Genomic DNA, 72,089 nt, shown 5'->3' on the forward strand with positions numbered 1-72,089 from the left:
TCGCTCGTTGACCGCCTGGTCCCTTTCCAGCTGAACCTTCTCCCGATCCAGCTTTGCCTGATCCCGATCGAGGTTCGCCTTATTCCTTTCCTTCTGCGTCTTCTCGAGCTCTTTCTTTAGAACACCAAGATCCGGGTATGCCTCGGTCGTCTGTTGTGCTCGCGTCATCGATAGCACCTTACTCGAGCTTTGGCCTGTAGATCTTGCTGTTGGCCTAGTTGGTAGTGGGAATTCCCCTGCGCCATATTCGGTATTGTTACTCAGGCCAGGATTCCTTGCCAAGTCAAAGCCCCTTACTCCTCCATCCACATTCCAAGACAACCACCTGGTCTGTTCTTGGTTTGATATACCCTCGGTGGTGTAGCCGATCATCAAGACAGCCTCCGTCGCAGACTCCCTGCATTCACCCTGGTCTTCCAACTGGAGGATGGCATTCAGCATTACCGCAATTCTCTCGTCTATCTGGGTATAGTCCAGGTCCCTCAGGCGTCTGTACAGCTCATCAAGAGTAGGCTTCTTCAGGGCCGCGGGCATGGATTTCCAGAATCTGTCTGCCATTCTTTGTGGCTTCGGGATGTATACAGGTATGTGTTAACCAGCTCAAGAATTACCTTACCAGCTCAAGAATTACCTTACCGACTCAAGTATTACCCAACTCAAGAGTTCTCTAGAAATGTTCCCTTGCAAACACTTGCTGTAGGTGTCGATTGTCGCGAGTTCAATCAAGATTTCTCTTTCTGTCTCTCGCTTGAGTGTAGTTGGATTTTCAACTTTGTTTTTCAAACTTGATCTGAAAACAGAAACCATATTAAAACCTAACATGTCATGCTCCTAACCTAGAAACCCCCCCTTTTACCAGTATGGTTAAAATCTTATCATTTTTATTCTATTTAAAACGATTCAATTGGAATTTCCTTAAAAGCATGCAGATTCATTTTATGTTTTAGCACCGTTAATTCTCTTTTAAAATTTAATTGTCATGCCAATCACGTCTTAAGCTCCCTTTACCTGTGCCGCACCCCAGTACCTAACTCAAGACTCCTCCCTCGCACCCAACTCGAGACCCCCGTGTCCCCAACTCAGGCGATGCTCAAGTAGTATTTTTTGTGCAGATACACCATTATCTCAGTTTCCGCAAAGACTACATGTAGGATAGCGTACAATTCCCTCGAGCTCAGTTTGCCCCTGTTTGGGTCATACACCGGCATTGAGACCTCCGTTATTCCTCTTTCAGTCGTGAAGTCTCGTAGTCTTGTTAGTGCCAACATCACGTGTTCGGGATCAATTGTGTTCCTGTCACTGACCCTCGTCACTAGGAAGCACAGATATTTGCCCGGGACTTGTGCTACTGATGGTGGAAGCGCTGCCATCCCTCCTATTCCTGGTCTCTGTCTGAACAGAAACTCCACGTTCTGGTACTCTCTTCTGAAGTCAGCTTCCAATCTTGATTTGAAACTCATGTCCGCCGTGATGCAGATCGCGCTAGTCCTGTTTGACAGGATGAAGTCACTATCCGTTATCATGATGTTCTCCGAGTACTCATTGGGTATTTCAAATTTCGTTTTGAAATTCCGACCTATGGTAGGCTCCGGCTCTTCTTCTTCCAGTTCCAATTCGCTTGTTTCTCTCACTTCCTTGAGCTTCTTTATCATCAAATTTTCGGTGTGGGTAAGTCCTACCCCCACTCCCCGGACAAAAATATTTATCGACGTCCCCGTCGATGTTGTCGGGTCTGAATTGTCCTGAGGAATGTCCAGTGGCCTGTCTGTTGCCGTCCAACCGAAAAGAGGGTCCTCTGTCTTCATGTAATTTGCCGCTGATACATCGACTTGTTGAATGCTTTGTCCTTCGTGGCTCTCGTCTTTGACATCGCGCATCCACTCTAGTATCCTCAAGTTCGTGTTCTTCCTCCTCTCTATCTCACTCTGCTCGAGATCCGTCTCTAATTCCGGCGTCGAGTGGTCTTCCTGCGGATAGTGTCCACCATCGTCAATGACCTGCCATTCCTCTCCGGCTTCCAGTTCGCCTGCGCTCAGTAGTTCATCGCCCAATTTGTCTGGCTGTATCTTATTGATCAAGAAGTCATTCCCGTACCTGTTGTACCTCATGCCGGTGCGTTTACGATTGCCAGTCCTGGTTTCCGGTGGTGTCGGTCGATCCGGCTCCATCCACTTCGGCACCTCATCTTGCTCCGGGTCGTTCCAGTCTTCTTCTACAAATGATCCAGCATCAGACTCCCCTCCTATCTTTTCGTTGTCGTCCAGACTCAAGTTCTCATTACCATCATTTTTCTCTCTGGTGTCTTTTTCATTCACTTCACACGCTGGCTCTACCACCAGGTACTCAAGACCCTCCATGTCCTTCGGTATGCACCAATCCTCTGGGGACGGGACGTGAGGCTTCAGATTTTCATAATGTGCCGCTCGCCCAGTACTCAAGCGATAGAACCGTCCTTGTTGATGAACCTCCTTTATCATGAATGGTCCCCTCCACTTCTTGAGTAGTTTCTTTGTTCCCTTGGGCGTTATGACATTTTGGAAGACCCACACGTATTGGCCCACTTCATATGGCTTTGCTCGTAATATTTTTTCGTCATATTTCCTGCGTTGCCTCATTTGCGCTTGCGCCGTGTTCCTCCTGCATAGCTCGTTCAACTCCTGTTGTCTTTTGATCGCTTCTTTCACGTATGCCTGAGGTGACGTCCTTTTCCCTTCGTATTCCGGGTAAAAAAATGTCAGAGGCATTGCTCTCTCCCTGCCCGTCAACATCATGAAAGGACTGATGCCCGTCGTTGAGTGCTGTGTACTGTTGTAGGCTCCTACTACCTGTGGCAGGTATTTGTCCCAGTCCGTCATGTATCTTGAGCAGTACACCCTTAACATGTTGACCAGTGTCCTGTTCTGTCTCTCTACCAACCCATTGGTCTGTGGATGATAGGTCGTCGAGTGTGCTTGAGCAATGTGCGATCTCTTCATCAATTCTTTTGTCAAGTCACCCACGAAAGCTTTGCCGTTGTCCGACTGGAAAGTCATTGGACAACCATACCGCGATATCCAATGCGTTATCAGATGATCACATGTCTCTTCGGCCGAGGCTTTCTGGCACGGAACCGCTTCGCCAACTTTGTGAAGTGATCTATTATAACCAGTATCTGGTTATATCCCGACTCTGTCATGCAGATTTTTTGATGGTCTATCTGCACCACTTCATTGAACTCTGAGCTCTCAACGGACTTGAGGGGAAACTTCATCTTCCTTGGGTCTTTTACCTGGAGACATGCCAGGCAGGCATTCACCCATCTCTCGCAAGCTTTTCTCATTCCTGGCCAATCAAACCTGTGAAGTATCCTTTGTTGTACTTTGTCTATCCCCTGGTGGCCCATCTGGTCGTGTGATCTGAAAAGCACCTCTGTCTGGTACAATTGTGGTAGTATGATGAGGTTGTGTTTGTGTAATATCTTTTCCTCATCTCTCCTCTTGCACGCTACCACTCCATCAGCTGTGTGATAAAGTAAGTCTTTCTTTTCTTTGTAGAACTGGCTCAAAATCTTGTAGCTGTCTTCCTCAAGTTCCCCCTTCTCCTTGACCCCCGACTGGATCCATTTGGAGAGTGTTTTTGCTGGCCAATTTGAAAAGATGTAAATATATTTTTTTATTTTTTCAATAAATTCCTATATAATAGCAACTAATCAATCTTTCTATTAGAGTATTCATTAAAATGAGTATTTATGCATCTGCTTTTCTTACAGTAGTTGAAGTGTTTTACTTCTACGATAAAACGTAATTGAGCGCAGTTTGAATGATGTCTCTGATATTACGAGAAGTAGTAAGTGGTGTGTTTTTTGGCCGAATTAGCGTTGAATACTTTCTGCAAAACTCGTATTAATTCATAATTTGAGCAAAATTTTGGATATTATATTTACAGTGTTTTAAATCGTTTTTAGTTGTAGTTTGTTATAAGATATGATCACAATTTTGCTACCAGTTTTTGGCTAAAGAATTGGATGGTATGGCTCATGGCGGAGACGAAGTGGCTTGGGAGTGGGAAGATGACATTGGCTGGGTCGAATACGGCAGGAATGTTTCTGCTTTTATCGAAAATTGTTATTCCAATCAAGCACTTGGAGATGTATGGCTCGGAGCTTCAGATAAAGATCTCACTGACTACAAGATCAGCTTTTCCTCAATGGTTCAAACTCGACTACTAACCGGTGAGTTCACAAGGTTTTTGAAATCAAACTTACCAGGAAACCGTTGATTTTTCCGTCGATTAGAATGCAACTGTTTTTTCAATTAAAAATTTAATTTACGTGATATAATTTTCTTTTCAACGAATCTTCCTCGCTTTTAAATTATTAATAGCTTAGGGTAAAATTGCCAGATTTATCAAGCATGAGATTAAATTAGGGCGCTTCAAGAAAATTACCTACTCGTGGCAATAAGTGTTATAGGAGAATTTGAAAGAAACAAGGGAAATTTTTGTTCACATTAGTCGGTTGATTGGAAATGAAAGGAGGGAAGGCGGAAAAGAGCCAAAGGTCTTAAAATATGAGTAGTCTGTCTGTTCGTGAAAATAAGTTTTCGAGGATCCAATATCATGCCTAAATGGGAAACAACTTAACATAATATAATTACGCAAGCGTTATCAGATCGAAATATAGACTTTTCGGGTTAACAACTAGTTAAACAGAATCAGTTGAATCGTTTAGTACTTTCGTTCATATGAAATCAAAAGCGGAACGTCAATTCGCCCATGTCACGTAAAGATAACACTTCTGCCGAAAACGTTCTTTGGTTCGAATCCGACCAGGACCTTTTTAGCGCATCATAAAATCTTTGTTGGACTTCTGTTTGTGTGCTTCCGAACCCAAAGACTAGAATTTGCGCATCGCGATTGTCTCGGACGATCAATGATTGGAGGTTTGTACCTTGGTCGGATGAAACTAAAATGATTCGATCAGGATCTGATGGGTTGCAGTGGGTGTAAAACAAGTCTCTTACACCCATTCGCATTCAGAATTTGTAGTGGAGGGGATACTGAATTTGGTAGAGGAAATCTGATGCTCTGGAGATGCATTACGTCCCCAGAGTTGAGTTAAGCTTGTTAAATAGTAAATTTTATTGGTAAACTTGGAGCTATCGAGCACTACAACTGGACCAGAAAAGATTTAATTTTTCAACGAGACAACCACCCAAAACATACGTCCAACTTGGCAGTACGTTGGTTCAGCTAAAATGGGGTTCGATTTCCTGACTTTCCTGCTCAGTCACCAAATTTCAATCCAATCGAGCATTTGCGGTAGCACTTCAAGAGTAGTGAACAGACAATCCTGATGCCTCAGGAGCTTTGTTGGATTGTTCATGACCATTGGATTGGCATTCATGCCTAGACCTAATTGACAGCATGCCTCGACGAGTTGGGGCAGTTATTACAGCACAAGGCAGATATACCAAATACTGAAACTTATAATTTGAGTTTTCGGTTTGCTTCAAATCAAATGATTGGAGGTCAAATGATTTTTCTTCGAAGTAGTTTTTTCTATGAACCCCGAAAGAAAGCTAACGATGTCGAAACAATCATCAAAAAAGGGGTATCAACGGCAGGAAGCTGAAGTTTTGTGCGATGCATTGGAATATGTCTGCTAGTTAAGCATGTGAAAATTAACGACCGATAATTCAACGGTTGAGACTAAGTGAAAGCTGAAAGTAAAGTTTTGAAACACTGTTACAGTTTTGCGAGCCACTGTAATTTTAAAAGCAAGTTACTGACCTGCTCTGCCTACGATAGCAAGTGTCTAAGAATATTCAACTACATTTTGGTTGAAATCTATTCATGGGGTCAATTTTTTTTTGGTTTAGTCCTGCCTGTATCTTATTCCTGATTTGAACCACAAAAAAGTGAAGTCACAGTCGAAAAAAATGGATCAACGCTAAATAGTTTTCGGAAAACAATTTTTATTATCCGAGAATAATCGATTGTAAGTTTTGCGTTTGGACCATTTTATAGCTAGTAAATATGGCTAGTAAAGCAGAAAGCTTTTTTTTCGACTGTGAAGAAGCTTAATCTCCGAATCTTATTGTTCAATCATTAAGAATGGCTTTTGTTGTTTTCGTCTGACGTCAATTAAGTTCTCGATCTTTTGGGTATAGCTGCCATAAACATTGACTCTTTCCCCCTTATAGCCCTCTCCCAGCATAGAGACAAAAAATAAAAACCCCAGCCTACGATAGTTTTTTTTTTGTTTTGAGATCTGTATTTTCTGGGTTACTATAATGGGGAAGATCCAGTACGTTTGATTTTGAAACCCGGTTAATTTTGAGTACAAATTTTAGTGCGTGGAATTTGTTTGCAGGAAAACAGAGAAAGATAAGACGAGTTGTGCGTCCGAAAACTGCCGATGTTAACTTCACATGGCAATGGTATGAGCACGGGTCCTGGATTGATTACGATCCAGTTCAAAACTCAATTCTTAATAGGGACTTCGACTCCGGAAACGATATTTGCCAATTAACAATGAGGAATCAAACTTATACAGTTGACTTCAGACGCATGGTGCAAATGAATAACTACACAAGCTTTTCTCGCCAGATTCGAAAGGTGCGGCCCTTCTTTTCCAGTTCAAGGCAGCAAAAAACAGCATTGAAAATTTGTAAATTGGTTTCGGCAGACCTGATCTTTTAGACAAAGTGTCAAATTTGTTAACTGCCTACTGACACGTTTGATTTTAGATTTTATAAAACTTAGAAGTAAAATTAAAATAAAAAATATGAATTTAACTGGGAAAGAATTGGACAGGTACAGTCCTCGAGCGTCGCTGGAACGTCGTCGGGATCCGGAGTCTCAAGTACGTCCTCGCATGCCAACAGAGCCTCACGTGCAACCCGCGGGCCTGGGCGTAATGCTATTGGTTTGTCCGGATTAGGATTCACTTCACATTCTAAAGACCCGTTGGCAAACCAAACGAATAGTATGATTGCCCCTAATGGTGCAAATCTTGTGAGTGCCAGGCCAATGTCAGCTGCGAGCTCCAGAGCGGGGATGCCAAGTCAATCTAAACCTCAATTGAAATATTTTAAGAGAATCAACCAATCATATGATGCACCCAACGCTTTCACATCGACACCCACAAATACAACATCAGCCGCAAGTAATGGTCGAATTTTAACACAAAGTTCATCTAGTTCTCAGAGTGCGACGAGCCGAGATCCGCTTCACAAAAGCACTCTAGGAGCGGCTGATCAATCAACGGCTTACGGAGGATTAAGGAGCAGCGGATATCAAAATCAGTCACTTTCAGTTAACAATGCATCTCAACTTCAGTCTACGATTATCAATTGTGGCAGGCCGCATTCAGCCTGTCGCAGAAGTTCATTGTGTGATCAGTCTTGTTTATCCAGCGGAAAAAATGCAGCAACTCAGCCGGCGACCAATGATACAGGCTACAGTACAGACTCAGAGTGAGTTTTTGCTAACTTTTAAAACTGCCGTAGTGTCGAGAAAAACTTGTCTGAATTTTCAGACTACATTACAGGTAGGACAATGATCTTCGATTCAGTTCTCCTGCTTTTTTTGTTGCAGCTTCAATCATCTGATTTTTGCTCTAGCTTATCATTATCTAATTGGATCCTTTCGCACCGCCTAAAACAGATTTTTTAACCAACAGTTTGAAAAACATTGAACTTTTTAGAATAAAAAATACATATTTTCGGCCACACAAACAAATTTCGATTTGTTTTGAGTGATATTTTATATTGCAGACAATTCAGTCCTGAAATCCAAGTGGCTGAAAAGTTTTTCCAGTGTTGTTTACGTGAAAGCAGTTGCTGGAGTTAACTTAGGGCTCACTTTTAGGCTGATATGCACAATATCTTGAAAATTCAAATAAACTACCCCTTTGTTCGTTTCAGGTAGTAATTTATTTTAACAATTGTATTGAAAAAATGTGATTTTTTCGGATTTGTGGTTTTGGCCTCATTTATGTTGGCCTATTTTTCGTTTCTTTTTCGAGTGTAGTTTATATTATCTGGTAAGTTTTTCATGCAGTTCTTTCCAAAGCGTGGGTTATGTTATTTTTTGATTCAAACAGTTCTTACTTTAATCGAAAGTTAATCTGTAGTTTGCAAATTTGCCAACTCTGATTTTGAATAATTTTGTTTTTAAGAGTAATGAACGTAGTGAATTTTCTATTATAGATCTTGCTGTTTTTTTGTGATTTTTTTTTCAGGAAAAGTCTTAAAAGTCTCTAATAACTACAGATGTGCATTTATACACCTTGATGCATTTATGAATGCACTTAGGTATAGATGCACTTTTTGAGTTCAATTGAAGTTCATCTCGATTTCTAGTTTTGAAAGTGGAATTTAATTTTAAGATTTCCAGCGGAATAAAAACTTTACCTATTGATCGAGTTTTCTCTAGTTGGATTCATGTTATCAAAAAAGCGCCAGTCATAATTTGTTCTAGAAATTCAAAGAGCTAAACGGGCATCTATTTTTTTCAAGTTGAGATTTCAAGAAAGTCAGTGTTTTTAAGAGTAATGAAAGTAGTGAGTTTTCTTATATATGTCTTGCTTATTTTTTGTTTGTTTTTTTTTCAGGAAAAAGCCTTCAAATTTGTTCACGCTCAAATTATGATTTTTCGCGGTTTGACTTGTGATTTTTTTTCTTAAAGTTCAGAGCATTTCCATTCGTAAAAGGAAGGAAAATTCCACTATCGAACAGCAAATTGTAAATTATAAAGGTCACAAAAAACGTGATCGACTACTAATTTAGAAACTGGAAATTAATTATCAGATTTCCCAGCGAAATATAATTTTTTTAAACTTTTTGATCCAGTTTTCTCAAATTGGGTTAATTTGAACATAAAATTGTCCATCATGAATTGTTCTACAATTTCAAAGAGCTTTAAGGCTAGTTTTCCGTAATTCAAAATTAGTAGATTTGTAAAAAAAAAAAACGAGTCGTTTTTTTTTTCAGTTTGCTTGCGTTCCTTACTCTTTTCCAACTTTCAGTTGGCTATGTTTTATCATGTTTACTTGCGTTCATGACTCTTTTCCAATCTTCGCTTGGCTATGTTTTGTTTGTTTGAACGGGTTGAGTTTATGTTATATCGGCTCAATTATCTAAAATGGGATAGTTGAAATGTTTTTTCATGACTCGCGTTTCAAGAGGGATGGGTCGTAAAAGGAGTTGTCTCAAGTTTTTTTAAAGCTTGAAACAATTTTTGACTACAGTTTCTTTGTCGGCTCAACGAGGGTCAAATTTGTCGCCTTAGTTGCCACTCGGTCATTGATTTTCATTGCAGATGTGATGATCTTGATAACTTTGTTGGTCAAGTTACCAGTTCATTGCCCTTACAATTAGCAATAGTATTGCAACCGGGGAATTTTTTTCCTGTAATTATTTTTGTTGTCAGGAACCTTTTGGACTCATCTGCTGGACCACTCTGTTGTCAATATGTTTATCACAACATGCATATTTTGAGCATTGCTGCATTTTAAACATCCGTTCTAAGCAATTTTTATGTTGATAGTAAATTTACAAACTCTATTTTTTGAACTTTCATTTTTTCCTCGTATTTTTTCTTTTTCTTATTTTCGCCTCAATAGGTTCAGCCTGTTATATCGAATAAGTGGCCTCATTTGGCCTAGTGTGATGAGCGTACAACTGTTTTAGAATGTGTGTGAGTTGTGAGAGGGAGGATGTGTTTTTTTATTATTTTTAAAGACTTTTTATGAAAAAATGTTTCGACTCTAATACTTTCTGCTAGTGTTGGTGGCTTTCTTAACGCCTGGTAAGTTTTCTTTCGATGCTAGCTTAACGTTCTAAATTATCAATGATAATTTTTTCTTGAAATTCAAAGAGATTTAAGGCCATATAATTTTTCTTTTTGAAAATCGAAAGTTAGTTTCTCTAAAAAAAAACAAGTCAGTGTTTCTGTTCTATTGCTTTCATTGACTCTTTGTCAACTGTCTGTTGTTATGTTGTTTGACACTTTTATATTTCTTTGCACGAAGCGGTTTTTGTCTCAGTTTCTGTTACCTGGTTTGCCATACTATTTTTTTTATTGTATCGCGGGTGTTCCAAAGCTCCGCTTGCCCCTGTGTTAACTTTAATGCTATCTTTTTTGCGAACAATTGTCTTTTTCGAAAAGTTTTTCCTCATAATGAAAATAATTTGAATCTCCTATGAAGTTTTTGGTAGACATAGTTTTGGATACATTGTTCGACTTGAGGTTTTTCGCCGGCTAGCGTACCATGCTATAATGGTGACGTATCTCAATTAAGACTCTTCGCTTCATGTTAATTCATGTGTTTGACAACGTAAAATTAGTTTTTCAAAACTGAAATTCAAATGAGTGTGGGGGTGGATGTTCGGTTGGAGTGGAACAGATCCAAAAATGGACTTTTATTATCAGAATTCTCATTTCATTCAATTTTTTCTGAAGGTTACCTTTGTGAAAAAAAAGTTTCAATCATAAAAATTTCTTGTTTTTAAATTTTTTTGTGCTCTCCGAAATTTGAAAGCTCACAATTTTGGAAAAAGAGCTTATTGGCACTTCCAACTTCTCTTGGCTATGTTTTTTCTTCCAAATTTTCTCGATGGTGGTAAAGCTAGAATTGTTCAATGATTTTTTTCAAATAAATTGTGGATCTTTGAATTAAACTTCACGTTCAAATAATTTGTTCTTATCCTTTTCCTTATGGTTATGTGAACGTACATAAAATCACAGAAATCTTGAAGTTTCCTTGCATCTTAGTAAAGCATATTTCTGGCGTCTTAACATTTTTTAAAAACCTTCATTTTTTTTAAATTTTGGTTCGTGTTTTTGCTTCGAAATTAGTGAGAAGATCTGCTCCACGTACGTTTTAATTTTTCTCCTAGTGTGCTGAATATATATAAATTTTAAGCAAATATTTAAAAAGCTGGAATATTTTTGTTGTGACCGAGCAACTTTGTATTGGGGGTGTTTTAGTTTTTTTCCACGCAAAATCAGTTAACAAAAATAATCGTCGTACTATTTTGAGTGATAAATCACATAAGAGTTTTTTAATTGTAATTCGAATGACATTTAAAAAAATTCAAAAAGCTGTCCTAGTGTTGAGAAAACTGGTTTAAAATTTCGAGTTTAACGAGTTTAAGTCAAATTTCGATTCAGTAAAGCGTTCAATTAACATTCGTTATATATAAAAGTTAGCAATTTGGGTTTAAAAAATTGATTATGTTATCAGGAAAACTACTTTTGGAAGCTTCATTTAGCGTTTTTCTGACCAAAAAAATCGAAAAATATATAATCTTTTAGTGCAAACAATTGAAAAAAAAAATTTTTTTCGTTTTTTAAATTTTCTGAAGACAAATAAAGTCATTTATGCATAGTTCATTAAATATCTAATGTAGTTCTGTCATCACACGATGGACAAGAAAATATACTAAATTGAAAAAAAAAAAGAATTTTTTTTTTGAGAATGTGGTAGGAACATTCTGTGCTGCTTGTACAGCAACAGGCGATCCTTGTTTATTTGTAGATCTATCGAAATTGGGCAGCCTGACTCTGAAAATTCCAATGAGGAAACGGAAAATGCCAAAATATCTTCGAAGAGTGCTACTACATTGGCTGAATTAGGAGGTTAGTAGTAGACGTTTGCAATGATTAAGAATATTTCCAGCTTTTTTATTAAGCGACTGATACATCGAAATAGCGAATGCAAGCGAAGAGTCGTGTATAAATCTATTAGTATAAAAATGTATCCCTTGATTCCACTAGAAATCAAAAACTTTGCATTAGAGTTAATAACATGCCCCTATGCCAGATGAATGTAGTTCAGACTCCTACAAAAGTCGTGATCTTTTTTTTTTTTTTTTAGGAAAAGTCTTAAAATTTGTTCACGCAAAAGTTTTGAGTTTTCGCGGTTTGACTTTGATTTTTTTAAGTTCAGTTAATTTCCTTTGTTGAAAGGAAGGCAAAATCCACTATCAAACAGCAAAAGTGTAAAGGTCACCTAAAACGTGATCGACTTCTAGTTTCGAAAATGGAATATAATTATCCCAGCGAAATATCAGTTTTACATATTTCTGAACTTGGGTTAATTTTTACAAAAAATTACATTGTAAGATGTTCTAGAAATTCATAAAGCTTTAAGGGCAATCATTTTTTAAATTGAATTTCGAAAGTTGAGATTTTCAAAAAAATAATTCAGTGTTTTTTTCTTTTCCCTAGCTTTCATTGAATCTTCTCCAATTTGTTTATGATTTGAATACAATTTCGGTCGCTCATTAATCGAGACTTAACGAATACGACCTTAGCTGCCCAATTTCAAACTTTTCATAATTTGTTTAAACGAATTATCTCATTAATTCCCGGCGTGAATAAGTTTTTCGAAAGGCATCAAAATGTTCGAAAGCAAACATACAAGCAATTAAAACTGTTAACATCTTTTTTTCTTTCGCTGATTTGATAATAAATTCACAATATTTAAACATTTACAGCTTTTTAGAAAAATTACAGCAGATGCGGAGGGAGAACTAACACTTTCTGAACCAGAAATAAAATGGTAACTTGGAATAAATTGTTGATACTCCATTGTGTAGATGATATCATTTGCTATCTTTTGTTTTGAAGCGCCATCTTCTCAAGAATCTATGAGCGTATTTCAGACTTCTAACATAGGTCGCGATTATTTACATATGCGAAGCCAGTGTATTAGTATGAACCTTCTTTTTCCAGCCTAAGTCGCAAATGTTGGTGCAATTTTTCAGGCCCCTAACAGCGTTTTAATAGCATGTGCTTTGACATTCGAATAGTAATAAGTTAGTTCATCAAATGAACCGAAAAAAGTTATTTGTTTCAAACAACATAACAATAATAAAACACGATTTCAGAAATTTTCTAACTCATATATCTCTCTATATCTCATATAATTTGAAATGCATAATTTTTACATAATATAGCTTTATGCGTAGCGATTTTTACATGCGAAGTTAGGGTGGATGACTTCAGTTTGTTAAATTTCAAACTTTGGTGCCACTTTTGCTGAATGGCATCGCAATTTATTAGCATATGTAGCTGCTTTATTCGTGACTAGTGTTTGTCGGTTGTTATGCTTGCGTGGCTGAGTGGATAAGATTGTACGTGAGACTCAAAATCTCTTGATTGCAGTAGGTCGCAGATTCGAATCCTTCACTTAGCCGAGTTTTTGCTAACTCAAGGCTTATTTCTACTTTTTCTCATTTCACGTGATAGAGCTGTTTTTTGGTCGTGTTCTCGCAAATGTTTGCGATGCGCAGCTTTGCCTCTGTATTATTTTCTTTTCGGGAAAAGTCTTAGAGTTTGTTCACGCCCCTTTTTTAAGTTTTCGCGGTTTGACTTTTGATTTCTTTTTCAGTTCAGTTCATTTACTTTAATAAAAGGAAGGCGAATTTCACTGTGTAACCGTCAAGGTCGCGAAGAACGTGATCGACTTCTAGTTTCGAAAGTGGAATTTAATTTTCATATTTTCCTGCGAGAAAAAAATTATTGCTTGATCCAGTTTACTGAAATTGGGTTAATTTTATCAAAAAAGAGTCAATCATTAGCTCTTCTATTAATTCGTTGAGCTTAAGGATCATCTTTTTTTTTGAATTTTGAAAGTTGAAAGTTTTAGAAAAAGTTAGTCCGTATTTTTTTTTCTGTTAACTGGCGTTCATTGAACTTTTCCAATTGTCTGTTGGCTCTACAATGTTCTACTAATGTGAAATAACTCATTTGATGTTTTTGCTTTTAAACAGTAAAATGGTGCCTCTGTTTAGTGGCCAGTGATCTTCCGCAGATAATGTTGGAGAATCTTCTTCTGTACGTGCCACCAGAATCATCCGATGACAAAGATAAGGTTGGCACAAGTTTCAGTCTGTTGGTTCTGTTTGTCCAAATCGGTGTCCGGTGTCAGTTGCTTGTCTGATTTTTGGCGTTTCGGGGGAATTTAGAGTTTACAGAGCTTTCTATGAGGGTGATGGGCAAAATTTTGCAGACCAATCGTATTTCGTAGGAGAGAGAGGGGAGCTTAAGTTTGTTATGTAATTTTTGTTTGCTTAAATTAGGGGTCTTGGTTGACCCATAATGGGTCTTGGTTGACCCATTGGGACGATACACTTCGGTTAAGACGAAAACAAAGAGCTGCGCTCCGACTAGGCAACTACAAAAACTAATTTTGGAACTAATTTACCAAAACTGTTTTTGTAGTCTACTTCTTGTAGACTAATTGTTTTTCTTGCAAGATGCGCTCGATACATGGTTTAACGGAAGTAGCTCCAGTTTGTTTATTTGAAATTAGGAAATTTATTTTTAGGACAACTGTCCGATTTGTCTTCTCGATATGGACACTGTCTACGATGATATGGATGAAAGGGACAAAGGGGCCGGAAAAGTGAGTTTCGAAGTAGAATTCTGAGAGGCACTAGCGGATTTAGGGTATAGGGCAGACGTCCTGCCCACCCAGAAAATTTCACTTCCTGACCCCTGCTGTGCAGACAGAAAGTTTGATGAAAATAGCATCTTTGTTTGATAAAACTCGGAAAGTCAGTTTTTCGACCTGAAAAAACAAGTCGACAAAACTTTTGAAAATCCGACCCCGCTTGAACCCCCGTCTCGAGAAAATCGCAGATCAGCGTCTTCCAGATCAGCCAGCGTGTGCTAATTAGACCACATGTCAATTTTCAAATTAATCGGATAATGTGAACAGTACTTTTACTTTTAAAAATTTGCAGCAAAGGGAAAAAGAGCCAGGTCTTGTAATGAAATTCATTAACCGATTTTTTAAGCTCTCTTGAAGCGATGCGCAAATTTGTTTCGGCCAATATTTCTGAGAAATTGTACGCTCTGATTTAATTTAAATAATAGACTTTATGCGCATGCGGATCATGGTATAGCATGGTTTTTATGGTTCGTTGAAGCAGTGTTGTGATTTGTGTTGTAGATCCCTAGCGATTTGGCTCTGACTTTTCCCTGCAAACACCCTCTGCATTACGACTGTGCCCAGGAGGTGTTCAAAAACAACGAGGTCAGTATTTTAACAAATCTTCATCTATACCCCCCCATTTGCATAAGGTGAGATTCATTACTAGGCCGTTATCAAGGGTACAAAATTCACATGCTGAACCGTTGAATTGTTTAATTATAGAGATGGAAATTTGTTACTAGGGGGGGGGGGGGGGGGGTAGTTAAAGAGATTCGAGTCTAGTAGAGAGTTAAACTATCAAGGGTACGTTTTAGTGCTTTTTCATTTTTTTTTTTCAATTTCATTTCAATTGAATTAATACCTTACAGAATTTAATACATATGTTGTTGGATAGATCTTTACCTGCCCGCTTGCCAGAAGCATTACCAAGATCTTAGTGCTGTTTTAGAGTAATTTTCTGTCATGTCCCATATGCAAGAGAGTGTTTGGAGGTGTGTTAACGGGAGGTCAACCTGAAAATGGAACTATGACATGTCAAATGATCCCCGATCCGTGCGCAGGATACGAAGACTGTTCAACCTATCAGATCGTGTACAATTTTCCACCGGGATTGCAGGCAAGTAAATTTTCAAATCTACGTCAGCCAAAAAACTTTTTATTGCGCATTTTGTCTGAGGGCTAATCCGATGACAGAAATATCGAACGGTGGAGAATCAACCAACCAAATTCCTTGGAATTGTTTCTAACCCGGTTAAATAATTTTTCAGCCTTTGTATTCCGGTCAAGTTGAAAACAAGAAAAGAAATTATACAATTATCATAAAAAGAATCGGTAAAAATACAAAAACGGTTTTGTTTTGCCTAGTGTTCTTGATTTGAGTTTTCTTCCTTACTTTTTGAGTAAAATGATCCATTTCACTTGTACAATTAAACTATAAAATTAGATAAAACTTGCTACAAACCAATATGCAATCAATATATAGCTAAATTCCATTATATTTGGCGTTTGTGTGATTCGCATATGTTCTAACCCTGGTAGAAGTTGATTTTACGCCAATTGAACGGAAACGCTCTGTGCACACCGCGAAGCTAGTGTATAAGTACGAACCTTCTTTTTTCCAACCTAAGTCGCGGCACCCCAATAATGGTAGGGCACCTTTACAGCTTTTTGATAGCATGTGCTTTGGCATTCTAATAGTATTAAATTAACCCAGTTGATGCATTTTTAATTGATCATAAGAACTGAAAAAAGCTATTTGTTTCAAACAACATCACAATATTAAAAACTCAATTTCAGAAATTTTCTAACTCACTATATCTCGCAATTTTTTGAAAAGCAAAGTTTATACATAATATGGCTTCATGCTTTGCGATTTGTTACATGCAAAGTTAGTGTGGATGCCTTCAGTTTGTTGTGTTCCAAATTATTAATTGTAAAATTGAGTTTATTTGTACTTGATGATGAATCCCATTGGTAATTTGTTAGCATATGCAGCTGCTTTATTCGTGACTAGTGCTTGTGGGTGGTTAAGCTTGAGAAGATAGTGCGTGAGATTCAAAAGCTCCTGATTGCAGTAGGTCGCAGATTCAAATTCTATGCGTAGCCGAGTTTTTGCTAATTCGAGGCTTATTTCCACTTTTTCTTATTTAACTTGATAGAGCTGCTTTTTGGTCGTGTTCTCGCAATTGTTTACGAAGCGCAGCTTCGCCTGTATGAAATTAACATTTGCAATTGATTTTATTATACTTATAATGCCATACTGCATTGAAATCCGAAAAAGCGAAACAGCTTGGCGAGGGCCAGGTCTCTTTTTCCGGAGACGGTCTTCTTAAGATTGGCAGTGAGGGCGATAATGTTTCTTTTGTCGTAGTGCGTGCAAGTTATGTTATGCGTGCTGGTGTGTAGTAGCCCCTCGGACTAGCCGGTTTGACTTAACACGCTTAGTCTCCCAGTTTCATAGGGGGTGTCGATGTCGACATTTGGTTTACGGGATTTCTCTAAAAGATTTTGTACGGTATTACAAAAGCTATCTCCATTTAAATTCAAAGTTCAACCTGGAAATGCATTAAAAAATCGTCGATGGGTTTGTTAATTTAGGCGTAGTTTTATATTCTTAAATCTTGCATATATAGATTTCATTCCACCTTAAGATGAAGCAAATTGTTTCATTATGTTTGCGATTAGCAAGAGTTATCAAACTGGAATTTTGATTTTTTCGAGACTTTTTAACAGAATCAAATCACTTGTATCTTGACTCATAATGAATTTAAACTGCTATTGGTTTCCGGCCAGCTTAGCCTAGAAGTAACGAATATTCATGGGACGGCAAAGGTCCTGGGTTCGAATCTGACCATAATATGTTTTTTTTTTCAAACGGGTCATGTTCTCTTTCAAATAAAATTCTCGGCCAATTATTTGTCTGCTCATCTGTTGTCGGATTATTTGTGACATCTTGAAATCGTTTTTTTTGCGCGCATTTTTTAATGTTGCTCTGAGTGTTTGATTTACTCTTCCAATTTTTACTTTTACCTACCTTGACTTCGTATGTCCTTCTTTGTTTTTTTTGTTTCTCTTAGAAAAGTTCACCGCCCAAATTATTTCGGCCTATTTTTTATCGTCTTAATGATCTAATTTTGGTCCGTTCAATGGAAACACAGCTTAAACACTCCCTCCGCACTTTTCTTTTGGGTTGTATGTTTACCAATCGATTGATGCAATGTTTTCTTCTTCATCATGGAAAATTATTTCCAAACTCATTGGAAATTGTTATTGTTTTTCTTGGAAACTTCTACTGATTTTATGGGGAATATTTGGCTGTGCCCAGTTTTTTAGGAAACAAGTTATCGGCTTCAAACAAGTCGAAGTTTTGAAACTTAGACTGTTTTTTCGTTTAAATTTTTTGACTTTACGCGAAAACTACCGTGATATTTCTCAGGTTGTGTTCAATCGGGAAAGCCCGTTTTGGGATTTTTTTTGCTTAAGCGGCCACAAACTATTTCCAGGAAAAAGTCTATAGATTTGGGAAATCTTTTCACCGTTTTTTAGAATTTTAGCCGTTTTTAGAAGCTTTTTTGAATTTTGTTGAAATTTACGTTCAAATCTGAGATGAAAAGTTCAGCTGAAAGAACCAGTCGCGATAATGTTCCCTGTACCAGCTCCCTAATTTTTCGTATTCATACTCTTCAGTAAGCAGACAAATACTATATTAAACAATCAGAATCGATATGAGAAAGTAAACTTACGAAATAAATAATTATTAATTTCTTCATTGTCGCGATTCTGTTTGGTTAATTTAGTATTTGTCTGCTTACTGACGAGTATGAATGCGCGGTTGTCTAAATACTGCTACGTAACCTCAATTGATCTGACGCAAAACATGCTTGTGGTTAATTAATCTTGTTGAAATAAAATAATCATGAAATTTGGTCTACTTGGCAGTATGGCAAATTTTTTATCCATTGAATTTGACATTTGTGTTTTAAAATTTTTAAACTGTTCCTTTCTTCACTCTTGCACACTTTATTGCATTTGATAGCATCCAAAATCATTTTAAATAGACTTTTGTAAAATCATATTCGAAAATCAAGGGGCGAGTTGAAAAAGTGCACCAATAACCACCTACTTAACTAGTCAAAAATGTAAACGCCACAAAAGAACATCTATCGACCATGAAATTAAATGAATAAAAGAAGAGTTGTTCAGTTTGTTCAACATGTTTTGGCTACTTTTGATTTGAAATTTATCGAATTTCGTGGTAACTAAATTTGAAAAGTAGAAAACTCAGAGTTGTTTACTTTCTTTTTGGGCTCTTTGCTATCATAGCCACAGCCTAGAAGTAGAAAACTCTTAGACTCCTACACTGAGTTTTATTATAGTGGAGGGACTATGTAATATTTGGAGGTTGGTTTTATTAGATAGCCTGTACTTTCTGAAAACGCATGTTTATCCGGATTATAGCGGAATTAACAATATGGATAAACTTAAGAAAAATGGCATAGTCTTAATTGTATAACTTGGGCTCACCCTCATTTGCCTGTTTTTTGCATTTTGCTCTATAGCATTTTGCGATGAAGTTTTGCGAAATTTTCTGCTTGCCGAGTTTTCATTATCCGCAAAGAAAATAGGGTTCGAAACATGTTCAATTGCTTCATAAGCGCACAAGCACAGCAGATGACTGTCGAAGCCAATGCACAAAAGCCCTTAATTTCACTAAAAAGTGTCAACATACATTTTTCTCAAAATTCTAAGAGCTTAAAAGCCATATATTTGTACATTGAAATTCGAACGTTGAAGGTTTTTTGAAAAAAAAAACAGGCAGTTTCGGTTTACTTGCGTATTGACACTTTTCCAATTGCCTTGTGGCTGTGTCTTTTGTTTTAAGTTAAAATCAGTTTTAAAAGCTTCATGCAGGAAGAACAAAAATTTCATGATATGATGTTTTTAGGGTCCGAAGAATCCTCACCCTGGCAAACCGTACAATCGCTTTGGCTTTCCAAGAGTTGCATATCTTCCAAACAACCAACAAGGCACCCTGGTAATTGCTCAACATTTCACAACATGGAATTGATGTTCCTGCTGTAAAAAATGTGCTGATGGCGTTCAAATTAATGTAATAATTACTAATCTTTGAATTGAAATTTATCTTTTTTGTACTGATTCTTTTGACAATTGGTTGACATTTTTCCCATGTCTATTTTATACTGTTCTATACTTTTTCACGCTAAAACTAGAGAAGTGTGAATTAAATTGTGCTCTGAATCGAACTGTGAAGTTATCTTAAAACTCTACTTTTACGCTTCAGCTGGTCAAGATGCTTAAAGTTGCTTTCGACCGTCGTCTCATCTTCACAGTTGACAGATCTCACGTTACAGGTATTAAAAGTTTCAGTTATGTTCTCTGGCTGAAAATTTGACAACCTACTTTTCTATAAAGCTTTTTTCTATCTTTGTTCCTCCATGTTAAAATGCCTTTTCTGAAGACAATTTTAGTAGCCGTGTTCGCTCATGTGTTTTATGAAGTTCAAAGACCTTTTAAGTGGTATTTTTTTTCTGCAAAATTCGTAAATTGAAATGAACCTAAGTCTTTTTTTGGTTTTCTTGAGGTCATTGCCTCTTTCAAATGTATGTTGGCTATGTTTACACTAGCGAGCTTCGATCGTAGTTAATTAGTACGAATCTTTTGTTCTTCTAACCTAACTCGCAATTAAAAGTGTTCAATTAAATGTATCTTTTGCTATAATCACGATATGTAGCATTGGAAATTTCATAGCATCTGTTCTCTGCTTTGTTTGCGGCTACTGCTTGTGATTAGTTAAGCGTCCGCTGCTGAGTGGGTAGTGCGTGTGACTAATATTCTGTAGGTTGCAGGATCAACACGACACGTTGCAGAATTTTTACCTATTCAAGGTTTATTAAGAGTAATGAACGTAGTGGGTCTCTTAAATAGATCTTGCTGATTTTTTTTTCACGCTCAATTTTGATTTTTCGCGGTTTGACTTGTGATTTCTTTTCAAGTTCAGTGCATTTCCATTGTTAAAAGGAAGGCATACTCTACTATTGAACAGCAAAAGTGTAAAGGTAATGAAAAACGTGATCGACTTCTAATTTCGAAAAAGGAATTTAATTATCAGATTTCCCAGCGAAATAAAAGTTTTGCCTATTTGATCCAATTTTCTCTAATTGGGTTAATTTGAACAAAAATGTGTCCATCATAAATTTTCTGCAAATTCAAAGAGCTTTAAGGCCTTCAATTTTTTTCTTGGAATTTCAAAAGTTGAACGTTTTTTAGGAAACAAGTCAGTTTTTTTAAGAGTAATGAACGTAGTGAAGACTCTTTTATATGTCTTGCTGATTTTTTTGTTTGATTTTTTTTCAGGAAAAAGTCTTAAAATATTGATGCACTGAGGTATAATGCACTTTTTGAGTTCAATTGAAATTCATCTGCACTCTCCAAATACGAATGTGGGGATGGCGCGAAAAAACGTGAACGTATCTAGTTTCGAAAGTAGAATTTATTTTTTGAAAATTTCCCAGCAGAATAAAAACTTAATCTTTTGATCCAGTTTTCTCAACTTGGGTTCATGGTATCAAAAAAGCTCCATTCCTAAATTGTTCTAGAAATTAATAAAGAGCTTAAAGGGCATCTATTTTTTTTCTTTGAAATTCGAAAGTTGAGATTTTTTCAAGAAAGTCAGCGTTTTTAGTGTTTACTCGTGTTCCTTACTCTTTTCCCATCTTCGATTGGCTATGTTTCAGTTTCCTTGCGTTCATTACTCTTTTCCAACGAGCAGTTGGTTATGTTTCATAATTTTCCGTATTGCACTTTGTAAAGCTCCTTTTTGTCGTGTTCTGGCTATTGTTTGCGAGGCGAAGCCTTGCATCTGTGTTAAAGACTTATTTTTTTTTCATGCGAAATTTAAGTTTTAAACGCTCCTTTTTGCGCTTGCTCTCAAAAAATGATTAAAAAAACTGAAAACTTCATGTGCCCGCTGTTCTTGCACGAGCAAATGCTTTTTTAAAACTGATCGTTAATTTTTTCCACATAGATTGTGTTCATTTTCTGTTTTCGGTTTGTTAAAGTTAGCTGTTGTGAAAAAGTCATTAAATTTGTTAAGCTCTAAATTGGTTTGTTGGTTTTCACTTCTGATGTTTTTTCATTTTCCATAAAATTTCATTTTAAAAAAGGCAGGCGCATTTCAATCTCCAGTAAGGAAACTGCAAATGGTGCTTGAACATGTAAATGAGTTTTTAAAAATCAAAAAGTGTAGTTCTTGAAGTTAAATTCAGAGAGCTGTGATGTGACGTTTTTCTCAGACTTTTGTAAGTAGGAACTATTTCGAAAGATTGCGTTTCCGATCATCTTGCGTTTATCGACACTTTTCGAACTGTCTGTTTGCTATGTTTAGGAGTAAATGAACGTAGTTCAGGTTCTTATATAGGTCGTGATGATTTTTTCGTTTTTCTCTGGAAAAAGTGTTTACACTTGCGAGCTTGCAAGCATTTGTATTAGTACGAACCTTCTTTTTTCAACCTAACTCGCGAATAATATTGTTCTTTCATTTAGGGGCATTTTGCTATAATCACTATCTGTAGCCTTAAAATCTATAGCATCTGTTTTCTTTTTTATTTATGGCTAGTGTTTGTAATTTATTAAGCGTTCTTAGCTTTAAACCCATTATTTTTGTCTCTGAAATTTGAAAGTCGAGATTTCTAATGGTTTTTGAAGGCTGTATATGAACTTCATCCAAATTGTTGTTGACGTGTCTGTTTGTCAACTGAGTACATTGTCGCACAATGTGTCGCTCAATTCGAAGTTTCATAATCTAGTTCAATACTGGCTGTCTTGTTCTGCCACAGGTTTTCATCAAAATGAGTTTCTGTTTTAAACAGGCATTTGAGAATTTCGGGTGTTGTTTTTTTGGCGCTTTGTCATTTTTTTCTTTCGTTTCGGTGGGTTTGTGTATCGCAAGTGGTGCGAACCTCATCTTCTGTGTGAAAGCATGTTTTCTGTTTGTTTCTATATTTTTGTAGCTGTAAGCGTTATCAAATCGGAGTATATACTTTTTTTCCTGGTTACCAACTTAATCAACAAATTGACTTGAACCATTTGAGAGCTTATAGTATCTTTCGGATCTTTTTTATCATGTCCTCCTTTATTACGATAGGGGACCAATTTGTCGCAAGGTACAAAATTCGTATATGCTTAACTCTTCAATTCTTTCTTTATAGGGGGCTATTTCGATACAGTGTAAGATAGACGAGAAAGTAATTAAGATCTTTTTTTCTTCATGTTGTTTGTCCCAGTAGGTTCCAAAGGTATCAGAGGAACCTAGGGTTCCTTTTGTTAAAAATCCTTTTAAAAGTCTTGTATAGATAAAAGCCCTGACTGGTTGAAAAGCATCACCATCATATTACGGGGCTAACAAATGAATATCTTTTAGCTGTAGAACTGAATTGTAATTCATCTTGCAGAAAACAGAACGTTTTGAACGAACCAAGAAAAGACTGGGTTTAATAAGAATTTATTGCTGACAAGATACAATATTAGCAATAACACCAAGATAATTGTAACATTATCATAAAAGACATTGATGTTAATTCTAGGAATGGAAGACTGTATAGTGTGGGGTTCTGTGCATCACAAGACGTCTCTCTCTGGAGGAGAACATGGCTTCCCCGATCCAGCTCACCTGATCACAATGAAGGAGGATCTGGCAGCCCTGAAGGTGACAGAAAATGACGTGCATGATGCGGTTGGAATCTCTTCCTTCTAATCTACTCCTGCATTGCAAGGATGAATTTGGGCTCTTTTTAACTATCCCCATATAGTACCTAGTTACGAATTGCCACTCTGATAATGAAATACTTCATCGGTTAAATACATGCAATTTTGGACTTTAGTAAAGAGGGGGGATACTTAAAGAGAGCCTAAAGATGATATTGATGACTTAGTAGCGGTGAAAGACGAAGATGTACAAAATAAGTTGAAGTTTTTGAGAAGTAAACTTATTGCTGGCAAATTAGTTTGATGAAAAACTTTTACAATGTGCTATTCCATACTGAAACTTAAATTTTAAAATTATTAATTAAGATGAATTAAGAGTAGATTCTAGAATTTTAGCAGATAAAACTAGATTTTATTTTTCAAGTTTTTTTATTCAACGATAGAACATATTGCTCCGTTATTAACATTCGAAAGTAATCGTTATCAGGAAAAGATTTTGAATGTTTCGAAATCGCTTTCATGAACACAGAAATGATCATTGTTCACCGTTGTTCTTCGACTAAAAAGTGATTTTGGAAAATCAACGTTAACGAAATCTCTACTCTTAATCTACTGATTCTCAGTCATCTATTGGTATTTACTTCATAATAACTATTGAAAAACGCCCAAATTGCATTTTCTTCAATGTAATTTGACGTACGCATTGAACTTGATCTGACTAATAGATGAGTTTTGTGTTTTAATTAACTAAATAATTCTGTTGTACTTATATTTCACGATGATGAGTACTCATTGAAAGTAGCTTACAACCAATAAAAGTTATAGTTTTCTAATCAAAACCAAGAAGTAGTATTGGCAGAAACGTCATTTTTTACGCTAGCGAGCAGCTAGTGTTTTAGTACGAACCTTCTTTTTTCCTAACCTAACTCGAAAATAAAAGTGTTCATTTGTGTACCTTTTTGCTATAATCACGGTCTGTAGCATTGGAAATTTCATAGCATCTGTTCTCGGCTTTATTTGTGGCTAGTGTTTGTGATTGACTAAGCGTGAGTGGCTAGTGCGTGAAACTCAAAATTTCTAGATGTCAGTAGGTCGAAGGTTCGAGTCCATGACGTCGCAGAGTTTTTACTAATTCGTGGTTTTTTCTACTCTTTCTCATTGCTTTTTTCAGAACTTAAGAGCTGCTTTTTGTCGGTTTTCGCTAGTGTTTGCGAAGGGCAGTTTCGCCTCTGTATCGAAAAACTTGTTTCCAATATGTGTATTTTTGGATCTTTTCCATGATATATCCCAGCAAGTTATAGACCCGCCCCAAATACGAAAAGTAGCTGGAGAGGGTTCTAGATAATATTCTGTTAGCAGGCTGGAGTAACTAGAATGATAGAAAGCAAGTTCTCCGGGCGTACGCTCTCCGATTAATGATTGATTGTATGATTTGGATTAACGATTAATTTTCAAATTAATTGTGTTGAAAGTCATTTATGGTTGTTTTTAAGAGTCTGTGAACTTAGTTCAGACGCTTGTATAGGTAGTTTTTTTTTCAGAAAGTTTTGTTTTTTGTTCAGGTTCGAAATTACTTTTTCGTGGTAATTTTTTAAACTTTCTATTTATTTATTTCGCAAATTGGTTGAGTTTATCAAAAAAGTGTCAATCATAAATTGTTCTAGAAATGTAAAGAGCATTCAAAAAATGTTCATCTATTTTTTCAGACTTATGAATGTATTGAAGACTCTTATATAGGTCTTGCTGTTTTCTTGTTTTTTTTTTCTGCATACATATTGAGGCGTTTATGAATGCACCTAGGTATATATGCACTTTTTGAGTTCCAGTGAAATTCGTCTGCTGAAATTGACGTAAATAGCACTCTACAAATACGAACGTGGAAATGACGCAAAAAAAACGTGAACGTTTGCTAGTTTCGAAAGTGGAATTTAATGTCAAGATTTCCAGCCGAATAAAAACTTTACCTATTGATCCAGTTTTCTCCAGTTGGGTTCGTTCTTTGAAATTCGAAATTTGAGATTTTTCAAGAAAGTCAGTGATTTTTGATGTTAACTTGCGTTCATTACTTTTTTCCAATCTTCGGATATCTTCGAATTTTTTTGAATACCAGAAGTTGAAATTTTTTCAAAAAACACAATCCAGTACTTTTTTGGCTTGTTCATTGACTCTTATCTAACTGTTTGTTGGCTATGTTTATTGATTACAAAAGCAAAAATTTATACACTAGGGCTTCACCTTTTTTCAGCTTTAGTTGCGAAATTTTCTGTGTTTCTTTTCCAGTTTCAACACCCCTCCCTCGTAAAAAAAACAGTTAAAGTTTAAAGTTTGTCCAAAAATTGTTCACAAAGTAACTTTCACTTGAGCAATGTTGTCATACTTCGTTCAAGCTGGCTTTTTTTACAGTAAAGAGCCTCAAAAGTCTATTTAGGTAGGTTTAGGTAAACGACTTCAAGGAAAAATTGAAAGAGAGGACTGGAAAAGAGCGTTTTCATATAGTGAGTCAATTTGCGAGCTTTTTTTATGCAAAATTTTGTGCACTATAGTAAAATAGCGAGCTTGCGTTGCGTAACGTTTGTGTACTAAAAGCTAGCTTTTTACAGCCCAATTTGCACAAAATGAAGCTCGATATTTTCTTTTTCTTTTCCAGTTTCAATCCCCTTCCTCGTAAACCACAGCTTAAAGCTGTCCAAAAATTGTTCATGAAGTTACTTTCGCTTGAGAGATTTTTTAAATAGTTTGTTCAAGCTGACATGTTTTATTACAGTTAAGAGCCTCTAAAATCCTTTTAGATAAGCTTTCTTTATAAGTTTTTAAGTAACAGTTAAAGGAGATGACTGTGAAAGAATGTTTTCTTTTAGTTATTTTAATAGCCAGATTACTAAAGCAAACGTATGTGTACTTGGAATTCGCTTTTTACGGCCAAAAATTGTTCATAAAAAGTAACTTTCACTAAAAAAATGTTGTAATACTTTGTTCAAGCTACCTGTTTTGTTATACTTTTACACAAGCAAAGCTTCTGTTTTAGTATAAACTCTCTTTTTTCCAATCTAAGTCGCAAATGTTGTTGCGACGCAAATTTTGTTGCGACAAAATGTGTTAATTTTGGAAGTGTTCATTTTGATCAATAACCAGCTATTAAGTACTGCCAATGCTAAGCATATTAACACAGACTATTAAATTACAAATAGCACTTAAGCTTCAAGGTGTAATGGTTCTATTGCGTAGAGGTAGGGAAGGAGACCAGCAAAAAAATGAGAGGGTTCGAAGCTGGGCAGGGTCGGATGTATTTAATGAACTTTTTCGTATACTAGTTAAATGCGTCCGCTCTATAAATTGAGGCATGTTACTTGGTAAGTTTCTTTTTTTTCAAAATGACTGGTACTGCTAATGCATCATAATTGGCTTGCGTCACTTAACAATTATGTAGACCCATACTTGGCGTGCGTCACTAAAAATTTTTGTAGACTCAAAGTTTTACTCATTCAGTTTTTCCCAATAACGTAATCGGTCATATTTTTTGCTTGTGTATGCGAAGTGCAACTCCTCCTCTGTGTAAAGCTTTAAAAGATAATTTAGATAGGCTTTCCTTAAAAAATTTAAGGAACAATCAAAGTAGATGACTGGAAAAGAGCCTCTTATTTAAATTAGTGGCATACCGAGCTTACTAAAGCAACCGTTGTTGTACTACGAGTTCGCTTTTTACGGCCTTATCTGCACAAATTGCTGCTTAATATTTACGTTTTTTAAACAAAGATAGGAAAGCAGATTGGTTGGTGGAGAATGACTTGCTAACTCGAGTTCCATATTTCAAATTCCATAATCTTTTTCGCTGTTCGTGCTTATGCTTGCGAAATGAACCTGTACATCAGTATTTGAAATTTCGCAAAAAGTAGAGCTAAATTTAGTCTTGGTATAATTTGTGTGTAGCCTCAAACCAATTGGAGACAAAAATTAAACCGGAAACTTGAAATTGACTTAAAATATGACAAACCGGATATTAGTTTTTTTTTGCGTGAAGGACGAAATGGTAATCAGTATATGATGTAATATCAACTGCTGTGGGGTTGGTGTATTATTAGCATATGTGCTTTGGTGCTCGTTTAGAGTTTTTCCATCTCCAAAAGTTTGCGGTAGATATTTGGGGCTGAAGATTAGTTAGCTTAAATTGAGTCAACATATTATTCACTGTTGCCCTAATTTTTGTTGCGTTTATATGAGAATTCTCGAACTCTGCAAGGATACAAATCAACCTCACAGACGCTCCTTAATAGAGGCTTTGAATTTTTTTCGGCTTGTCGGCTCGTTTAAAAATTTTGGTTAAAATCTTTGTTGTTTTTCTTTGTGCTTCCGGCTGTGTTTCACATTTTAGTTTATGCTGTTAATTGAGTTTTCTGCCTATTGTTTTACAGTTATTCTATATGAGGTTTAATTTCAAAAAAAAAATTTGAATTGCTTCTACGTTAAAGAATATGGGACTACCATTTGATGCATCATAGGTTAAGCTGATGGCACCCTAACAGCCATCAAATCCGAACGTATTAAGTTCAGAATATTTCGATAGTTTTGTTCTAAAGTTTTTTGAATTATCTGCTGTTTTTCGTGTGTTTAGCAAGATTATTTTCTGTCTTATCTTTAAAACTTTTTAGATTTTTTTTCCACGTTCTGTACAAATAATTCAAGGGTATGCTTTCTTTGTAAATTTCATTAGTTTTGTTCAAAAGAACTTCATAATTTTTCAAAAAGAAAGTTTCTTGTACAGTTTATGTTCTTCTTCGTGCTCTATGTATTCAAAAATTGCGTAAATTACTGATTAAGTTTGTCCAAGAATTGTTCACAAGGTAACTTTCACTTGAGCAATGTTGTCATACTTCTTCATGCTGGCTTTTTTTTTCTACAGTTAAGAGCCTTGAAAGTCATTTTAGGTAGGTTTAGGTAAACGATTTTAAGGAAACATTGAAAGAGGACTGGAAAAGAGCGTTTTCATATAGTGAGTCAATTTGCGAGCTTTTTTATGCAAAAGTTTGTGCACTATAGTAAAATAGCGAGCTTACTAAAGCAAACGTTTGTGTACTAAAAGTTCGATTTTTACAGCCCAATTTGCAAAAATTGTTGCTCGATATTTTCTTTGTTTCTTTTCCAGTTTCAACCCCCTTCCTCGTAAACCACAGTTTAAAACTGTCCAAAAATTGTTCATGAAGTTACTTTCGCTTAAGAAATTTTTGAAATAATTTGTTTAAGCTGACATGTTTTGTTACAGTTTGGAGCCTCGAAAGTCCTTTTCGATAAGCCTTCTTAAAAAGTTTCCAAGTTGCAATTAAATGAGATGACTTTAAAAGAGCGTTTTCTTTTAGTTAGTATAATAGCGAGATAACTAAAGCAAATGTTTGTGTTCTAGGAGTTCGCTTTTTACGGCCTAAGTTACACCAATTGCTGCTTGATTTTAAAAAGATAGGAAAGCAGATTGGTTATTGGAGAATGACTTGCTATCTCGAGTTCCATATTTCAATTTCCATAGTTGCCTAATTCTTTTCTTCGAGCTTTTTCGCTGTTCGTGCTTGTGTGCGAAATGAAGCTGTACATCGATATTTGAAATTTCGGAAAAGTAAAGCTAAACCATACAGTTTTGATATCATTTTCGTGCAACCAATTGGAGACAAAAATTAATTCGGAAACTTATAATTGACTTAAAAATTGAGACAAACCGGATAATAGTTTTTTTAGAGTGAAGGACGAAATGTTATTCAGTATATGATGTAATATCAACTGCTGAGGTACTAGCATGGTTGGTGTATGGTTCGCTTATGTGCTTTGGTGCTCGCTTAGAGTTTTTCGAACGCCTTTGTTTTTTTTACTTTGTGCGCCCGGCTGCGTTTCACATTTTTAATTTGTGCTTTTAATTGAGTTTTTTTGCCATTTGTTTTATAGTGGTTCTTTATTAAGTTTATCTTCAACAAAAAAAATTTTATTGCTGCTTCTACATTTAGGAAGGTGGGCGTATCATTTGATGGATTGTTTCATCTGAGTTATTGATAGTATAATTTGTTTCAATTTTTTTTTGCTGATAATTCAAAAGAAATTTGCAAATGCTGAGAAGTTCTGCTTCGCCTGTCATTTATGAAAACAATCTTTTTCAGAAATAGAATTGGTGGCAGAATTTTCTGCGTTTACGTCTCAAATGGCATAAATTTCAAAAAATTCCCAAACGGCATAAATTTCAAAAGAGTTCCCAAATGGCATAAAAATAGTTAATTTCCCAAATGGCATAAATAGTCTATTTTTAAAAAGTGGCATTGAGGTTTAAATTAATTTGAAAATCATATAACCGGAATATTCAACAGAAATAAAGAAATCAATCGATTTTTAATTTTTACAAGTTTTGACAGATTTCTGAAATACTATCCCAATATTCGTCAATATCAGGTGATTGGGCTTCGAATCTCTGTTTCACGTTGCAAATGATTGTGTTTAGGTTTCTCCATTATTTTGTGGAACATCAGCTTGGTAGCCCCATTGGAATTGCTGTAAGATCTTTTCAAGTTTCCTTCATTTTGTAAAGTTTTAACAAACACCCAAAAATTTGGGCAAATTCGACGACCTACTCGTGTATTCAACCAATTGTGGTAGCCATATCTCCGAGTGCTCCGCCCGGCATAAACGTTGTAGATATTTGGTAGAAATTGATACAACCAAGTGGCCTCAAAATAGTTTAAAAAGACAGTATGATTTGTAAATTGTGGAAACCAGTAATCTTGTCGATGTTTCATGAAGTACCTTGTGAAATTTTTGGCGGACATAAATTACTGATAGAAAAACAAGGGCAATGAACTTTCGAATAAATTGGTTAAGTCTTTACCATTTTTGTAATGTGTAAATAATCCAAAACCGTTTATTTTTGACAAAATTGCTTTGGAGAAAAGCAATGAAAATCCTCGAATTTTGACTGTTCGAAAGTCTGTTTTCATTGCTGCCTGAAACACAAGATTTTTGAAACTCTGCTCATAGTGGTCATCTCAAAAACTGATAACGATGTCTAGGTTAGAAGTGACAGAAATGTTGTATCTCACCTTGAATCCTAGCTCAAAATCTCACACAATTTCTTTGATTTTAAGTTGTAGGTCCATTTTTTGAAGTTTTTTCGATGTTATTTGTAGCATTCGTCGATATATTGCTCTCGTTTTGTTTTGAAGCAAACATATTATTCTCCAAATGCTCCAAAAATAACGTAAACTTGGTTAAAAATTTTTGGTGACGATTTTAAAATTCCATCAGACGGAATAGTTTTAAATTTCGAAAGCGCATTCACTTGCCACTCGCTTGAAAAAATGATAATAGCCCACTCTCTGTTGATTTTTAACACATTTATTTTCCTCCTGCGTTTCTTAACGATTCGATAGTTCTAGATATTTTTGGCACCATTGTGTATCGTTGGCGATACTGTGTCGGTTTTAAATTTTTAAATGAGGAGAGGCTTGTATCACTTGTTCCGGCTACAATTTTTTCGTAACTTTGCCTTCTGATTCGAGTGGGTTTTGGGAATTTTTCCGTAAGAATTTGAGGTATTAAAGTGAGATCTTTATAGCGGTTAGAGTCGGGCATATGGGCATGTGAAGTTGGATGAGTTAACAAGGTATTCATTTCAATATTTGAAGTGAGCCTTAAGCCGCATTCAGTTTCAGTACAAAGCCAAAAAAAATTTTGGTTGTAGCTTCGATTGTTTTAAATAAAAATATCCGCCATAATACAAATTGCAACCCTCTCCCTTTTAAAAACTTCAATTTGACTCATTTTTTAAGAATCTGATAGTTCTGTTTGAATTAAATGTTTAAGAGTGATATGTAATTTGTTGATAAGTGAACAAAATAAGGCGTGAAAATTGTTTGGAAAGATCCTACATGTTCACGCTGTACTTTTATTGCTGCTTCTACATTAAGGACGGTGGGCGAATCATTTGATGGATCATAGATTCAGCTGATGGCACCCTAAGAGCCATCAAATCCGAGCGTATTAAGCTCAGAATATTTTGATAAGTGTTTTGATTTATGCTGTTTCTCGTGTATAACTTGTTTTCCTCCGTTTATGCATGCTTAAATGTCATAAAACACTAAAGCAAGATTATTTTGTCCTGTGTTTTTTTTAATTTTCTTTTTTTTTTCACGTTCTATGAAAATAATTGAAAGGTATGCCTCATTTGTAGTTTCATTAGTATTGTTCAAAAGTACTTATAATTTTTCAAAAACAAGCTTGTACAGTATCTGTTCGTCTTTGTGCTCCATGTATTCATAAATTATTTTTCTGATTGTAAATTTTTTTGAAAGGTTTTGACACTTTCGGAATTGGCTGTTTTTTACTTTTTTCTGAACTGATAAATCTAAGTTCCTGTATAGTGTTTCAAAATTTTGCGGTTATTACAATTGTCTTATTTGAAAAAATTTAAAAAGTTTTTGTTTTCAAATTTTTCATGAAGTGCATTTTACAAATTGTTTCATCTGAGTTATTGATAGTATAATTTGTTTCAATGTTTTTTTGCTGATAATTGGAAAGAAACTTGCAAATGCTGAGAAGTTCTGCTTCGCCTGTCATTTATGAAAAATAATCTTATTCAGAAATAGAATTGGTGGCAGAATTTTCTGCGTTTACGTCTCAAATGGCATAAATTTCAAAAAAATTCCCAAATGGCATAAATTTCAAAAGAGTTCCCGAATGGCATAAAAATAGTTAATTTCCCAAATGGCATAAATAGTCTAACTTTTAAAAAGTGGCATTGAGGTTTAAATTAATTTGAAAATCATATAACCGGAATATTCAACAGAAATAAAGAAATCAATCGATTTTCAATTTTTACAAGTTTTGTCAGATATCTGAAATACTATCCCAATATTCGTCAATATCAGGTGATTAGGCTTCGAATCTCTGTTTCACGTTGCAAATGATTGCGTTTAGGTTTCTCCATTATTTTGTGGAACATCAGCTTGCTTTGGAATTGCTTTAAGATCTTTTCAAGTTTCCTTCATTTTGTAAAGTTTTAACAAACACCCAAAAACTTGGGCAAATTCGACGACCTCCGAGTGCTCCGCCCGGCATAAACGTTGTAGATATTTGGTAGAAATTGATACAACCAAGTGGCCTCAAAATAGTTTAAAAAGACAGTATGATTTGTAAATTGTGGAAACCAGTAATCTTGTCGATGTTTCATGAAGTACCTTGTGAAATTTTTGGCGGACATAAATTACTGATAGAAAAACTAGGGTAATGAACTTTTGAATAAATTAGTTAAGTCTTTACCATTTTTGTAATGTGTAAATAATCCCAAACCGTTTATTTTTGACAAAATTGCTTTGGAGAAAAGCAATAAAAATCCTCGAATTTTGACTGTTCGAAAGTCTGTTTTCATTGCTGCCTGAAACACAAGATTTTTGAAACTCTGCTCATAGTGGTCATCTCAAAAACTGATAACAATGTCTAGGTTAGAAGTGACAGAAATGTTGTATCTCACCTTGAATCCTAGCTCAAAAGCTCACATAATTTTTTTGATTTTAAGTTGTAGGTCTCTCTGTTGATTTTTAACAAATTTCTTTTCCTCCTGCGTTTCTTAACGATTCGATAGTTCAGGGGATTTTTGGCACCATTGTGTATCGTTGGCGATACTGTGTCGGTTTTACATTTTTAAATGAGGAGAGGCTTGTATCACTTGTTCCGGCTAGAATTTTTTTGTAACTTTGCCTTCTGAGTCGAGTGGGTTTTGGGAATTTTTCCGTAAGAATTTGAGGTATTAAAGTGAGATCTTAATAGCGGTTAGAGTCGGGCATATGGGCATGTGAAGTTGGATGAGTTAACAAGGTATTCATTTCAATATTTGAAGTGAGCCTTAAGCCGCATTCAGTTTCAGTACAAAGCCAAAAAAAATTTTGGTTGTAGCTTCGATTGTTTTAAATAAAAATATCCGTCATAATACAAATTGCAACCCTCTCCCTTTCAAAAACTTCAATTTGGCTTATTTTTTAAGAATCTGATAGTTCTGTTTGAATTAAATGTTTAAGAGTGATATGTAATTTGTTGATAAGTGAACAAAATAAGGCGTGAAAACTGTTTGGAAAGATCCTAGATTTTCACGCCTCAAAGTTTTCACACATTTAGCGAAATTGTTTATGCCATTTGGTAATTATGCCATTTGGATTCTACATTTTGATTGTTCCTGAGCTGATAAGCGAAAATTTTAAGTGTTCATGAACGAAGTGCTTGTGAAGTGTTGAAAAATTAAGCGAGTTTTCCTCATTCAAGCAAATTGGTTCTTCTTTTAAGGAAAGGTTTAACCTTTTCTGGATTTGCATGTTGGACTCGCTGCTTCTCAAATTCGTTTTCCTAATTGAATAGAAAACTGCGATTTCGGTTAATAGAATTAAGAAGAGCGAAACAAGGAGAACCGCCGCTCAGCTAAACTTTTAGACTTTAATTTAAATGTTAGAACTCTAAACTGTAAAACTCGACAAAGTTTCAGAGTCAATTTCTTGGCACTCATTTTTCAATTCCCCTGGGTAATATAAAGTCTTATTTTTTTTGTTAGCCCGCTGTTTTGAAATAGAAGTGTTCTTCCTTGTGTTTGCCAAAAGCGAGTTTTTTTTGTTTCTCTTGTGATACTTTTAGTTCAGTAAATTTTTGACATTCAATTTTTGATTAAGTTTTTAAATCAGATTTTTGTTTTGGTCAGTTGAAGTTTCATTGTGTGTTGTTTTCCCGATCTTGAAGTCAGGAGGAAATTTTTATTTGGAAGGAAGTTCGTTTTTTTTTCATCGACGCTTCTTTTGACGCTTCTTTTTATGTAGGGAGGAACTTTGTATTTGGAGAAAAATCATCTCCATTTTCTTGGAAAATCAGGAGTCACAACCAATCGTTTGATGGGGTTGAGTGATACATCATATTAAGGCTCCTGCTATTTTGGCTTGATCGATATTTAAATATTTCGAAATGTTTTATTTGAAAGTTTTCTCGCCGTCGAGAAGACTTCGTTTTAAGTTATTACTATGACGCAGTGGCGGACCTAGGATTTTCTCGAGGGGGGGGGGGGGGAGGCGAATTTTCAAAAAAAAAAACGCTAGTTCGACCAAATTGATTTTCCGAGCTCTCCTAAAGCACTGAAAACCGCAGGCAAATTTTTAAAAAGACAGGTCAAAAAAGCCGTTTTTGGGCACTTTTTTGAAAATTTTGATAAAAAAAAAGCGCGCTCCCCCTCAAAGTTAGTATATATAGAAAAATTTTAGGGTCGGTTGGCCAAAATTGGATTTCTCAAAAGTACCAAGGGGAGGGACCCTTTGGGTCGGCAAGTGGTCGAATCCCTGAGGGCGGGGGGCGTCTGCAAACCGCCCCCCCCCCCCCCCCCCCCCCGTAAATCCGCCCCTGCTCTGACGGACAAATTTATAGTGAAGAGTCGCTATATTTTCTGATTTCAAGCTACTTATACTCAGGGGCGGATCTAGAGGGATTTTCTCGAGGCATGCATAAATTGTGCATGCATAATTTGTGTTCAAAAGCTCAATAAAAATCAAAATTGCAAAAAAGAGACATTCCTGTATGAAAAAGATATTGGGATTGGGTTTTAAATTTATTATTTATTTTTTTTGAGACGCTTTGGAAACTTTTTTCAAAAAGTTTAGTTTTTCTCAAAAACTACTTTATAGTTTTTTTTTAAATGGTACCAATGGGAAGTCCGCTCACTAGGCTTTGGAGTACGTAATTTCCTAAGCGCTTTTTACCTTGCCCCACTTTCTACAGCCTTCGAAAAAGTGTGTGGGCGATTTTTTTACCTATATTTTTGATTTTTGACCCTCACAAATCTGAGATTTTGGGTTAATGGATATAAAAAGTTGTGGAACGCTCCCCTACACAAAAAGTTTTGACCCTCGGAAAGGTCAAATTTTCGATTCTGTGTCCGTTTTTGAAACTTTTTGATTTTTTCTCAAAAACTACCCTCCCAAACCTGAAACTTTGGGCTCAGTGGGTAGATCGGCTTAAGTGAAGCTCCCCTGCATGCAAAATTTTGCCCACTGAAGCTAGAAAACCACCCTCCCGAATCATTTTCAGCTGCCAAACCCATGTTTTTTTACACAAAAAGTATTGGCTCTCGGAAAAGTCTGGTTTTTTATGGAAATTTTCGATTTTTTTACCGTTTTTTGACACTTGATTTTTCTGAAAAACTACACTCCCAAATCTAGATAGAGTTGTGGGAGGGTCCCCTGCATAAGCGGTTACGCACAATTTTTATACAATAAAGTTATGGCGCTCGGAAACGTCAAATTTTCAATTTTTAACCGTTTTTCGTGAACTTTTTTTTTTACTTTTCTCGGAAATTACCCTCCCAAAATTGAGGTTTTCTTTTGGTTCGAGAATACGGGTTGTGGGATTCTCTCCGACTAAGTTCTGGGAAGCTCTGTTTTAGTGGCTAATTCAAAATGTTTGTTACGAAAATTATTTTAACCCTCGCAATAGTCGTATTTGTGACTTTTGACTAAAGTTTGATTTTCGAACGTTCAAACGTTTTGACTTTTCTCGAAAACCACCCTCCCAAATCTTAGCCTTTGGTTGTAATGGGCAGAAAGGGTTTCGTGAAGCTGCCTACTTAAGCGGTTATGCCCAAAACGTTATGGTTCTCGGAAAAGTCAAATTTCGATTTTTTACCGTTCTAAAAACGGAGATTTCGGATTCAATAGGTCGAACGGGTTGTAGTGCATTTACAGATATGACCTTTTTTACGCGCATAAGTTACGGTTCTCGGAAAAGTACGGCTTTTGATTTTTTGGCCGTTTTTTTTCATCTTTTCTCCAAAACTACCCTCCTAAATCTGAGATTTTGGATTCAATGGAAAGAACGGGTTGTTGAAAGCTCCTCTGCTTGAGCTGATACGCACAAATTTTTTCGCTAAAAAAATTACGCTCGGAAAAATATGAGATTTTAAATTTTTGACTTAGATCGAAAATTAACATCCCAAACCTGAGATTTTGGGTTCAGTCAAAAAAAGGGGGTTGAGCGAAGCTCTCCATTGTAAGCGTTCACGTCTAAGTTTTCTTACAAAAAGGTTATAGCCTTCAGAAAAGACGTTTTTTTTTATTTCTTGTTCTATTTGTGACAATTTTTGTCTCTTCTCGAAAACAACTCAATCTGATATCAAGGTTTTAATCGTGACAATAGGTTGTGGGAAGACTCCGTACATGAGATGCTACGCCTTAAAACTTGAAAAAAGTTGTCTCTGGGAAAATTGGTAAATCACAAAAATTTTCCTTCATATTTTAAGAGAGCAGCAACTAAGGTTTTGGATAAAGCCCAATTTGTAAATTTTTGAAATTACCTATTTCATTTGGCATCAGTACAACAAAATTGAAAATTATCAAACAGGTACCGCCAGCAGTCTGATATCAAATTTCGATAAACTTTGTGATAAACAGGGCTTTCATTTTTTGGTATCAGAATCAAAAAAAACTTCGCCCCTTATGAGCCTTATCTAAAGTTGAGCGAAAAACCCAACCTACGCTACAATTCCTTACTGCCTTGTTCGTGTCGTTGTCCGAACAATGATAACAATCCAGTTTTTCACAAAGGGTTTTTTTCGATAGGAAAAATTTAATCAAAAACTTTTCAAGTTGATGTTGGCTTGCAATTGTTTTACTTGCTCTCTGAAACCGATGATTGTGCATCATTTTTTTTGTTTCCTTGAGTTCATTTACGCTTTTTAAAATTTATCTAATGGCTATTTTCAGTTTTCCTAATTTAACTTGTTTCTTATAGCTGCCAAACAGGTACTTCTAGATTCCATTTTCCTGTAAATCTTATTTTTCGAATTCTGTTTCATTGCCAGAAGCGTGCTAAGTAGACCCCTGGTTGCCCTGGTTCTTTGCAAAGTTTTTTTAATTTCCTGATGACGTTTTAAAAATAAAGTTATTTATTAGTTGTTTCGAGTTACCCTTCAGTAAAGTTAAATCGTTGAAATTTTTATGGAAATTGATTCCACTTATCAAACATGTTTTTTCCAGGTCACATGATAAATATACTCGCAATTTCTTCTGGACAATGTTTGACATTAAAAGACGATATCAGAATGTCGAAAATCTTCTGAACGACCAAAATGGAGCTCGATTTGCGGATGAGGCGACAATACGTCAGGAAAAAATAACACACATCAAGCATAATGTGAAAAATTTGCATATTTTAGCATATTTTGTTATAGCTATTTTAGTTTGTCTTTATGCTTTCCGTCTGATTTCAAACCACTCAAGCGACACAAGTCCAGAAATATCTCTTAAAGACGTAGCCAATAAAGCTATTGTTTCGGATCCGTTTGCCAGTATTTATAACTTGGATTTGTCTTATTTCACTGGGGTTATGAAAGATAATTTGAAACGAAATAGTCAGAGCGATTTACCTGGTCAACTGGACTCGGGTAATATTTGTGATTTACGTCGATTTTTCTTACACGAAGCTACAAAGGCTAAATTTATTTCGGATTACCGCAACAAAAAAGCGGTGCTGTTTTACGGCGATGTTTTGAATGATTGGGTACACCCTAATGCGTGGCAGTATTCGAATTTGAACTCGACCTTTAAAGATACGATTGTTCAGTTCGGACGATCGGTTGATTCGGATTTTGAGTTACGAGAGACAACTTTCAGTAATTTTCTGAAGAATCTAATTGGTCAAACTGATTTGAGAGGCGAGCCATGGTTAGTTGATAGGTTTTTTCCCATTATAGTCCCACAGGAAAATATAACCTCCCATAATTGTAAAGTCATAGCGTGGAGGGTCTATATTTTTATTAGGCTGGGTATGATAGTAAAAACCCGTTTTTTGTCTAGTAAAGCTTTCATTGTTGAGTTGACTGCATTGCTTCGCTTCATAAAATAAAGGGGAAACTCACGCAATGATCGTTTTAAAAAAGTCCAAAATTTTCAAAAATGGCTATAAAATTGATTTTGAAAAAGTATTTTTGTTGGTACTTAATTTAATGTTCCGAAAGATTTTTCTATAATACATTACACTTTCTTTTTTGATCAGTTTTTTTTATTTCTAATATTATCGAAGTGAAGAGAAACATTGATTCTGTTTTATAGGCAAATACGGGACTCACAAATTCTATCCAGCAACAGGAAATCACTGCTCAAGACTAAGACGTTCTTCCCAGACGAATGGGTTAGTTTAATTTTATGAAATATATATTAATACATGTTGAGGTCAAACAGTGGTTAAGCTTTTTGAGGTGAAAGCCGGGGACTTTCTGACTTTAGCCACCCTTTCTTGTCACAGAAAATCTTGTCTGATATTGTCACAGAAAATCTGATATTAGTTCCACTAAAATGTTCCTTGGACACAAATTTAAAGGCCCTCATTCTGTAATTTTGTTACTTTGTGTGAAGTTTGGCGGTGTAACTGGGTGGTAATTCTTGAAGGAACCAAAGCTGCCATGTCGGAAGATACAATTAATAGCAAAAATTTGGAACAGACAGAAATAATTTAAAAGAGCGAATTGCCAATTTTGACCAGTTTTTGCATGCAAACTTGAGCTTTCAGTTGGCCTTGAGTCAAATTTTTTGTCTGAAAAATTAGTTTTTGCATGCAAAAGTTTTCTGAAATAGGTCATGCTCTTTTTAATTTATTCTGTTTTTCCAATTTTTTGCAACTCTCAATGAGGTTGTGTAACCGAATATAAAAATTGAAAAATGAATTAACTGTTTAGAATTCTGCCAAGTCTGACCTGCAGCTGGGCACAACTCTCTCGTCGACTGGATTCAAAATGAGCCCATCTGGTCCCACTATGGTTGGAGTTGTGAAGGGAAGAACCAGACTGTTTGTGTATCCAACTTCAGTCACGCCACCTGCAGGCTAGTTTGAACAGTACTGACCAAATTTCAGACCTATTTAACGGCTTTTTCAACAACGGGTAGTTTTTTTGTATTTGTAGTTTTTTTCAGTCTAAAGGATCACGAGTTCTCAAGAGAATTGCTACTGCATCTTAGCTCTTCAGACTTGCTCACTGCCTTTTGATGTCCTCTCAATTGTAGTTGTATTGTGGCAATATTTAAACTGATTTACACTTTTGGTTGGGTTACGTAGCAGTATTTAGACAACTGTGTATTCCTACTTGCCAGTAAACAGACAATTACTGTATTAACCAATCAGCATCGAGATGGGAAAGCGAACTTTCGAAATAAATAATTATTACTTATTAATTTTTTCCTTGTCTCGATTGGTTAATACAGTATTTGTCTGCTTACTGACGAGTAGGAGTACGCGGTTGTCTAAATACAGACTGCCCTCGTTTTGATTGTTATGTATAAAAAAGCGAAATGAAGATAATTATTTAGGCAGTAGTTTTTCATGAAATGAATTTTTCGCAGCTTGACTTTTGATTTCTCTGAAATTCAAAATCATTTGTTGAAAGAAAAACAAATTAAGCTCTGCAAAAAAGCAGTTGCTAATGGCGTGAAAAATTGTGAATAATTTTTAGTTTCCACAGTTGATTTAAACTTTCAGATTTCCCAGCGGGAGCGAAAACGTGATAGTGTGATCTATTTTTCTCTAATTCTGTTAGTTTTATGAAAAAAGTGTCATTAATTGTAAATTTTCTCAAAATACTCAGAGCTGCAACGCGATATATTTTTCCTTCGAATTTTTTCAATAACTTTTTTCGGTTTTCTTGAGTTCATTGACACTTTTCCCAATTTCTGTTGTTTTATGTTTTTTTTTCACGCTACTTCATGCGTACCTTGGTGTGTTGAGTGATATATCACGATGAAGCGCTTTCAGTCATAATTTGGATTGCAATGAAAAACTCGGAGAAATAGTTTGAGTTTCTGATTTAAAAAACTTAGTATTTTGTCAGTTTTTGCTTTTCAGAGCTTATCGTGACAATGACATGAATTAACATAAATTTTAAGTCGTTTGAAAGATTAAAGTGACTAAATTGTTGTTTTTAGAAGCTAATGATTGATTTTTTTCAAAATGTTTTTAAAATGTGACTGTATCGGAAACCTATGTGATTGCACAGCAACCTGCTGCTTTTGTAATTTTCTCAATTGTTGATTCTAGGCTACGAGCATGACGTGGACATGCTCTCGTGGTTTCAGTTGATCTACCCGAAATTGAGAAGAGACGATGAAAACAGGCCGATGGAGTGTATCTTGGAAAAGGGAGATATCGTCCACATTGTGAGTAAATGATTAAGCAGTTTTATGTCAAGGGATCGGTGTAATTATTGAGCTGGCTTGAATAGCGCAATGCTTATGAAAAAATATAGACTCTCAGGGCTTGATTTATGTTTTTGAAACGTTCATAGTAGAAGAGTTATAATAATAGGCTATAGCCAAGCTACTTTCGTATTGATATATCAAATTTTATAAATCATGTGTTAAAATGTTGTAGACAACAAATCAGCATATTGAAAATATTCTATAAGCAGTAAAGTTTCTTCTTTTTTGCTCTTATTTTTCTGTTTACACTTGCGATCAGTTAAGTGTATTATTACGAACTTTCTTCTTTTCTAACCTAACTCGCAAATAAAAGTGTTCACTTAATTGGAAATTTCACTGTAGCATTGGAAATTGCATATCATCTGTTCTCTGCTGTATTTATGGCCAGTGTTTGGTACTTGTTAAGCTTCCGTGGCTGAGTTTTTAATGCATTTGACTCTTAATCTCTAGGGCGGTGGTGCGAATCTCAAAGGTAGCCGAATTTTTACCGATTCGAGGCTTATTTCTAGTATTTATTATCGCACTTTACAGAGCTGCTTTTTGTAGTGTTCTGGCAAGTGTTTTTATAGTGTTCTCGCAAGCTTCTGTGTTCCAAATTTATTTTTCTTCAAAATTAAATCAGCAAATTAAAAATGTTCTATAAGAAGTAGAATGACATCATTTTTTCGTTTCAAAAACATTTTAGGCCACTGGCGAAACTATGTCTAGAAAAGAAAAGTTCAGTAAAATGACTTCAACGGAACACTGCTGTATTTTCGGTCAATTCTGCTAATCATTTTATCTGCTTGGATTTTTTATTTGAATTGCCGGGCCATTAGCCAATCATATTCAACAACATGAATTTAATATCAAATTTTGGAAATACTGATTTTGGGCCTTTTAGTGCATAAGACCCAAATTTGTTTCTTCAAACTGAAATCTGCATATTAAAAATGTTGTACTAGCAGTGAAACTTCCAATGAAACTAACAGTTTTTCAGTGTTTTTTTTTTTTCATTTTTCTATTCTCAATTTTATTTTTTCACTTAAATTAGCAAATCAAAAATATTCAATAAGCAGTTAAAGTTCTTCATTTTTTGTTTAGCCGGAGGCCTGGTTCTGGGGCTCTATTAACATCGGCACTACAACAAAAGTGGTGTTCTACGGCCACCAGCCGACCACTGAGCTTGGCCAGAAACTGGCTTATCTGAATACACTGGACTCAACGGAAACTCAACCTGGTCAATTGATGAAGTTGTGGGAAGAGGTTGAGACTTTGTTGCCGAGTAAGCTAAACATTTACGATAGTATTGCAAGATAGAGCAATTTAATCTGTTCAATTTGAATAATAATAATTAATAATAATTGTAGTTCCTGCGAATCGCAGAGGAGCTATCAGTAGGCCTTGACAGTCCTGTCGAGGATAGTCCATTTGTATTATCTCCCATATTCCAGACTGTGTTATTTTGTTGAGCAATGCTCTTTTTTTGCGACTCAAGGCCGTTTTTGTGCGTCTAGAACTTTCACGTGGTACCACTATTGCAGCCAAATTTGGTCAGGTTGTGGTAGACCTGAAGCTAGAGGTCAAGTAAGAGCTGATCTTCACACACACTTTCATTGCCATGGCATGGGATCGAATTCACGATCTGACGATTCTAAAGTGAACGCCTTACCACTATGCTAAGTGCCCCCCTTGAAAGATATTGACGAGTTTGAGCAGTAATTTTCAGAAAGAACTGTCAAAAGGTTGCTCAAAAACACCAATCGGTGATTGAAGCACTATATTTTTGCAATTATAATATACACTAATCTAGGTTGTTTTTAGAAGAATCTCGAAACACAAAATAAATTTAGACCAATTTGTTCCAGTCCCTCCCTCCCTCAGATTTTTTCTAAGGTGGTTTAAAATGAATTGGTGTTCTTAACTATAAAAAACATGTCGGTATGCACAAGTGAACATTTTTTCACTACATTGCTTACATGGTAATTGCTGCATGAACAGTAATTAGGCAATTTTGTATTGTAATTTTACCAGTAGGATGCAAAACTGGATGAGAGCCGAAGATTTTGAAGCTATTGTGAAAAGTATCCGAATTTGTTTTAGAATCTGAATTCGTCCAGTTTGAGAAAGGACGAGTGTTGGCACGAATGGGTAAACATGAAGAAGCTCTTCAAATATTCCAATCATTGGACAGGTTTTTCATCATGGCACAAGTAGAAGTGGCTCGACTAGTAAATCAGGTTAATAATTTGACTATGACGTAAAATGAGTTTTTTAGTCGTGAATGTTCTTCGTATTTGTGGTTTTTCTGAACTAATTAGCTACTGTTAGATTATTTAGTGTTCTGCTCAGGGGCAGATCTAGGATTTTCCCGCCTCTTTTTCAAAATTTATGTCGACCTTTTTTTAGTTTGACAAAATTGATTTTCCGAGCTCTCCCAAAGCATTAAAAATACCTAATTCGGTCTAATTTTCAGAGCCGCAGGTAAAATTCTGGAAAAAACGGGCCAAAAAAGGCGTTTTTAGGTTATTTTGAAAAATGTTGACCAAAGAATCGCGTTTTTTTGGCGCGAGCTTCCATCTCAAAATTAAGAAATATTGGCGCCTTTAGAAAAATCTTAAGGTCCGTCAGCTAAAAATGGATGTCTCAAATTAATAAAAGGGGGACTCTTTGGTAGGTTCGGCACGGGATCGAATCCCTCCCCTCTTTCCCTAAACCCGCTGGTGGTTCTGCTTAAGTGAAAAAACATATATTCACTATTGTTTCAATTGAATTGTGGAACAACAGATAAACAGGTAGGGTTAATCCCCCTCCCACTACGAGCGAGTCGCGGGGCAAATAGTCTTCCTCTTTTGGTACTATTTTACGACAGAACTACTTACTTAACGTAATATTGTTGGTCGACTAACCTAAAACATTTATAGAAGCTCCTTGAACTCCTCAATTATTGAGTAAGGCTGGCCGAGAAAGAGCGCCTTTTTTGATCGAAACTGTCCATGCTGAAACGGCATTTTTTGTGCAAACTCTTAAAAATTTGCTTAAGGCGCGAAATTTTTTGCGCCCAAATAATGATAACTTGGTGTTTTGGGTGAGCTTTTAAACTAATTTTCGTCGACCTAAGAAAAAGTTATCAAGAAATTTCTGAAAATTCGACCCAGGTAGGCACAGCTTGCGTGGACTTTCAAAGCTTTTATACCTTCTTGTTAACTTGCCTTTTTTTTAGGTAAAAGGTGACTGGGAAAAAGCTGTACGAATTCTGAACGACACAACCGAACTAGTGCCTCGTTCCGATACAGTCCTACGAGAGCTAGCCTTCCTTCATCACGAGAAAGAGAACTTCAACCAAGCAGGAGACTTCTTCAGAAATGCGGCTCTTTTATCGTCTCAAATAGAACAACAGATTGAAGATTTGGATCACGCTTTTGAAAATTTCGCCATGCTTCCGAGTTGTTCGGAAACTGAAAATAAAAAGAAACAAATTGAAAGTTTGAAGCTACATTTTAAAGCCATTGCCCATAATGAGTATACGGCGTTCAGAAACTAATTTTTTTTGCAAAATAGTTTTGCGTTTTGTACAATTTCTACAAATCATAGTGCAATATTCGGTCAATTTAGTTCATTCTATCTAATTGCAGTATCTTAGTGTTAGTCGAATTGATAATTTGCAGTCAAAGTTTTTAAGATATTGGAAGCCTAACTTGAAAGAATGATTAGGAGGCGTAGCCATAAGCGTGTGTGCCGAATAGCATGAGCTAGCTCATTGCTTTAGTAAGACGCTCAATCAGTAAAAAGAACAGCCCAGATTTTAAACTGAGTTTACATTCAAAAAGAGCATACTTTATCTGTGTAAATACAAACTCTGCATATTCTTGTGTTTTAAACGAAGTCACCAGATTTTCATTTATCTTCCGACTCCTCCAACTTCACAATTCTGCCTTGAATCATGGAAACCAAAAACCATTTTGCTGGAAAAGAAGGTTAATTAATATACTCTTCTCCAACATTGGTTTTTTTTAGCTAATAAAACTACTGGCCCAAAGTCTGATACCGGAAATACGAGTAGTACGATCGATTTGACACACGCTGAACAATCACGTTACATATTCGACTCATTCGTCTCATTTAACAGTCGAGGTTGATACTACTTGTCTTACATATACCATTTGTAACTTGAAATGTGCAATTCTGACCAAATGACGAATATAACCTATTCATCAAATTTTCATTTGCGCTGGTAGCTTAAGCAACAGTATCAAGAATTTCTGTTGATATAGCGCTGATCCAATAATGCAGCTAATAAACCTAAAACTTTCGATGACAGCATAAAAGACACTAAATTTGGACTGAGTAGTAAGGTTTTGTTTAGAAAATCCGTGCATTAGATAGTGTACTTTTTTGCCGAATATACTGAAACATCATTTTGAGAGATCCTTTTGAGATTTAAAATTCTGCTCATGTCCATATCGATTGAGCAGATTTTCCACCAGAGACAGGAGTGAGTCCGTCTAAAAGGCAGTGCTAAAAACTGCAGTAATTGAAAAACAAGGATAGCCGGTTGCTGTGCTAGTTGAACAGAACGTTTCGACCACATTGATGAAAAAGCTGCACAAACGTTTTTTCTTATTAGCGTAGATTTGTGTGCGTAGTTTGATGAGATAACATAACAAACGCTTAAACAAATAAAGAATTAAGAATAATAGAGCAATTCTGTCTACAAAAATGACTAACCAACCAAAAATAACGGAAAAATTGTTTTTAACTTCTTAAATTTAATTCCGCAAAATTTGGTGTTGAAAAAGCGTGAAAAGAATCTGCCAAAACTAAAAACTAATTTTAAAAAAAAAAATTTCAGCCTGAAAGATCAAACTTTTGCGCTGGCTATAAAATATGGATTAAAACGATAATAATATTGCATCAAAATACTAGTGGATTGCTTTGAGTGAGCTAGTGCCATATCTATGCACTACTGATGGGATCACATTTGAACCGTTAGTTTTGTTTACTTTGTTCAACAAAAAGTTTTTTGAAAGTAGATCATAAACTGCCGTTGACAAATCCATGCAGCAGTATAACTTGCTGCGTGAAATCTTCAAACGTTTGAAGAGTTACCCAATTGACTTTTGGCTATAATGACACTGTACCAGAGAACAAAAAGCAACGCGAATCATCTTAGATAGCCTCAATAAAAGGTAGTGGTTTTATTTATTTACCGAGTAGAAACCGCGTTTAAAAACGCCAATTTCACTTTCTGCAGTAAGTTTTCAGATGGGCGAAAACTTCATTAATAAAGCATTTCAGTTCGTTATCTGCCTGAATTTAGAAAATAATTATAAAAACTGGCTTTTTAATCCTGAAAAAAAATTAATTGAAGACAAAACAAACATTTTCATAGAAGATTGCGCAGATTATTTGCTGTTAGTCGATGAAACAATTTTGCGGAAACTCAAAAAATCAAACTTAAGCAAAATGATCCTTGAGGTCCTGGCTTTTTCGTTATTAATGTTTGAGTGTGTTTTGAAGTTTGTCCATTAGTGTCAAAATTGCAACGTATTTTGCGGCCAAAAAACTTAATTCAAATTTTGGAATCGTTTATACCAGTTAGTCAAAAAAAATTTTGAACTCATTTGCTTTTTTGGATCCTTGTCTCCTGTACACTTGAAAATTTAGAAAAAAAGAATAGTTAAGTATCAAACTGCCTTTAAAAAATCAGGATTCCACATATGGGTTTTTTGGGTTCCGTTTTTGGTTTCCACATTGCGTTTTTCAGTTGGGGTATCTACCGTATTATTGCTTGCTTTATTCTGCTTGCCAAATTTTGTCTCAATGCTATTTAAATTGGAGCATAATTATTCAAAAGTAAGCATAAAGTTGATGCAGTAAAATCTTTACCTTCACTTCTCAAGCAAAATGCGCAGTTCTAATAAGTTGACAACTAGAACTCAACTATTGAATTTTCAGAAGCACCGAAAAAAAAATCAAACCAGGAGGTTTTTTTTTCTAATCAGCGAACATTCAGCCATGTTCAGTGCTCAATGCAGTCAAATTGTTTTGAGTAAATACAAAATTTTTTTACAGTGAAATCATTTAAGTGAATTGGAATTTAAGAACAAAAGAGATTTTGACTTAGGGGGCAAAATGATTAGAACAAAACAGCAAAAAACACCAACTTTCACGTAAAGGATTCAAATTCGAAAACAATTAATAACATCATGATAATTAACCAAAGAAGTAGTCAAATCCACAAAATTGCATATTAGGTCAACAAGTGCAATTTTAGCAAAAATTGGTCTGAAATTCAGTGCTATAAAAGAAATCTACGAAGTTGGTCAATAGCAGCATGTGTAGATCGACGCAACATTAAACAAAATCATACAAAGCTTTGGCTAAAACTTATCTAGTGCATCAAGATACTACTGAAAATTTTTGAATGCGTGAAGTTTTCAACAAAATTTGAATTCTTCGGCAGATGTTTCTTAATCTAGTTTTGCTATTTAAACCAGAAATTTCAAATTGAAAAAAAAAATTGTTACAAAATATGCAATACTTAGTCAAATCATAATCTAGGTGAAAACCCAGTACAAATATTTGCTTGCATTGCTCTCCTTGTATCGCTCTGCATCAATCTTCTCTGTCAGTTTGCGTTTCGCTTCTATTTTTTTGCTTGCCTTGTGGTCTTTTGAAAAACTATCGTTTAATGTATGTAATATGAAATATTTTTGAAAAATTATCAGATGATGTATGCAATTTAATAATGCAGAAATATTTTTTTTAAAAAGTGAATCACATGTGTTCCATATATTTTTGTGCTTTTTGAAAATAAAGTGTTTTTATGTTATATTTTATTGTGCCTTGTTTGATCAACCAAACAAACTAAATAGAAAATACAACTATGTGTTGGCCTAACAAAAATGTTTCAAATGTGCGTATTTAGTGCGTATTTTCAATTGGTGTTTTATACGAGATAATCAACAGCTTATTTTGCATTTCAAAATTTGTTCACATCTCGACATGGCGTATCTCAATTTGTCTCACAATTTTTCTCGATGCAATATAAGCTGTTATTTAGCTACTATTATAAACAAACGTGTTCGCTATTTTTCCGTGCCACATTTGAAAAACTAATGCAATATTCAAAACAATAGTCAAATATTTGACACCCATGTGCTTTATTGGAAAGATTAGAGCAAAAATTTTTCAATAACAATCAAACAAAATGGAAAAAAAATTAAAATCACGTATCAACTTTATGTAGTAGTTGAATAACAGCAATATATTGCATCGCGAAATATTGTGACACAAATCGAGACAGGCCGTGTCGAGATGTGAACAGATTCTGAGATGCAATGTAAACTGTTGCTTATCTGGTATGAAATACATGTACAAACTGAAAGAAAAAAAGCATTTTAAAAAGTGTTCACGCTAGCACGCAATTTTATATTTCTAATTGGTTTCGGTTTAGTCTTCTAGGAAAGATATTGCACTATTACAAATGAAGCACTACTTTTACATATACTACACTAGTTTTCAAGTTTTATACTTGTAATTCAAATAATATTTTTTCAAATATGGCAACATACTATGAAACATACTGAGCTACTGTGTTTCATTTGCCTTTTTCTTCTTTTCATGTTTCATACCAGATAAGCAACAATTTTTGCATCTCAAAATTTGTTCACTTCTTGACATTTGTTGTCCTGATTAGCTCACTTTTGCAAAGTAAAGCTTTTGCAACATTACTACTTGAAAAATTGATATATTAGTGGACAAAACCAAACAAAAAGGTAGATTTTTACTCTTAAACTGCCTTTTGGAAAAAAAAATGAACAAGTTTAGTTAGAGTTTCACCAAAGTTTTCAAATCGACCGTCAGCAAATAATCTGATTACCCTCTCTTAAAGTCTCAATTTTTGATTGGAAGCGTTAACCATTTTACTCCGCTTCTGAAAATGCCAGTTGTTACTTTTTTATATTATGTTTTTCCAACGGTGAGAAGTAAAAAGAAACACCAGATTTGAGGAAAGTTGTTACGCTGAGCAATGCAATTATCTTGTTTGAAATAATTTGTGACCAATTTTTTTCACACCGTTTATTCAAAAAAGTGTTCATATTCATTAAAAACTTATTACGATTGGTAAAACTGGCAATTTTTCAGACCCAGAGTAAACTGGTAAGTTGTTCAATTAAAAAATGGAGGTTTTCAGAAAAAGTAATTCAGATTCTTTGCTTTCGATCCATGTACCAATTTTGGTAAAAGTATAATGTGTGTTCAAAACTGTAACTAAAATTAGGCAATTTAATAAGTAAAAACCTGAATTTTCTTTTAATTTTCTCCACTAGTGTAGATTCCATGATTTAGCAAGAATTCTTTTATGAATTAGATTTAGTTTGCCTAAAAAGTTCGAGTGAAGGAATCAAAAATGGTTCACAGGGTCTTTAGAACAGGTCAGAGCAGTAAACTTACCGGAGAACAAGGTTGACGCGCGTTATTGAACAAAATATAACGCAAATTTAAGTATTTACTCTGATAAAGGCTCATTTCAAAGACAATTTTAATAAACATTCAAATATAAGCAAAAAATTTACGTCGACCGACAGCAAAGGATCTGAACTACTCTCTCTGAAAAACTTACTTTTAAGTTAACTTGAATTAAATTTTTGACTAATTTGAAGTATTTACCTGTTTATTCCGGGTTTCAAATTGCCAGCTTTGACTATCTGTTTTTAATTTTCTATGAGAGTAAACATTATTTCAAATAGGCGAAGTAGAAAAAAAAGATCATATGAAGTGATACTATTTGAACGAGAAAATTGCATTGTTTTGTGTAACAACTTGCCTTAACTCTATTGTGCTTTTTAATTTCACCTTGAAAAAAAACTAATTGCAAATAGTTAAAAAGTAAAAAATATAGGATTTGCACGGCCGGAAAAAAACTTTAAGGGCTTCAAATGTGAGTTTTTCTCAAGCGGTAGTTCAAAACAGTCGCTGTCGGTCGCTGTAAAATATTTCTAAAATTTCTAAGTGAATGTTGTTCAACATCATCTTTGAAATTAAACTTTTAGAGAGAAAGCACCTGAAGTTGCGTTTATTTTTCCATTAAAGTAACTCTATAAGTTTCGAACAACAACATGCTAAGAAAATCCTCCAGTAAGAAACTTGGTAACTTTGCTCATAGTTTGCCTCCCTTTCTTTTTAGGAATTTGGTTGACTTTTTCGAGATGGAAGGCAGCACATTTTTTGGGCCGATTTTTTCGAAATGAAAAAGCTAACTTACTCAGTGTATGTAAGTTTTTCAATTGTCTTTAAACTTTAAATTTGTTTTACTTCGGTTGGATTCTAAAAAAATGAAACAAGAAATTATTTTATTGTGTAGATACAAAAAAAAGTTCACAAAACAACAAGATTGATATCTAATTTCGATTTTAGTTTTCATAATTCCCAGCGAAATAAAAATTTTACCTGTTGATCCAGATTTTTCAAATGTAGTTTATTTTATTTTTAAAAGTCTATCAACAACTGCAGGGTGATTTTGGGCATATAATTTTTATTTTGAAATTCGAACGTTTTTTTTTTTCAAAAAACAAGTCAGTATTTTTTTGGTTTGTTTCCTTGCGTTCCTTGACTCTTTAAATGTCTGCTCGTAGTGTTTTTTGTGCTTTTTCTTGAAAAAATTGTACTTTTATGATTTGTTTATTTTGATATCGACCTATGGATACAATCAGATTAAAAATCACTGGTTCTTAAAAATATAAATGTCTCTTTTAGTAAGATGTCTGTTCACGATCAGTTTTCCCTTTATTTTCTATTTATTATTAATTTTCTAGAGCTTGCATTTTAGCCTGAAATGGGTTTAAGATTAATCTACTGTCAATCAAATGACTATAATATTGAAATCTTGAGTCGGTTCAAAATGATGGATTTTTTATGCTGTCAAAAATTTGAACCAATAGTCCCATATTTTTCATATTGCATTGTTTTTCTTATTTCAGAATATGATATCAGTGAAGATTATTTGCATTCTCAGTATCTGTTTTCTGCTTCTTTGTTCAAAGAGTTACGGAGCAGACTTTATGTTTCCGTCAAACAACAAGTGGTGCTTCACTAATTTCGACTGCTGGGAGATTCCTCAAATGACCTGTTACAGGAGAGTGATAAGCTCAAAATTGATACGTTTTCTCATTTTTGCTCAGGATTATTTGATCTGTTGATCTTGGTAAAAATAATAATTTCGGTCGTTAAAAAGCAAATTTTAGTTAAATTGCTTCTTTTAGATTCGCAGACCAAAAATGGTAGATATAAAACTTTTAAATACCGGAACAATATGTAAAAACATGACCTTGCTTTTGGCTACTGGGATGTGATATGCGTTGCGATATCAAATTGAAAACAAGTTGGAATTCAATACTGTATTCTGAATATTGAATTTAGATTTTCTCTTTTCTTTGTTTTCTTATGTACTGAGAGATAGATCATTGTTAAGTACTCTGATCTCTCACTTAGTCTCAGTGTCATCACTTATGTATGACCTTGAGCGTACCATAAAATAATGATTTAACACCAGAGGTTGGCTGTACATACGTATAATAAATACTGCTACTGCAGTAGCGGTATGACACACCCCCCTCGGTGAAAGAAATAAATTATACAACATCAGTAGGATAATTTATTTAAAAGAGTTCAATTTACTCAGTTCTGAAGAAAGTCTTTTAGATGGATTATGTAAATTTCAATTTTCCTCCAGCTCAATTTCCCAACTCGGGTTCCAATCTACTCCTTCATCTAAAGTAGCATATCCGAATTTTCGCATAAATAAATGTCTTTCGAGTCGTCGCACTTTTGACTCCAAGGGTCTGTCGTCCCGATCTTTGAAATCTCTCAGTTGGTTTCTGTATTCTTTAAGTGCCTCCTTTAAAAGACCTCTTCCTGTAAGAATTTCGGATATTTCTTTGATTGAATGTTTTATCGGATCTCCGAATCGTTTGGGTTCTTTGTTCTTTGTTTGTCTAGAACTTCGTTGAACACCTGACTCTTCCGCACTTGATTCGTCCGAGAATCCTTGTGGTGGTTCGAAGTTTGTATCCAATTCTGAGCCTTTTTGAGGATTTTCTCTAAGTTCATCCGCAACTCGCTGCACCCCTCTTTTTAACAGTTGGTCCGCGTACTTCTCCCAGTCAGACGGTGCCAAATTTCTATTGTGAAACGTCTCCACTATCTCTTCCAAAGGGGTGTGCGCGTCAATGCCCTTCAGTTTCGGACGCTGTTTGATTTTCGGCGTAGAGCTCGACTGGATTTTGGTATCTGCCCTGACCGAATCCGGCTTAGATATTGCTTGCTCTTGTTCCGAGTTGACTGCAGTCGCAGTTTGGTTTGCGTTGGTTCCCTGTTGTTGCTTGCTTCGGCTTTTCTTCTCTTTTCCGCTCTTTTCCGGCTTATTCGTGTTTGTTTCCTCTGCTGATTTTGGTCCCGCCAGGTTTGGTTTAGCTCTTTTTATTGCAAGATTCAGTCCTCCCCCGGCTTCTGTGTCCTTAGAAGTGACTATTGTTTGGCTCTTCTGAAAGCGCTCTGTTGGGTTCATTTCATTTGCAATTTCCATTTCTCCTTGGAGTTCATCCTCCGATTCCAGTTCCTCTAGTAGTTCTGGAGAACTGATTCGCTTGAACTTTCTTGTAGGTTCCGACGATGGACTTTTACTTGTGCTTCTCTGTTTTTCTTGAGTAAGTACGGTTTTTGATTGAGCTATGTCCGATTTTCTATAGATCGAACCGGCCGATGTCTTAATTGTTGATTCCGTTTCTGAAGCTATTTTCCCCTTTAGTGGTCTGGTTAGGGCTTGTCCGCTTTTCCTTAGAGGGTCCTTTCTAAGTATTGTCTTGGGTGGTGACTTGCATTGGTTTTCTACTTTATCTTCCACGAATCCTTTTTCCCAAGAGTAAATCATTTCTTTTCGAAGATCGGGATTGAGTTGACCTGTCTCGTCCACTAATTTCCTGATGTCATTTTTATCTGCGTCCCTTCTTTCGTAGTTCCATCGGGCATTTGCCTCCAACAATTCCTTTAGGGCTTTGGCTCTTTCTTTGTCTCTGTCCGATGTTATCTGCTGCTTGTGCAGTGGGCTTGTATCCCTGCTCAGTTGTCCCTTGCGCACTATCTTGAGATTCTCTCTCGACTGATCAATCCTCCGTTTCATTTGAGACGCAGTCAGTGCTGAGCGTTCCAAGTGTTGTTTGTCTAAAGAATCAGAATTATTTAAAAACCTATCCCTCACAATTTTAAATTCTGTTTTTGGTAGTCTGCCGAAATGTGCTTGGAACGGGGATACTTGAATTGTTTTCTGCTTGTTCCATCGTAAATCTCGCATTATAATACTGAGACATAATTTGATTGATTTATTATTTTCATCGAGCATCATCACTCCCAGTCTTCTTTTTATTGTTTGAATTGTACGTTCAACCAACCCACAACCTCTGTGATCCCCCACCGGACAGAATTTTTGTTCGATATTAAGTTCCGAACAAAATTTTTTTAGAGTTTTTCCCTTAAATCCTGAAAATTGGTCCGATCGAATTGATTCAGGGACTCCATGTGTGTCGATATATGATCTCAAGAATTTTACTGTGCTCTTTCCACTTGTGGATTTTGTAACCTTCACTGATGGAAATTTTGAGAATCGATCAATAGCTACTAAAAGATAGATTTTTTTTCCTTTCTGATTTTCTATAGGCCCCGCGTAGTCTAGTTGTACCTCCTGTCCCGGCTGCGTGAGCAGTGGTAGTGGTTTTGACGAATTTTTCGAAATAAGGTATTTAACATTCTTACCATATCTGGTACAACTACGGCACTCCTCTGCCAAATTCACGATGTCCTTATTCATGTGTGGCCACCACAGATATTGCGCTGCTCCCAACATCGCTTCCTGTCCTGGGTGTCCCCGATGTATTCGTTTGAGGACAGCTTGTCGTAGTTGAACTGGTACCGCTAGCCGATTATTGACTAAGATGCAATCGTCCTGAACTGCCATCTGCGACCACAACGGATTTGTATAGGGTCCCATCAATTCGAATCCTTGTTTGTCCCCTTTCTCTACCACTCTCATGAGGCGGTCCATCCACGTGTCTTCTGTGGTCAGTTCTGCTAGTAAATTTTTGTCGAACAGTTTTGCGAGGTTGTCCAGAGTCTCTACTTGTTGCTGCTTTTGCAGTCTTAATTTTCCTAGACCCTTTGGCGGTTGAATTGAGCATACTTCCTCCTCACTCTCCGCCTCTTCTGTGGTTGTAAGGTCGACTTCTAATACATTCACCTCACTGAGTTTTCGTTCTGTCGATGCGATCGGTTTTGACGATGTTGGACTTGATTCGTCTTCCACATTGTCCCTGACTTCTTGAGTATCGGCCACCAGTTCTCGATTTTCCTGAACATTGTTTTCTCCGCCTATTAGCTGCCAGAATGAGAGCAGTCTTTGGTCCGCTATTCGTTGTTGTTCCGGTTCCAGTGACCATTTTACTCGTTGTGCTTGACGTGTTTCGCTGTCTGAGCTGTCCCTATTTTTTCTGCCTCCTCGTATAATTTTTCTCGTACGTTGTACTGTCTCTGTGATCTCCTCCTCTCCCGAGAGTTCGTTATTGGTGGAAAATGATCGGTTCCACTTTGGGTCCATTAGGCTTTCTTCACGCTCCTCGTTCCGCCAATCTTGTGGTGGGCTGGACCACCAGTCGTATGTTCTGTTTGCATTTTCTGACATCTCGATTCTTGAGTCTGTTTTTTCTATTTTTTTCGGTACTGGTCGTTTTTTCGTTTTGCAATTATTTAAGACTGACTGTTTGCTGGGTTGATTTGACAAAAGAGTGATTTGATTCTGTTGAACTGTTGTGTTCAGCTGTTTTTGCAGTCGTGGAAACTGTTTTCTCTCGTTCCGGTCGAGCTTTGTTCGGTTTTGACCGTTTTGGTTGCTATAGCAACCATTACTTGATGACTGTTTCCTAACATTCCTTCTAGAACATTCTAGAACGTTTTCGTTCCGGTTGAGCGACCTTGAATCTTTAAGCCTACTGCTCCAGCAGTCGAACGCTTCATGAAAAGAGTTTATTGTTGCTACTACAAACTTTTCGTCTAATTCTGATTCGGGCCAGGGATCATTGAAAGGATCACGCGATAAATAATCAACTATGCCCATGTCCCTCCCCGGAATGTGAACTATGTTGAACTGATACGGCAGTAACCGGTCAACCCACCGGGTTAGGCGTGATTGGTAGGTCTTGTTCGATTGATTAACATCCAGTGCTGTTGTAAGCGCTTTATGGTCAGTTGCGATGGTAAATGGTTTCCCCAGAAGGTAGTGTTTATATCTATCTACTGCCCAAACAACTGCCAATAATTCCAACTCATTTGTTGAATATTTTTTTTCTTGCGCTTTTAAGTATCGGGATGCGAACGAAATTGGGACCCACAACCCTTCATCATTTTGTTGTTCTAAAGTGGACCCTAGTCCATCATGGCTAGCATCGCATTTAACTCGTGTTTCACGATTTGCATCGTAATAATGTACTTTCGTAATATTTGCCACAGCTCCTTTTATAGCATTAAATGCTTCTGTGTGAACATCCCCCCACTCAAATTTTTTCACCGGTAGTTTCATGTTTTTTAACTTTTTCTTTTGATTTTCTTCTTTAAGAAGTGGTCTTAATTTTTCTGTCAGACTTGCAACGTTAGGTATAAATTTAGCTAAATGATTTATACTTCCTAGAAATGACCTTAGTTGTTTTAGGGATTTGGGCGGGTTCAAGTTTACTACCGCTTCCGTTTTAGTGATCTTCGGTCTAACCCCTTCTTCTGAGAGATGATGACCCAACCAATTCACTTCTTGTTTGAAAAATTCACATTTTGATAGTTTCAGTGCCAAGTTTTCCGCATCCAATTTCTTTAATACTGCTTCTACTAGATTGGCATGTTCCATTTCACTTCCCTTTGACACAATAAGTATGTCATCCAGAAAACAGAACGTGTTTTTAGCGTGATTGATGGTTCTATCCATAGCCTTTTGAAATTCAGCTGGCATATCTGCTAGTCCGTAGAATCCTGTCAAGAATCTGTAAGTTCCGGTTGCTTTTCCGCCCACAATGTTAAAGTTGCATTGCCTAGCTGTATCCGCAGCTAATTTTAGTTGACTGTACGCATATTTCAAATCTAACACCGAAAAATATAGCGTACCCTTTTTGTTTTCAGTTACAATCTGGCTTACCCCATCAATAAGTTCATCTACATTTGGCATTTGGTATTTGTTTTTGAACAATTGTCTATTGATTGGTTTCGCGTCCATTGCCAATTTTATTGAGTCGTCCTTCTTTACTGTTATCACAATCGGGGCGATAAAGCAATCACTTGTACACTTATCAAGTTTTGTTATATGACCTTCTGTCAATAACTTCTCGATTTCTTTTTCGACTTTATTTTGTATATGAATTGGGATTCTTCTCCCCTTTTCTTGTATCGGACATAGTGGGTATTTGAATTTTGAACTGACGATGTGGTTTTTAGAAATGCCTTGCCTTTCGAATAAGTTCTTAAATTTATTTAAAAATATTTCTTTCCAACCTTCCGACTGCTCGCACATGAGCACGTCAAACCTGGTGAGTTCTTTTGGCGCTGTTCTTTGTGTAGTCACTATTCCCACTTGTCCTTGCAAGTCTAATCCCATGATGCATCTAGTTTTTCGCTCTGATACCAGAAAGGTTGCGCCCTTAACTTCCCAGCCCGCTGACCTCAGATTGGTTTTTAGGGCTCCCAGGATACTGATCGGTTGTTTGTTGTAGTCCACAAATTTTGTTTGTAAGTTCAATTTGTCAGACGGTATGAATCTCACTTTGTTTGATTTTTCCATGATTTCTTTCGTCGTTGCCCAGTTAAGAAATGAAACAGGACTACCAGTATCCACTGTTAGCTGAATAATCTGGTTATCTATTCGTACCATAGCCTTTAGTGACTTTACGCGGTTCAATGTTGGATCTCGAATAGAGTCTATTTTCTGAACTCTAACCACTTTTCCGTTTGTTTCTTTTCTCATCTCATTTATTCGATCTTTCACATATTTTGAAACTCGTTCATTTTCCGGTTGTTGAGTTTGTATCAACATGACTTCAAATTCACTACAGGACCCAACACCTTCACTGATCTGGTCGCATTCCACTATCGATTCTTCCGAATCTTCCGCAACTTCACTTACTTGTTGTGATCTGCACATTTTAGCGAAATGATTTGGTTTACCACAGTTTTTACAGTCCTTTCCCATCGCTGGACAATTTTTTAGGTGTCCTTGTTCAAACGTCCTTCCACATCTATTACATGGTTTTGTTTTCGTGTTTTGATTTTTGTTATTATTCTGTCTGTTATTATTTTCTCTTCTATTTGGAGTTTTGGTTTTCCCCCCCAAATTTCGAACTGCCATTACAGGTTCCTGTTTTATTCTTACACCCGATGTGTAATTGCTACTTGATCCTCCTGCCGCCGCAGCATTAGTCTTTTGAAATGCCATTGTGGTTAACTTGCTATGTTCGAATTTTATAGCCCTTTTTAGAACTTCCTCTGGATCCAGGGTTTCGAATGTCAACGTGTCCTGTAATGTCATGTTCTTCATCTTCGAGATGAACAAGTCTCGCACTATTTCATTTTCCAATGTTCCTAGTTCTGATCGGGCTGCTTGAGCAGTTAACGCTGCGTGGAATGATTCCAGAGATTCTCCAGGTTCTTGCATTCTCGTAAATAACTTGTATCTCTCGTATGTTACACATTTCACTTTTTGAAACGAGACTTCTGCCAACTCTGTTACTTCTCTGAACGTCATTTTCGATATTTCTGCGTGCGGATTCTTTTGTAGGAATCTTTTCTTTCCCTCAGTGCCCAAAGATAGAAATAGTCGTGACACCAGTTTCTTTTGTACTTCGTTGTAGAAGACATTGTGTCCGACTCGTGGGCCTCTTGTTCTTTTCTCTTCGTTCTCCAATGCTACTCTGTCTCTAGCTAGTTTATCTCTAAGAATTCTGGCGTTCCTCGCATCTTCGTTCTCCCCATCCCTGGGCGTTTCCGGGCGTGGTGCTGGTTCCTCTAATATGTCTTTTGGTTCTTCCAAAATAATCTCTGGGTTCACATTTTCTTTGACCGTAACCGCCATGAGAAATTGTTCGAACCAGATTTTAAATTGCCACGGAGGGTCTAGATTCGCTGATGCCCAAAATACCGGGATTCCCATATCCGTTCTGTTGTCTTGAGCTGCGAATCCTGCTGGCTGCGCCATGTGATATGCGTTGCGATATCAAATTGAAAACAAGTTGGAATTCAATACTGTATTCTGAATATTGAATTTAGATTTTCTCTTTTCTTTGTTTTCTTATGTACTGAGAGATAGATCATTGTTAAGTACTCTGATCTCTCACTTAGTCTCAGTGTCATCACTTATGTATGACCTTGAGCGTACCATAAAATAATGATTTAACACCAGAGGTTGGCTGTACATACGTATAATAAATACTGCTACTGCAGTAGCGGTATGACATGGGAACTGATATTATCAAAATATTATAAATTATTTGTCAAAAATACAATTTCGATCAACTAAAATGTATGGCACGGAAAACATTGCAGAAAGGAAAAACGCTATTAGGCTTGTAACGGAACACTGTAATAACAACATTGTTCAAAATTTTTTTGAAAATCCAACCCCCGCCTCCTTCTAAAAAGTCCTAGATCCGCCCCTGGCTAGCATAAAGGTAAACTACTTTTTAGAAAGTCAGAATTAACTGCCATTTATAACATCCGGTATATTATATGTTTGAGTTTATCACTCTACTCGATTTTTGTTCTCTCTGCAGAAATATTTCGAGTTTATCCGGTAGCAAGGGAGTTGGAATTTGTACTGAAACGTCATTCCTTGGAATAAACGATTTGTTAATTTGATAAATGCCAGCATGAATTCTGATCAAAAATCAACCAGTGGTACTTAGTTATAATTCTCCGTGCATTTATAATAATATTCGATGATTAATCGTATGCACTTATTGAACCGATGAAGAGAAAAATATATATAAAACACAACCATAATAAACTGGACATACAATTGAACTTCAGTATATGTTATATTCCTAGTAAACTTTTCTGAATTTACTACTTAGCCATCAAACTAATACCAGTTTTAACCTGTGTTAAGAGGCAATTCTTTGCGTAAAAAATGCTTTTTGGTCCTACTTTCGTAACGAAAGTAACGGAATATTTGTCCTCGGGGTGGGGTTTTTTCTTGTGACAAATTTCGAATTTATAACCACTATCCTTTTTTGACGGAATTTTTTCAAATCATTCGAAAGGTATTGTTGTCTTGAGCTTAAATTTGGAACGATATTTACCTGTGATTTTTGTTGTAAAGTTATGGGGGTTTAAAAGTTGCCATTGTGGCCAATTTGGGACAATTAACGCGCGATGTATTTCGCGCTATTAACGCGTGAGCGGAGATTAAATCCGTCTACGAAATCGTTCCAAATTGGTTGAAGGAAGCTTATTTGACGTATTTGATTTGTTACTAGGAGCGAAATCTATCACGTTGTACTTTACATGGCATGTGAGGGATGGTTTTCGCAAATAATATCAAATTTAAAAAAAATCATTTTGTTTTTTCTATATTTAATTTTTTCATGTGATTACTGAATCATTGAACTTAAGAAGCAGTCGGACCATTCAAGGCCTCGCCTTGATACGAGCAGTCTTGTTAACTTTTCATATTTTAATTTGTTAAGTTAAGCCGTTCTAAAATAAACCCTAAAATGATTCAGCGTTTTTGAGCAAACAGATATTGTACTTCTGATGGACCAATTAACTAAACACCAATTGCCTCATGTTACTTTCCACCATAAAACCTTTATAAAAACAGTGGATTTCGAATGTTGCATATTCCGGAAAAATTTTGTTTGGCTCCATATTTTTGCGTGTTGTCCGAAAACACAAAAACCAAAACTTTTCTCATCTAAAAAACCTAAGTGGTAGTAACCTCAGAAGTAAACTGCAGATAGAGAAAGGCCATCAGATTTAGTGCATCAATTACTATTTGTAATCGGGTAGAATTCTTTGGTTTTGTGAAAATGGCCTAAACTTTTTACAAGTTGATGCTTATCTTACCATTTAAAAAAATAATGAAATAATCTGGTATTACCAAAAACAGTAATGACCATTTGTGTTTTGTTTAAAAAAATCTGAGTTATGGTTACGTTTGAGACAAAAATTCAGGACTTGTTCATCCAACTTTTGAGTAAATTAAAAGTTTAATTACAGAAGTGAATCGTTTGTTATAGAAACTACGGGAAGTGATAGTGTTTAAAAACTGAAACCGACCATTGAATATGGTTGATATGAAACAAAAAGACAAGATTTCAAGAATCCACAAACAAAAAAATTTTTTGAATAATTTGCATTGACGTTTTGTTTGATTCAATTTACTACAGCTTACAATTTTAAAAACTTTTGCCATTTTGGGTCAATTTAGAAAAAAAACGACCCTTTTTGTTATAGAATATTGCACGGATCTTGTAAACTATTTCTCCCCTTTTGGACCTTGTTAACTATTTTCTCCTCTATGCATGTATTATTTTTGACAAGCATTTCAAAAATGTCAGCAATTAAGTGGGTTTTCACTTTCGCGCGTTCGTATTTGTTTTACTCACTGTTTATATAATACTACCCACGTAAAAAAGTCTAAATAATTTTTTCTGAAAATTGTTTTAAGCTATTGAAAATGTGGCCACCAAGTTTGAATTTCTGAAAATCGAAATATGGGGGGAATAGTTAGCAAGATCCTATGGCCCAATAAAATTTGGCTATTTGGTTAGAAGGCATCAGAGATGTGATCTTAAAGCCAAAAAATTTCCGTCATCCCTCTGAAGTTTGGACTTAGAAGTATTCGCTAGAAAACCTAAGAATCTAAGCTAAAGCTTCATATATCTTTTTTTTTGCATTACAAAGGTAGTTTTAAATTCTGATAAGCTCTTAGACAGAAATTGAGTGGCTCAGCATTTTATTTAGCGAAATGTCAAAACCTTAATTAAAAAATATTTCGTAGCTTAGCAGTATGTTGTACTCTTTTTTATTTAGAAGAATAACTATATAAGAGCTTAACTTTTAAAATCTGAGCTTTCCAATGAATACTTCCAAGTCGCAATCTTCAAATTTTTTCCGCTCTTTACAGGCGGATAAGAACACCTTTCTGACGTCTTCAAGCTAAATGGCCAAATGACGACCAAGTCATTTTTTCAGTTTTGTTAAGTCTTCATTATAATATAAAGTTCCATTTATTATATATCAAAACTTCGACAATGAATCTCTAGTGATTGTAGAGAAAACTGCAAAAACGTTAAAAACTCAATCCTTTCACCGCTTGAAAAGTGAAAGTTGCAACTTTTTATGTCCCGTAACTGTTTTTAAGACATATTATAATTTTTTATGTAGAGTTAGAGACTAGTTTTTGTGTGGATTAGCTCATTTTAAAGCACATTTGATCATTTAAACTTAATTCTTCAAACTAGTTATGTTAAATTTTTTTTGTATAATTTTTGTTGGCATCAGATGCGTTGAAAAATTTAACTTTCATGTTATCATTTTTTGGCAAAAAATTACTTTAAAAAACTCCCCTTGTTATGAAAAAATATATATTCCGAGTTATAGTTAAGTTATAATTATACTTATAAAAAAGCGGTTATAAAAATGTCAATAGTTCCTTTTTTTGCTTGAAAACCAAGTATGTTTTTAACATTAATTGCTTTAAATTTTTGCTTTTCTTGTAAGTTACTTGTACCAAAACATGACACGTATGTTTTCACGTTTTGGTACAGGTAACTTAAAAGAAAAGCAAAAATATAAAGCATTTAAGTTTTCGAAAAAAAATATGAGGACTTAGGGGAATGATTGCAGTCTATTTTTTAAAATTTTTTCGACACAAATTGTGAGAGGCGCATAAGTTACCCCAAAATCTGGGTCCAATTCCGTCCAACCACTGGGACTTTTTAAAAGCTATATATAAGGAAAATTGTTTCTCCAAATTGAAAACTCCGGTTGTATTATATATAAAGCTTAATTTGGTTGATTGAAACTTTTTAGTCTGACGATTAATTAGACCTAATTTTTTGATATCAACGAACTTCAGAAATTCAGATTGTTTTTTCTAAAAGTGATTGCCAGCAACTAGAGTACTCAAACATGATACTGTCAGTCACAAAATCAGTTTTACAGTTTATGACAAGTTTTTGGACCGATGAGAGTTTTCGCACCATTCACCACGAAGCTTAATTTTTCCGTCATTAACGAAAGTTCAAACTGACATAACACAAAAAACAAAAAAAAATAATTCAGGGTTTTTGGCTTTCTAGCAGCCATGAATTGGAGCAAAAACCAATTATAAAAAGACTTAATAAAAAGAAGAATTAAGAAAAGAAGTCAATAAGTTAAACCAATTTTGAATTCAATTTGAGAAACTATTTTAAGCTAATACTTTCACAAGGGAAACGAGGCTTTATTTTTTAAGATTTAATTCTAAAATTTAAAATTTATATCGATCGTTTCATTTTTTAAATAACCATGAAAAGCAAAAGTAGAGATCTGAAACTAGGTTTGAACTACTCCAGTTTTAGGGCTTTCATTCTCGCTAAGTTTCATAATACATTTGTAAGTTAGGTTTTTTGATCAATTAATTGACTCTGACCTTAAACCGGGTTTCTGTACTCTTTTTCGATGTTGAGGCCACTTTAAAAGCTTATGAGAGGTAATCTTTTCCATCGACCTGTACTTGTGCAGTCTTACATGAGGTTAGAAACACAGTCAAGCCCTCAGGTGCTTCATCCATCTTCAGCTTAAAAATTCGTTTAGGACTTAAGCAATGTCAGGATGGACGAAAAGTTGTAAACTATTATGCCATTCGCCCGGATTGGCACAGTCAAACCCTCCGACGAGAACGAAACCAGGCACTAGCGACGTTAGCTACGAATTCGTTACGAAAAGGAGGGTAGGAATATTCCAGAATTTTAAATTTTCAAGTTTTCGATTTGGACTGGAGTAATTCTGAGAAACGTGAAAACGGCCATTTTGACCAGAAAAAGACTATAAAAACAGAACGAAAACACACACCGAATTAACAAGACGGAAAACAGTTGGAGAAAAACACGAGAAAAACGAAGCCTCTTATCGTGATAACAAAACACGATAAGACGCTTAGCTGAAGAAGATACGAGGAAAGGAAGGTTCAGTGGGACAGCCCGTGCGAATCCGTACCCTTCCGATTGGAGGGATAACGACGTTATCTCAGAGGGGAAATGGAATTGGAGGCCCGGTGTCCAGCGACAATTATATACGGTGTGAGACTCTTGAACGTACATTTTAGCTGCTGTGATGCCCTGAATAGTTGAATTAACTCCAATTTTAGATAGTATTTCAGAGCATGAGTAGCTATAGAGAAGGAAAAGTCAATCCATCCTCAATGGATTTAGTATATAACTGTCACTAAAACATGGTAAATAATGGATTTCGAGCCGTGTTTTTAATCGTAGTCACGTAGTCTGGGGATCCGAGACCCAGCTATGTGGTTATTTTCGCATGTAACGAAAGCTGATCAAAAGTCGTTTGACTGATGGCCTAAAAATGGTAACTTTTTACTTAGCCCTAAACAGACCAGAAAACTAACTGGCTAGGTCTAGACGGTGGAAAACGAGTAGAATTAAGGTAACTGACGCCTGCCAGTCGTCAATAGGTGCATTTTCTACGCTCCGTCACTGTGTAATGTTTGGGCGAATGTTACACATTTCAGCCTACCGGTTAAAGATACGATACCGGTGAAAATACAGTATTCGTATAATGACATGCAAAAATATCCTGGCTGTGAAGGCTTGCTAAAATGGCTGGTTGGCATCGTCGCTGAATCGATACGCCGGTTCAAGCAGCTTCCAGCTGTGGCTCTCCGGAATTAGAACCCTTGATGTTGGGCTTACGAAAACATCTCTATTGGTCATGTTTGCTGGTAAAAATTCCTCTTTTTATGTATCGTCACTGGTGCCCAAAGTTGGTTGCTAAAATAAAAATTACCAGCTGCTTTTGAAGAAGTCGAATCAAATTTTTCAAGTTTTAGCAACTGTTCGACCCCCTGGCAACCTCCAAGTGCCAATCATGGCTTGGGCTCCCATTTTCTGAAACTAGATTTCACATATCTGCTTTTCTCAAATATACGATATGTTTGCCCACTTAACTTAGCAACAACATCCGAGTAGCTTAAAAAGTTTCAATTCCTCGAGCCTCTTTTTTCCTTGATCCTGGCCAAAAAAGCAAGTTTGGGTCAAACAAGTCGAAGCACTTTAGGTCTCTTTAGTCGGATACAGTCAAACACATTTTCCTTTAGTCGAGGCGCAGAAACAGAGACAGCTTGTGTCGGGTTGGTCGGAAAATGGCGACCTCGAGTCGCACACAGTCGACAACAGATCTCCTCGGTCGAAAATGACACAGTAGAAAATAGCGTCGAGTCGGTCGAAACATGATAATTAGGGTTGAGTTTTGCTGAAACACAGTCAGGTAGACTATTTTCGGTTAGGTTGTTCATATCACAGTCAGCAAGGAAATGAACACTATCCATTAGTAGACATTGACGTGCATGCTAGCGATTAGTCGATTTGTGTGCACGCTATGACTCAAAAGTTGGCTTTTGCAAAATAAAACTTCATGTTTGTTTCAAATTATATATATACAAAAAAAGAATCTTCTGTAAGAAAACAGGAGGATTGGAGTCTAGATTTTCAAACTACTTACATACACACAAGAAACTTTTTTTTTATCAAACAAGGTGGATGAACACGACATTCAGACAAAAATTTACGGAGTAAAATAGTTGAAAATTGCAAAGCAGTTGATGATAAACGCATTGAAGCAATAAAAGAAAGAAGTGCCCGCGAGATAGTCGACACAATTTGGAAAAACACCGATTAAGAACGCCCCACTTTCTCCATCAAGTAAAACAATTTCGTCAAGCAAAATAAGCAAAAACGGCTCATAGATTCACCCTACGGTAGTTCAGCTGGGATCTTAGCCAGTGGGCTACAAATTACGCGGAAGTCGACAAGGCTAGATATTAATCAAGATGATAGTTAAAACTGAATTGAGGTAAAAATGCTCTAATAGTTAAAACTGAATTGAGGAAAAGTTAATCTGAAATAGTTAAAACTGAATTGAGGAAAAGTTAATCTGAAATAGTTATAACTGAATTGAGGAAAAGTTAATCTGAAATAGTTATAACTGAATTGAGGAAAAGTTAATCTGAAATAGTTAAAACTGAATTGAGGAAAAGTTAATCTGAAATAGTTATAACTGAATTGAGGAAAAGTTAATCTGAAATAGTTAAAACTGAATTGAGGAAAAGTTAATCTGAAATAGTTAAAACTGAATTGAGGAAAAGTTAATCTGAAATAGTTAAAACTGAATTGAGGAAAACTTAATCTGAAATATTTTGCCAGTACGTCTCAACTTTGTTCAAAAAACTCTGACAATTAACATTACGATTGACTAAGAGGAAGAAAAAATGTTTTTTTTTCTGCTAAAAAGCACTTAATTAGGTCCCATCATCTAACAGTTAATACAAAAATTGGAAGAAAATTGGAAGTTTTGGATAAAATTGGAAAAAAAAGCATTACATGAAACTTGGCTGACTTATAAAGATCATTTAGGATTTTATGCTATGAATAAGTATCTTCCTAATATAAATATTTTTAGACAAAAATTTTACCAAAATATTTACGCAAAACTTTACTATGGTTATAGCATTCATCCAACAAAAACAAAACATATAGCATAATGCTTTTCATATCCTTCACAAGCGAAGTTGTCCAGTCCGAGATGGTTAGGGTTTCCAGAGTAGCTGTGGGCTACGCACTGTTCGTCCCTCTCATCTGTCTGGTCTCTTGGCTGCAATTCTCGCCACATCTTTTCTGGCATCACCTGAATCGGATGATATTTTCCATTTTTGCCAGTTCTTTGCTTAAGACCAGTTAATGAATTTTGCAACTTGGCAGTTTTCCTAGATTTCTCAAACTGCCTCTCATTACGAGATGCTGCAGTACCGACTCAAAAATAATTTATGATTTTTTGAAAAAAAAATCGTTTGACAAAATTTAATCCAAGAGGCTTTAAGGAGCGCGTAATAGCTGAGAATGAGCAAATCCTCCCCCACACCCCTCCACCCTTCAGTTTTGGAAGCAAATACCTTCTGAAGAGTCCCCTATTTGGTACTCGTAACGGCAGCCATTTTGGCTGATCGATCCGATATATTTTTATAGGAGGTGCATTCGTATCTTAATGTTGAAGGAGAGCGAGAATCGAAAAAAAAACACAATTATTTGAGTGAAACAACTGACCAAAAATATTATTTCACGACTGACCAAAAAAATTTGTCAATAGGTTTTTTCGAGAATAACGAAATTCAGGAACAGTTTCAAAACGCCGCAAACATATACGTGAAGTCAATTTTAGTGCTTCCTTTGTGCGCTTCTTATCCAAGTTCGCTGAGGTTTTTTGTTACAAACATCTTTCGCAAACAAAACAAAACAAATATATGAAAGTATTGCCTCAAAATTTTTTTCTCAAACTTTCATTATTTTCTATCAATCTTTTTTTTTTCAATTATCATTTGCATTTATCCAATTACATTTCAATTTTATCCGAAACTTCTTCATTGAAAGTTAGACATTAGCTCTTTTGAGTGTGCCATTTGACCAGAAAGATCGACGATTCGTTTTTAAAGCAATAAAATAAATTGCACGATACGTCGAAAAATTGCAATAAAAAACGTTCTTAGAGAAAATGTACGCAAAAGGAATGTTGGAAATTATTTAATAAATTTTTAAAAAGTTTTGATTGAAAACTAAGGAACATATCAGTCAATGATTTCAAAATAACTGAAAACCCGCAAAAATCAGGACAGGAGAACACTAGTATAATTGAAACGACGATAATACGGAAAATGAATCAAATATTGAACGAACGATCAACTCGACGGAACGAAAAGAAGTCTTTCGGAAAAATTGGGATGGCTGGGATATTACGAGCTAACTTTTACCGGTAGCTAAGACTCCGCTTCTTCAAAGAAGACCAGCAATCAGGGATGGTCTGCCATTGAATTCTAACACCTATGATCTCAAAAAACCTATGAGCTAACGGGGAATCCTACAAAACTTAATGGGAGAAATTTTTTCTTGATAATCTTGGAGAACAACCCGTGAAATATACTTTTTTTTGTGTACAAGGCGTATTTTTTTTCTGCTAATCCTTGTTTTTGTCTTTTTTATAAATACTGTTAATCATTAATCATTTTCTCATGGAATTTATGATTTTATTGGTCAAATTTAGTGCTTCCTTTGTGCGCTTCTTATCCAAGGTCGCTGAGGTTTTTTGTTTTTAGTTTTTGGAACGAAATGATTGAAATTTTCTTTCTCCGGTTTTTTTCGAAAACATTTATTCGGCAACTGTGTGCTAGTTTCATTTAAGAAAATCTCTACAAAAAATCTTCCGCAAACAAAACATAAAAACAAATATATGAATGTATTGCCTCAAAATGTTTTTCTCAAAAAATTTTTTGATTTCTTTATTTGATTTCTATCCTTTCTATCAAATTGATTTCTATCATTTTGAGATTCAGCTCCCCGGATATGTCCTGAACCTAAATCATTAGCATCTACTTTCGCTTACAGTATACCAAGAAATAGGAGTTGAGAACGGGTCAATCCATCTCCGAAAAATATGGCATAACCCTACCACTGAAGAAAAACAATCGTAATATTAGCAATGACAGATTAGCCCTGTTTCCCTGTTTTTTGAAATGAACTCGTGGTCTAAGGCTCTGAGACCTTGCCTACATGTAAACACTTAAATTGTATCGTTCCCCTGCAAGCTTTTAAATCTTAAAATATTTGTCAACTGACATAGTGTACGAAAGACTACAAGGAATTGGATTGGGTAGAGACGGTGAAAAGCACTTGAAGTTAGTTTATACACTAGCCATTCGTTATCGGAAAAAGTTATATTCCGTCGTTATGTTCTGTCCGGGTGAATGTTACAGAGCTTTGGCTTCATTAAACTATAACAAAATTCTTTTTTTTTGAAGATTCTCTTCAATCCTTTTTATTTATAACTGGCTCAAAGGTTTTCGGTTGATTTTTTGGAACATTTAAACTGCCGTTTTTCTTAATTTTTGGGCGAGGATAGAAAAATCATAGAGAGGGGGTAGTTCAGTTGGTCGATATTTGGAGATCCCGTTGAGTTTGGGGGGCTGTGTCATTTGAAGAACATGATCATTTGAGTAAAATTATTGTTCCGACTTTCGATACGAAAGTAACGGAATATTTGTGCTCGGGTGGGTTTTTTTTCTTCAGACAAATTTCGACTTTTTAACTAGCCATTTTTGACGGAATTATTAAATATCATTCGAAAAGTATTGCTTAAATTTGAAAAGATATTTCACCTGTGATCATTTTTCGTAAAGTTATCGCGGTTTAAAGATTGCCATTTTGGCCAATTTGGGACAATTAACGCGCGATATATTTCGCGCAATTAATCCGTATGCGGAGATTTAATCCGTCTTATAAATTGTTACAAATTGGTTGAAAGAAACTTATTTACCATAATTGATTTGTTACAAGGAGCGAAATCTATTCGTTTGTACTTTATATGGCGTATGGGGGGAAGATTTCATTAAAAAAAAACTCAAATTTTAGAAAAAAAAACTTCATTTTTTACAATTATTTTTTTTTCTTGTTACTACTGCTCCAAAAACATTAAAAAGCAGTCGGAACATTCAAGGTTTTGCCCTGATACGAGCATTCTTGTTGTTCCGACTTTCGATACGAAGGTAACGGAATGTTTGTGCTCGGGGTGGGTTTTTTTTTCTTCAGACAAATTTCGACATTTTAACTAGCCATTTTTGACCAAATTTTTTGTATCACTCGAACGGCATTATTGTCCTGAGCTTAAATTTGAAAAAATATTTTACCTGTGATGGTTTTTTTGTAAATTTATGTGGGTTTAAAGATTGCCCTTTTAGCCAATTTGTGACAATTAACGCGCGATATATTTCGCGCTATTAACGCGTAAGCGGAGTTTTAATTCGTCTTAGAAATCGTCCCAAATTGGTTTTAAGAAATTTACTAGCCATTATTGATTTGTTAAAAGGATGAAAATATATTCTTTTGTACTTAATATGGCATGTGGGGGGATGATTTTCAAAGAAAATTTCAATTTTAGAAGAAAAAAATTTTTTATTTCATTTTAATACATTTAGTTTTTTTTATGTTATTATTGCTCCAAAACCCTAAAAGGCAGTCGCAACATTCAGGGCTTCGCCCTGATACGAGCAGTTTTGTTGTTCCGACTTTCGATACGGAAGTAACGGAATATTTGTGCTCGGGGTGGGTTTTTTTTTCTTCAGACAAATTTCAATTTTTTAAGTAGCCATTTTTGACGGAATTTTTAAATATCATTCGAAAGCTATAGTTTTCCTAAACATAAATTTGAAAAAATATTTCACCTGTGATCTTTTTTCGTAAAGTTATGAGGGTTTAAAGACTGACATTTCGGCCATTTTGACAAGTTTGGGTCAATTAACGCGCGATATAATTCGCGCAATTAACGCGTAAGCGGAGATTTAATCCGTCATAGAAATCGTTCCAAATCGGTTGAAAGAAGCATATTTGCCATAATTGATTTGTTACAAGGAGCGAAATATATTGTTTTGTACTTTATATGGCTAGTGGGGGGATGATTTTCAAAGATAAATTTTCACATTTTAGAATTTTTTTTTAAATTTATTTTATTTAATTTAATTTTTTTTATGTTGTTTATGCTATTATTGCTCCATAAACGTTAAAAGGCAGTCGAAACTTTCAGGGCTTTGCACTCGCCCTGATACGAGCAGTCTTGTTGTCTTTTATAGACTATTGAAAAACACTCAGCAGTCACTAGGAGTAGTTGTCGGAGACGGAGTGGTTTCGGAGTTGGAGTGGTTTTCGGAGGCGGAGTTTTCGGAGGCAATAAACAGAATGGTCTAGATGCAGAAAGTTTTGGAATTGGCAATAATAGGAAAGAAACGAATATATTATGCACAAATCGAGCAATTTGATCAAAAATAATTTTAATTTCACTAAAGAAGTGATGAAAAATCTATTATTGAATATTGAATGAAATTAAATTGTTCGTTTCATTATAGATTTGTTTTTATAGATTAACCCTTTTCTCATTATTTGTCTGTTTTTTTGCTCTTAGACCTTTATGCACTTAGACCATTCTGCTCATTGATTGGCAACCATAATTTTGCTTTAAGATATTGTTTTAGCTTTTGTACCAAACGCCAACTTATTGCCAATACTCATGTAAATTTTATTTGATGGTAGCAAGTCACATGATCGCAGAAAAATGAGACAGCTTCAAACTAAACCTTACATGTACTGTTTCTCAAAAATGCAGATAATGACGTCAAAAACTAAAAATAGCTCTGTCAAAATACACCTCATTATTATCTGTTCTAATAAATCACCAAATTTATTCAATCGACGTGGTTTATTTATATGCACTGAAAAAAACAAGAAAACGGAGAGGCTTTGTAACAAAAAAAAACATAACACACAACTGCTCTGTCGACATAAACACTACTAGTATTAAAGTAATTATGATCCCTGTGGCCAAATTAATTCAATTTTTGGGCTGCATGATTGTGATGCTATGTGTCGCGGAGAACACACCATCTATCAGGAGGCATTTACATCATCACCTGCTGAATAACATCGGAATAGCCATCTATTGGTTGAGTGAGTAACTTTTATACTTAATTAGCTAATTAAACTGTCTTCATTTACCCGGGTCGAGGTCCGCGACTTGAGAAAAGACTTTGTAAGTCGCGCTGCATATCGTTTTCAGACTAGATTTCGTAGTCGCGACGCGTGCTTAAGTCGCGCCGTCAGTCTTTTCTTAAGTCGCGTCGCTTAGGTCTTTTCGGCTCTTTTCCAGTTTCCCCTTTCAAAATACCGAGTTTTACGTTTGTTTTACGTGTTATTACGGCTAAACGCGTGATGTTAAGCTGTAAAGTATGAAAAAAAAATCTGTTTAGAATTGTCGATTTGTTCACCGCGCCAAATTTCATTGCATTATGACAAACTTAAATAGACTTTTCAAAATTGAATTTCAAAGGAGGGGGGGGGGAACTGGAAAAGAGCTGTCTTTTCTTAAGTCGCGCCGCTTAAGTCTTTTCTTTAGTCGCGCCGCTTGAGTCTTTTCTTAAGTCGCGCCGCTTAATTCTTTTTGTTAAGTTACGCCACTTAAATCTTTTCTTAAGTCGCGCCACTTAAGTATTTTCTTAAGTCGCTCCGCTTAAGTCTTTTCTAAGGTCGCGCCGCTTAAGTATTTTCTTAAGTCGCGCCGCTTAAGTCTTTTCTTAAGTCGCGCCGCTTAAGTCTTTTCTTAAATTGCGCCGCTTAAGTCTTTTCTTAAGTCGCGCCGCCTAATTCCTTACTTAAGTCGCGCCGCTTAAGTCTTTTCTTAAGTCGCGCCGCTTAAGTCTTTTCGTAAGTCGCGCCGTTTAAGTATTTTCTTAAGTCGCGCCGCTTGAGTCTTTTCTTAAATCGCGCGATTTAAGTCTTTTCTTAAGTCGCGCCGCTTAAATCTTTTCTTAAGTCGCGCCGCTTAAGTATTTTCTTTATTCGCGCCGCTTGAGTCTTTTCTTAAGTCGCGCCGCTTAATTCTTTTTGTTAAGTTACGCCACTTAAGTCTTTTCTTAAGTCGCGCCACTTAAGTCTTTTCTTAAGTCGCTCCGCTTAAGTCTTTTCTTAAGTCGCGCCGCTTAACTATTTTCCTAAGTCGCGCCGCTTAAGTCTTTTCTTAAATATCGCCCCTTAAGTCTTTTCTTAGGTCGCGCCGCTTAAGTATTTTCTTAAGTCGCGTCTCTTAAGTCTTTTCTTAAACAGCGCCGCTTAAGTAAGTCGCGCCGCTTAAGTCTTTTCTTAAATTGCGCCGCTTAAGTCTTTTCTTAAGTCGCGCCGCCTAATTCCTTACTTAAGTCGCGCCGCTTAAGTCTTTTCTTAAGTCGAGCCGCTTAAGTCTTTTCTTAAGTCGCGCCGCTTAAGTCTTTTCTTAAGTCGCGCCGTTTAAGTAATTTCTTAAGTCGCGCCGCTTGAGTCTTTTCTTAAATCGCGCGATTTAAGTCTTTTCTTAAGTCGCGCCGCTTAAGTCTTTTCTTAAGTCGCGCCGCTTAAGTATTTTCTTAAGTCGCGCCGCTTAAGTCTTTTCTTAAATAGCGCCGTTTGAGTCTTTTTTTTTAAGTCGCGCCGCTTAAGTCTTGTCTTAAGTCGCGCCGTTTGAGTCTTTTTCTAAGTCGCGCCGCTTAAGTCTTTTCTTAAGTCGCGCCGCTTAAGTCTTTTCTTCACCAGCCGCCAGCATTGATGATAACGTGGAGCTAACAGTGAATGACATCCGAGAAGAACTCAATCGGTTAGACACCTCATAGTCGCCTAGACCAGGTGGAGTTAATCCTAGGGTCCTATTTGAATTAGGAGAAATCTTTTCTTAAGTCGCGCCACTTAAGTCTTTACTTAAGTCGCTCCGCTTAAGTCTTTTCTTAAGTCGCGCCGCTTAAGTATTTTCTTAAGTCGCGCCGCTTAAGTCTTTTCTTAAATATCGCCGCTTAAGTCTTTTCTTAA

At 35.8% G+C, this 72,089-nt stretch overlaps 2 protein-coding genes across 2 annotated transcripts in view; both read left to right on the forward strand.

Moving 5' to 3' along the window:
• The window catches only part of LOC134855567 (probable E3 ubiquitin-protein ligase DTX2), a 235,315-nt gene extending 212,039 nt beyond the window's left edge, over positions 1–23,276 (forward strand). The window contains exons 2-12 of the mRNA XM_063872108.1: positions 3,941–4,210; positions 6,353–6,597; positions 6,796–7,457; positions 11,525–11,625; positions 13,785–13,864; positions 14,321–14,398; positions 14,948–15,031; positions 15,378–15,545; positions 19,374–19,463; positions 19,731–19,800; positions 23,032–23,276. Coding sequence (XP_063728178.1) covers positions 4,009–4,210; positions 6,353–6,597; positions 6,796–7,457; positions 11,525–11,625; positions 13,785–13,864; positions 14,321–14,398; positions 14,948–15,031; positions 15,378–15,545; positions 19,374–19,463; positions 19,731–19,800; positions 23,032–23,201 — 1,950 coding nt within the window. The 5' untranslated portion in view covers positions 3,941–4,008 and the 3' untranslated portion in view covers positions 23,202–23,276. The remainder of the gene's footprint in view (positions 1–3,940; positions 4,211–6,352; positions 6,598–6,795; positions 7,458–11,524; positions 11,626–13,784; positions 13,865–14,320; positions 14,399–14,947; positions 15,032–15,377; positions 15,546–19,373; positions 19,464–19,730; positions 19,801–23,031) is intronic.
• A 13,898-nt stretch (positions 23,277–37,174) lies between these two features.
• LOC134855309 (uncharacterized) lies at positions 37,175–44,032 on the forward strand. Its single transcript, XM_063871798.1, has 7 exons — positions 37,175–37,857; positions 38,245–38,323; positions 38,868–39,012; positions 40,220–40,338; positions 41,464–41,644; positions 42,463–42,599; positions 43,583–44,032. The coding sequence occupies exons 1-7, from the start codon at positions 37,208–37,210 to the stop codon at positions 43,901–43,903; spliced, it is 1,632 nt and encodes a 543-aa protein (XP_063727868.1). The 5' UTR covers positions 37,175–37,207; the 3' UTR covers positions 43,904–44,032.
• Positions 44,033–72,089: the final 28,057 nt, after the last annotated feature.

Source organism: Symsagittifera roscoffensis, chromosome 10, assembly GCF_963678635.1.
Source record: "Symsagittifera roscoffensis chromosome 10, txSymRosc1.1, whole genome shotgun sequence".
In the NCBI taxonomy this organism is placed as follows: Eukaryota; Metazoa; Xenacoelomorpha; order Acoela; family Convolutidae; genus Symsagittifera; species Symsagittifera roscoffensis.

Excerpts from the sequence above, each read along its gene's own strand:
- LOC134855309 (XM_063871798.1), top strand. The coding sequence starts at position 37,208 with ATGTTTGACATTAAAAGACGATATCAGAATGTCGAAAATCTTCTGAAC. Across the intron at positions 41,645-42,462 it reads GGTTGAGACTTTGTTGCCGA|AATCTGAATTCGTCCAGTTT; the intron begins GTAAGCTAAACA and ends AATTTGTTTTAG. Across the intron at positions 42,600-43,582 it reads TGGCTCGACTAGTAAATCAG|GTAAAAGGTGACTGGGAAAA; the intron begins GTTAATAATTTG and ends CCTTTTTTTTAG.